At 42.1% G+C, this 72,089-nt stretch overlaps 2 protein-coding genes and 1 long non-coding RNA gene across 3 annotated transcripts; all 3 read right to left on the bottom strand.

Annotated features, from left to right (window-relative positions):
- Positions 1-15,827: 15,827 nt before the first annotated feature.
- Positions 15,828-52,390, bottom strand: gfod1 (glucose-fructose oxidoreductase domain containing 1). Its single transcript, XM_080417804.1, has 4 exons — positions 51,527-52,390; positions 19,898-20,091; positions 18,523-18,891; positions 15,828-17,996 (listed from the first exon to the last, which is right to left on the bottom strand). The coding sequence occupies exons 1-4, from the start codon at positions 51,777-51,779 to the stop codon at positions 17,616-17,618; spliced, it is 1,197 nt and encodes a 398-aa protein (XP_080273930.1). The 5' UTR covers positions 51,780-52,390; the 3' UTR covers positions 15,828-17,615.
- A 7,691-nt stretch (positions 52,391-60,081) lies between these two features.
- Positions 60,082-69,537, bottom strand: LOC308077540 (kelch-like protein 24; the record flags this gene model as incomplete). The annotated part of the gene is made up of 11 exons (XM_080418289.1): positions 60,082-60,228; positions 60,863-61,007; positions 61,106-61,316; positions 61,981-62,121; positions 63,301-63,480; positions 63,853-63,978; positions 66,596-66,730; positions 68,331-68,499; positions 68,713-68,856; positions 69,116-69,307; positions 69,406-69,537. 11 exons carry the CDS (start codon positions 69,535-69,537, stop codon positions 60,082-60,084), a joined length of 1,722 nt encoding a protein of 573 aa, XP_080274415.1.
- Positions 69,538-69,968: 431 nt separating this feature from the next.
- Positions 69,969-71,724, bottom strand: LOC308077178. Its single transcript, XR_013932372.1, has 3 exons — positions 71,570-71,724; positions 70,688-70,801; positions 69,969-70,105 (listed from the first exon to the last, which is right to left on the bottom strand). It is a non-coding gene; the product is annotated as an uncharacterized lncRNA (long non-coding RNA).
- Positions 71,725-72,089: the final 365 nt, after the last annotated feature.

The raw sequence follows: 72,089 nt of genomic DNA, 5'->3' as shown, positions 1-72,089 counted from the left end.
CTCCAGTGCTTTTCCCTAAGTCTTCTTATCAAAATGTGCCCCTCAATGCAACAACAAGACTCCTAAATAACTGCTATGGTGTTATAATATATAATATAATATGTAAATGCTAATGTCAGTGCAACAACAGTAAAATGTAATCTTATGTTAAGTAACATTAAACAACTATAAGAGACTAGTAGCTATTATGTTTGTGTTGGGATGTAACAGTACCACAATAAACCACACACAAATCTGCTATTATAGTATAAAGGAATAATAGCGATAATTAGTGAATTGTTAAATAAATTAGTATATTAAGTTAAATTAGTTTATTAGTGAATAGTGACTAATGGAATAATGCAATAAATCTTTGACAGTAAGAAGTAGTGCCTCAATGTTGTTATCATTACAGCTACAGTATATATAGAAGAGCCATGTACTGATTATCACCTGGTGTTCATGTTATGTTAACAAGCTAAAGTCTGTAGTACATTTCTCACTTGTCCTTGTATTAGCCTAATTGAATGAGTATCTCCCCTTTATTGCACAATAACCAAATAACCATCTCAAAAGTACTGAAATGTTTGCATTTTGGTCAGTGATTCTCAGCCTTTTTAATTTCACTGGATGCCCAGTTTGATATGCATAATGCTGAGAGTGTACACATTTGTAAGGAGTCAGGACCTAACTATTAATCTTATTATTAATATCTATCATTAATATTATGTTTCCTATAATTATTCATCATTTAGCAGGCCTCAAGGACCCATGAGCCAGTGTTCTATGTAACTTAGTTGCTAACAGCAACAAGTGTTATTTTTTTTACTGTACGCTGGGGGTTGTGAATTGATGTGCTGTGTAAGTCCTGTCACTCTTGGTTCAATAAAACCCTTAAGTCCAGTTTATAGACGACATACACAGACATTACCGTTCACCTGAGCAAGGCATCTTTATTGACAAACAAGGGAGATTCCCTCTATATGTGAATAAAAGAACAGCAAATTAATGATATTAAAACAATACGACCTGATATATCACGAAGGCAATTCGCTCTACATCAAAGTCTGCATGCAAACAAGCGTTCAGTTGAGCGCCTGGAGAATTCTGAAGTCCTTATCTTTTACATTCAGTATATCAAAGCTGTGGCTATCAAGGCCTGCCTTCTGACTGAAGCACTGCCTCAGTGCTCCACACTCTATAAAGTAAAGGTTGACGGCCCAAGGTTCCACAATGGACCATCAGAATACTGAAAAATGTGGCTGCACTCTTTTCTTGTAGTGTAGTATAGTTAGTTTGGCTGGTTGGGAAGCTGTGACCACTGTGGTGCATTGGCAACATGCAGAGAGGCTTCTTCTTCTCTTTGAGGGTATTTATTATAACACTGGATTACAGCCGACTGTCCAAAAACACAGTCCCAAATTGCAAATAATGAAATAATATGTATCTTCCAAGGTACAGTCCAAAACACGATTCAAACAAGGAATAATATGTCAAACAAACTGAGCTGAACAAACTAAAGCCCCACTAATCAACACACCTGGGCTAAACTAAATTGAACACACCTGGCCCTGTATTGCAATTAGCTGCCAGTCCCTCTCTAGGTTGAACACAATTATCAATAAGGTCACTGTGACCCACTCCCACATACAGTAGCTAAATAGACAGGAGTCCTTCGTCACATTTCTTGTCTCTCTCCCTTTCAGCTCCGCCTTACTGGGAATGGGGTTTTTGATCCGTTGATATTGATAACATAACCTGCTCAGCCTCACAGACCACTTCTGTTTACAACATCGCTGGCTCTGGGGGCAGGCAGAGAGTGAAACAAACCAATCACGTAATAAACAATACGAGTACTTTTACTTTTCATACTAGTACATTTTGATACCAATACTTTTGTACTTTTACTCAAGTACATTTTGAATTCCGGACTTACTTGTAACAGAGTGTTTCTATATTGCAGTATTGATACTTTTACTTAAGTCAACAAGTGTCACTTGGTAGCGGCGGACATCTTGGGGGGTCATAAACATTGACTCTTACCCCCCCCCCCCCCCCAATATGTCTGCAGCTACTATGCCACACCCCCCGCCCCCCTTGGTGACGACACGTTGCCAAGCACTATTCACCTGTTTCCTAGGCTGTGTGTTTTCCACTTCCTGTCGATTTGATCCAATGAAATCCAATGAAACTGGTCAGATGACCAATGATATCCAATGAAATCGACAGGAAGTGGAAAACACACAGCCTAGGAAACAGGTGAATAGGCTAGTAGTGCCTAAAGCGAGAACATTGGGTTGTGTGGAACGAACTTCCAGAACAGATTGCAATGCAAAATCAAGCTCCAAAAACAACTGTAAATCCAGCTATCCCAAAGTTTATGTCGCGCACATGCACACGCGCACACACACACACACACACACACACACACACACACACACACACACACACGCACACCCCTAGCCTATTCACCTGTTTCCGGTCATCTGACCAGTTTCATTGGATTTCATTGGATCAAATCGACAGGAAGTGGAAAACACACAGGAAGTGGAAAGCCTAGGAAACAGGTGAATAGGCCTACACACATCTATAATTATTGTCTCCGCCAGGCCGAAAGGCATAGCGAGAGAGTATGTTTTACCCCTTGTCCGTCCGTCCGTATGTCCGTCAGTGTGTCCTGTCTGTGTGCGACCAGCTAATCTCAGGCACCGTTGGTCCGGTCGCTGCGAAACTGTGCACACACACTCCCTGGATGCCAATTCAGAACCTCTGCCCCAATTTTTTTTACATGGGCCTGTTATAGCGCCACCCGGAGGCCGATTTGTGCAAAACCCATTTTTTAATATTACTCCTACAGATTTTATCCAAACGTCATGCAAATCGGTACACAGTATCTCTATAGTCATGTGATCAACACGGATCTGTCAGATTTCCCAAATTCCACCCTGATTGGCTTCCAAAGTTTGCAGGATTGGTCCGTTTTGAACAAAATGCCTCAAACTATGCAAGCAGCTTGCGATTTCCGTGAAATTTCACACGCACATTCCCACTAGGCCTAGGAAGAAATGCCACCCTTTTCACATTGGCCTGTTATAGCGCCACCACCAGGTCTAATTTAGCAAAACACATTTTTGGAACAAAATGCATCAAATCATGAATGCAGTGTTCGATCGCCGTGCAAGGCCTAAGAATAAATGGCACCCTTTTCACATTGGCCTATTATAGCGCCACCAGGAGGCACAATAACGTACCTGACCTGGCGGAGACCTGTTCTCAGAGGAGCACTTTTTCTAGTTAGTTTATTATTTTATCTAAATGTATTTTGGTATGATAGGAATAGTACTGAGGGCAGATGATGATGGGTCATCTGGGGACCCCCCTAAAATCATGTGGGGACCCACAGGTTGAGAACCACTGATTCTAGGTATTGCTCTTTCCCACACCTTGCCTAGCCAGTAGCTACTGAGTTCTCTGGAGCTGTCCAAGGTCCTGAACCTCCTCTCTCTGCAACAACCATTGGAAGTGTGCGTGCAAAGTGCAACCCCCCCCCCCCCCAAAAAAAACCCAGAATCAATCAATCTATCTATCTATCTATCTATCTATCTATCTATCTATCTATCTAACTAACTATTTATCTATCTATCTATCTATCTATTAATTCACAAAACCTGTCTGTCTGATGCTGAATGAGTTGGAGGAGGCCGAAGAATGTGCCGACATTGCTGAATCCCAGGTCAACAACCTAAAACTTGTGGTGCTGGCAATGTAAATAGGCATACATTGATTCATCTTTTCATGCAGGGAAAAGAAGCTGCTGAATAGCTTCTTCAATTAAAGTAACCATAAGTCATAAAGTATTATAAATATAAGCATTTTGTTAATTGTTCTTTTCATTATCTCTGTCGGACCGAAGGCCGGGGCCAGAGATTTTGTTTTCACCCCTTTGTCTGTGTGTCCAGAGCTATACTATCGCAAACAAACTACTAGACTACTAAGCAAATATCTGCATGTTGCCAGTAGGCTAAGGAAGAGGATATTACCCATTTGAATTGTGAATGTAATCACATGGGTTGCAATACCTTAAATTCCAATTCCTACAACTAATTGGACTAAGAAGCTAAGAAGTAGCTTGGGAGAAATTGGGTGAAATGCAAACTGTCTGTATAGCTTTGATGTACAGCTGTAACTGAGATGTGCGAGTTTGGGTACTCTACATGATGAAATGGTAGGCTATGGTGGAAGAGGGAAATGCCTTAAAATGGGTTATTTATATAGATATATGTTGTCCCAGCAGAGGGAGCCAAAGATTGAATGATTTGTTTCATCTTACGCAAGCAAATGAAATATGACTTCCTCTAGGGTTGTCCCTGCTTCTTAGGTGTTGTAAAGTGATCGTTTTTGGTTGAAAGTTGAAAAAAAGTTGTTGTTTTTTGCTCTATATTGTAATAGTGATTATTGCTATAGTGTATGTTCAGTAAAAGGGGTCTCTCCGGCTCTTTAGGACAGTGGTTCTCAATCTTTTTCATGTAAAGGGCCTCAAAATTATGTAAAATATGTATTTGGCTGCAGACCCCCCTCTGAAAATAGTTTGTGCCAGAGACCTCCATACAAGATTGTGTTAAAATGTTTTTAAAAATATTCCACTTTTTTTTCTTTTTTTTTTTAAAGGCAGATCTACAAACTCACAACACGTCACATCATGAGGTTGTAGATTGGGTTAAAGTGTATATAGGGTATATAGTGGTTAAACAGACTTTTATTTAGCTGGGGACCCCCTGGAACCCCCTCGAAGACCCAATTTTGAGAACCACTACTTAAGTAAACAGAAAATACATTTTCAGGTTGGTCACCAATTTCATCCATTTAGGAGAGAGACCCCCCCCCACTCCCATCTCTCCATTTTCACTTGTTTATCCTGTGTACATTCCTGTGTATCTGTGAGATGGCGATTCTGATTCAGTGAGACCCACCCATGTTACTGAACAAACACACTATAGTTATGATTACTCGCTATTTAACAATTGCCTGCACCCAGTTTTAAGTTAGAATCATGATTAAGCACATTGCATCTAATTCCTATATAAATATTTTGAGCATTTACAGTCTACCGGTATGTTTATCAGTACCACTGACAACATGTCTTCTTGAAGCATCGCTTCGACTATTGATTTTCAATAAACTGATTTGGCCTGACCTTCCCACCCTCCATCACACACACTCTTCATGTGTGATATTTCATTATTCTAACAAAAGAACATATTGACACACACACACACACACACACACACACACACACACACACACACACACACACACACACACACACGCAACTTTCTTGTCCTTCAAACATTATTATCTCTCCACCAGGCAGAGATCTCATCTCTGTGTGTGTGTGTGTGTGTGTGTGTGTGTGTGTGTGTGTGTGTGTGTGTGTGTGTGTGTGTGTGTGTGTGTGTGTGTGTGTGTGTGTGTGTGTGTGTGTGTGTGTGTGCGTGCGTGCGTGTGTGTGTGTGTGTGTGTCTTCGTATAGCTAATTGGCCAAATCAGTGTCATATTTCTTGTGCATGCTGGCAGCAGGCCAAGAATCTCAAATCTCTACTACCGTATGTAATCCTATACGTCACAGCCCATTGGCCTGGCCTGCAGGGCCTGTGTTGTCTGCACATGGTGTACTCCCCTGTGTGTGTGTGTGTGTGTGTGTGTGTGTGTGTGTGTGTGTGTGTGTGTGTGTGTGTGTGTGTGTGTGTGTGTGTGTGTGTGTGTGTGTGTGTGTGTGTGTGTGTGTGTGTGTGTGCGTGCGTGCGTGCGTGCGTGCGTGCGTGCGTGCGTGCGTGCGTGCGTGCGTGCGTGCGTGCGTGCGTGCGTGCGTGCGTGCGTGCGTGCGTGCGTGCGTGCGTGCGTGCGTGCGTGTGTGTTTCACTCACAGATCCTGTAGGCACGGCCAACACGGGGTCCTTAGGTGCATTGGGAGCACCTCTATAAAAGAGTGGGTGCCAGCCATTTCATGTGTCCCTCTCCAGATGACAGTAACCCTTTTGATTGTTTCCCTTTAGTTCCTTGTGATTGAGTTTACACACTCTGCAACACCCCACACTACATTGATCACACATCCACACATTGCTGACATTACTGCTCTTACTGAATTGCAAACCTCACACTTTTTGTAAAGCATTATTTAAGTTACTTCTGTTAATAAATTATTGTTACTTTTAGCACTACCACCGTGTGCTCCTCAATTTGTGATGGCCCCACCGGCCGGGTTGCCAGATCTGCTTATTATAATTTCCCTGCAAGATTTTATTTGAAAATAGCCGATCTACAAGCTCACAACGCGTCGCAGCTATGTTCAAATAGCTGATGTATATGTTAAAGTGCTCATGTGGCCCATAGTCGCTTCTTTTGGGCTGGTTTTCCTAGACCTGGTTGCTTGTTTCTCTCACAGAATCTGGCAACCCTGCCCACCGGCCCGGGTTGTGCCCCTGGGAGGGACCGGCCGGCGGACCTCGCATGGACGGATTAAAGTGAAAATGCGCCCTGTGCACAAAATCACCAGACCTGTGCACAAAAGGACCACGGCCACGTCACTCTGACTCAGACATGACCATAAACAAACCCAATATGCCCATAGGCATAAATGGAGATCCAGAGCCACAAATCTGACCGCTATGCCCATATATGGTTATGTGCATATATGGGACGTGGTCGAGGGAGCGCGGTGCCCGAGTCGTTCGGATACGCTGTTGTACAGAACAGACCGATATGTCCATATATGGATATCCAGTTGTCCAGAACCACCGATCCAACCAATATGTCCATTATGGTCATCTGGTAGTTCTTCTGGGCAGCGGCCCAAGCCCCCAGAACCCAGTGGTTTCATTGAAGCCAAATGGACATGCTGGCCATTCATGGTACTGCAGGCCTGGGGCCTCAACATGAACGAGCGAAAACGGTTTCGACCAATGGGCTCGACTCACGAGCGTACGAGCGTGCTTGCGCACGGGGCTGCGCGCTTCTGTGACGCAAAACGCGTCACATCTGTGAGGAATTGGGCCCATAATAGGCCGCGCCCACCAAATTTCCAACCCGGAAGAAGGGGTGATTTAGGCCCATGCGCTGGGTGAGCAACTCAATGCAAGTGGATGGGAGGAGATTTCGGGTGCCCCCTCTATTATTTTTAACTCTATGGCAGCGGCGAGTCTCTGGGGGGCGTAGACAGAAATTCCCAGGGGGACCCTTCAACGAATTGTATGGGGCCCTTGAGGCCATTTTGGGGTCCTTTTTCGTTTTGTTTTGGGGGGGTTACACAGCTAACTTCACACCAGAAATGCATACATTAGCCTGCATGTCTTATCCTAATGGGAGAAAGATGTTCAACATAACTTGGCCCATGTCAGACTCCTTAATGAAGATTGCTACCTTGTCAACTCTCTCATAAGGGTATCGTAATCGTGGAAGTCGATCTTAGTGGATATTTTCAAGTCCCTTAGACTGATGGTACACACCTGTTCCCGACACCCGTTTATCTCTCTCCATCAAGTACCACTGCCAGGGAACTCGTGCGATCCTCTTTTCCTTCCCCCCGTTGGTGAATTTGTGGATCTGTGCGGTTGCAACGCCAGGGATGATCAGACACACTGTCATGATGCCAAACGCGGGCAATATTTCATACCACATACTTTCAGCGTTTATGAAGCCACATGCAAACTCAATGTATATCTGTTGATTGTCGAGATGCCCTAAGGCCAACTTGGTGGTTTTATCGGCAACAGATCAAAGCTAACAAAATGTAGAACGTCCTGAATTCCGCAGTCACTTCTTGCACCACAGCAGCTTTTATAGCGGTGGTGACGTCACAATTAGTTCCGACCTCACGTTATGATTGGCTCATACCTATTTTCAATATTTCCAAATATAGAAATGAGAGTGTGCCGTGTTTACCTGTACAGAGGGGTCGTAGTTACGCTCCATGATTTTGTAAATGGGTGATTCTTCAATTAAGGGAGGTTTCTGTCCCCAGCAGACTTTTAAGTTGGACGTCTGGTTGGTGATTGTGGATCCACACTCTCTCGGGTCCTCGTTCGGCGATACGCATGGCGAGTTTGAAGTCGATGGTCAGACAGTTCTCGAATATAATGTAATCTACATATATGGGCATAAAAGGTACCCAGACAGACAGACAGATACCGAGAACTCCATATATGCCCATTTATAGGCATTTGGGTCGGATCGTGACGTTCTCATGTTCGAAAGGTTACATGATTCTCAAGATGCGTGAAGGACATACTACACACATTCACTCCAATTCCAAATGCGTCTGCTCATTTCTTTGCGTGTCATCACTTCCAATTTCAAGTGTTTATCCTGTATCCTATTCGTCCTATCCTATCCTATTATCCTATCTCATGACTGGATAAAACTGAAAATGCATTTTCTGTTACTAAAGAGCTGGAGAGACAGGGAGACCTACTGAACAAACACTATAGTATAGTAGATATATCACTTACTGCACCTTTAATAATGTAACTAGGCCATCTGCAGTGGCTGGAGGTGGTCCCTCTACACCACCTCTTCAGACTCCACCTTAGCCCGTTGCACTTGCCCTAGCCTTGACGACCTTGCAGGCTTATGCAAAGGCAAAAGATGTAGATAGCATGTTATGTAGACAGATGCCAGGTCATTTGTAGACCTGGCATCCTAGTGTGTGTATAGTTTCAATGTACAGATTATTGATTTAAAAAATATTTTTCAATAAACAAGCAGGGATGTCCTCCTGGAAGAACAGTAGAAATGTGGTCTCCCACTGTGTAGGCCATGAAAACATACAGATCACAGCTTTAAGAACACGTTTTAAGCTAATTACATTCAAATGGGATAGCAAAATGGCATTGAGTGATAGTTATACAGACATAAACAGGACTCTTAACGTAATGTAATGTAATGTGTATCTTTTTAATTCCCTAGAAATAGCATCAGAGACAGAGACACACACACACACGCACACGCACACGCACACACACACACACACACACACACACACACACACACAGTTATCCAAATGTTCACATTCACACGCACGCTCGTATGCAAAACGATGCAGGGACACAGGATTCACAGAGTGAGTCTATACCCAGGGAAGAAGCTGTGCTCTCGTTCACCGGATGCAAACTATCATGCCTTACTGCAGTGAGAATTCAGAAGCACTGCTATTTCTATATATACGACCTCCACAGCCAACTCTCTAAAACAGAATATTGTCCTCGGAAGAGATAGAATAGAAAGAGATAGAAAATATAGATATATACACTATCCCTACCAGGTAGATTCTCTAGATTAAGACAGATAAATATGCTTCAGAATTCAAGTTTACAGTATGTACAGAGGTCCATGCGTCCACAATATACAGACATCCCAATACTTAGGATATAGTGAAATGTCGACATGGCAAGATGGATATTTTTGTTCTTCAACATGAGCAGTGCAGCAACATATACTGTAGGAGGTACCAGCTTTTACAAACTAGTTGGGGGGGAAGGAATTGTTGTGTCTGTGCATGTTTGTTCACAGCAGTCCTCAGTGGTTGCCATGGTAACTCTTGCTCTCATCCAGTGAGAAGCAGGTGGGACAGTGGTGAATGTGATCAACTGATTTAGAGGTCAAATGTTGTATATTTCCATATATTAAGAAAACAAGGTATAGAATGAAAAGATAATTTATACTGTAAGCTACTGTAAACTATCTTACAATGAGAGAGAGGGAGAGAGATAAATGGATGAATAGGAAAACGAGAGATAGGAAGGGAGGAGACCCATGGAGACCTGTAAATGTCGGATCAATAACAAGCAGAAGAAATCCATCTTCAATACAGTTTGCAAAACATCTCGTTTCCAGTCAGTTTGTGTGTGTGTGTGTGTGTGTGTGTGTGTGTGTGTGTGTGTGTGTGTGTGTGTGTGTGTGTGTGTGTGTGTGTGTGTGTGTGTGTGTGTGTGTGTGTGTGTGTGTGTGAGACAGATAGAGGGAGAGAGAATGAGGGTGAGTGAAGCAAGTCCAGTGTGTGAGTGCAAAAGAAAAAAGAAAAGAAAAAAAGAACCCAAGGCAGGACCTCGTTTTGGCATCGTGGATGTTGGTTGCTAGGCAACGGTCTTTGAGGGCAGAAGAAGCAACTCTTTGAGGTTGTTCTACTCAAAATGAACAATTTACACCCCTCCTCCCCTTCCCATTTAATGTGAAAGAGAAAGGCAAGTCCTTGCCTCAACCGTTTGTGAATGCTGGCAGAGCAAGGAGAAGCAATAGTCGCCGTTTTCAGCACACAGTATTCAGACTGCAGACAAAGCGAAGTGATACTGTTTTATCTTCTACTGTTCCTAGACAAGCTAAGCGGAGGCAGGATGACAAGATATTGGCAATATGAAATCTGGACATATTTTGTATTATCATATTGCAGAACAGATTAGGTACTGTATACAAGAGACCCACGTGCACCTGTGTTTTGTGATATCTTTCGGTATATTATTAGTTCACAACCCATACCCTATGTTCTTATAGTTTAAATGGCAATGCAGCAAGAGCTCACTTCAACGTCAAATTGATGTCAGAGCAAAGTCATTATCAATTGTGACCTAGAGAGCAACTTCTTCTAATTAAAGTTTTTAAAGATAAAAATGATACATAGGAAAGGATAAGACACTGGGATATCAGCCAGCAGCCATTTAACAAAGAGAATGAGGGGAACGCATTACACGGACTACTATTTTTTAAAACACATGAAATCTTCATAGAGTACTGGGCTCATTGAAATTCCACTTGTTAAATATTCAACACAAGTGATCTAACCACATACTGCCTTTTCTGTTCCAGTGATCCAACTTTATCATACGGCAGTGTTGTGCACTGAAAATAGCAGATCTACAAGCTCACAACTCGTTGCATGGCAGAGTATACATTTTGAATGCGATGCACAGCTTCTTCCCTCTACAGACCAGAGAGAGATGCCATTAACCCTGCAGGTCTCCCGTCAGCAAACTGGATTGGTGTCCAAAGTAAACCATTATAGGCCTACGGGATACACTATAATCATTGAAACATTACATATTTGACCACCACCTTGGACTTCTGAACATCAGATACTTGTAGCATATTTTAGGAGGTGATGTATGCTCATTTTTGTCGTTGCACTTAGTTTTAAGTCTTTTTGCCATAAAATGTAATCTAACATGTAGACACTTGACCGGGCAATGAGGGTTAAACACCCAGCACCACTCATCAGCATGACTGCTGCTAAAGCAAGTTAATGTAAGCATGCTGTTCCTGGATTGCGTTTGGTCTTCCATATTTTGTTAAAAGAAAAGCCCTCGAGACAGTGATATTCTCTGATCAGGTAAATCAGCTTTTGTATGTCGTAGTGTAGTGGTTCACAACTGTATTTTCACTTCATGACACATATATTTTGAATTTAAAGGAAACAAAGAGTACAAGTGCAAGAGACCTTCCAGGTGTAGAAGAGCATCCTATTTAGGCTCGTGCTTAGTGGCATTGTTACTGTTGAGGTTGCCATGGGCAAACCAACAGCAGTATTTGGTGGACCAGGTAAACATACATTGTTTGGTAGGGTAGGCATGGTACTATAGGTAGATTTAATTTAATTTGATTTTATTATTTCTCAAAAAAAAAAATCTGGGAACTGAGGAAATGGAGATTCAGTAGTAGGTAACATATCATCTGAATGAAAGAATATTGACTTTTAATGTCATTGTCTTGTAATTGTCTGTGTTAATGTAATGTTTTTGTTATGTGTGGACCCCAGGAAGATTAGCGGGCTGTTATGCAGCAGCTAATAGGGATCCTAATAAACTCAATGAACACACATATATATTGAAAATGCATTTAGAATATTCAAAAACACACAAGGAGTTCTTAATCAAGCTTAGAAATCATGTTACTGCTTTTGAGGCTGTTTGAAATCAAGCTGAAACCGGGCGAGGGCCAGATGGCTCTTTTTAATCTGTCTCTATTGGAGGCTGATGATTACGTCAAAAACAGGGACGGCAGGTTCAACATGGTTAACCTGGTTAACAATTATGAACTGATAATTATTATCATCATTATTTATTTGATTTTATTCCATTTTCCTATGCTTTCCAATTGCCTCCCCTGGCTGCCTCCCACTTTGAAAACCTGTGTGCTAGCCTGCTCTGTATTAGAACTGCCGAAGTTTCAAAATAAATCCACCAGAGGGTGAAGTGAGTTGGCAACATAAGCACAACAGGAAAGAGAAAAAAGTGGAGCCCCAAAACAGTTTTTGTTCATTGATTGAGGCAGTGGTTTCATTACATTTACATCTTAAAAGGCAAGCTGCTAAACAGCTAGGTCTGATTACTGTTAAGCTTAAGGATTAGCTCTCTGTAGCTCTGACACCAACTTCTAGTATCTAGTTGATAATGATCAGCTATATCACCTATGGTTATAGGCTAAAAAATAACATATGAAAATGAACCAAAGCATGAAAGAGGTCTCTGAACTCTTGCATTGTCTATACCAGTTTATTGCCAGTTCTTTCATTCTCTATACCATTTTATTGCCAGGCACACCCAAGTCCTACTTAAGTGTTAAATGTTTGTGATAACACAGGATAACACAGGAGAATATTATTTTGTTCATGGACTTGTACCACTGTCTCTTTGACCTGACTCAGTCCATTTCAGCTCTGGCCGTTCTGTTAATTTGTCAAATATTTATATTTCAAGAACTCTTGTCAGACAAAGGGGAAAGTCTATATGCTGTTCTGATAAGGCGCTGGCGATGGAAGAAGCAGTACTAGAGAGCATAATATTTATTATGTTATCTTAAAACAGCGATAGCTTATCAGTGCTGTAGTCCATTTTGAAAATGACACAGGTTTTGCTGAACATACTCAGTCGGACCCGCGGATGACGAGGGGGACGGTGTTTTATAACATTGTAACAACAATAGCGTGTTGTGCATTGTTGTGGCTAGGTGTTGCTGATCGAAACCACAGCACGCCTGGTAACACAACACCACAGCATGACTGCACTGACCTCGCTGCAGCACATGATGTGACACAATACACAATAAAGAAAGGGCTCCCCAATGACTGCCGAATGTGTCTGCTTTGCCCACTCCAACCACTGGCCACAGATAACCAGCTATTATTCCAGGCTGATGGGACCGAAATCAAACAAACACTAATGCATCTGCAAATGTTGTTGTTGTTTTTTTATGAATTATTCATGATGCATCTGTCTGAATGCAGAGAGGACACGTAAAGCTTTTCACAATAAAACATTTGTTTAAAAAAGGGGAACACTTTGTTCATTATTTCAGACATAAAGGAATTGAGTGCTCCAAGGCCTCGTCTACCTCCCTCCAAATACAGTACAGATCAGTCTGAACATAAACAAAAATAAAACACAAATAAATACCCTTACTCTCTTAACAGTGTTTTTCAAAATGTGTTCCAGTTCCTTGGTTTTTTACAAATAAAATACATACAGTACTTGTCTATTTATTTGGACAAATCCACAATAACATTTGTATAATAGTTTCATTCAACTAAATATCATATTTCAGCACAGTCAGATAACTTAAAACCTTGAGAGGGAACAAGGATACATTTGAGCTGCTAAAAATAAAATAAAAACAATATATAATAAAAAATACATCTTTTGGCTCACGGGTCAGGGTGTTTGCAGTGCTCTTCCTTTAACCGCGTGTTAAATACAAGACTTGGGTCCAACTGTATTGGCACATACTTTTTAGCATAATTGTATTAAATCGTATGCCATTTACCACACAGATCAATAAATAACAGTAACACCCTCACAGTAAATTGCTTATTCAGTAGTCACTTACGGACACTATTCCATGACTGACAGCTTGCCTGACAGTATCTGAATTGTCCTGATGCAGCTAAGGCCCTCCAACTCATGCTCCAAACAGATTGCTTAAAATGCTAAAAATGATCCGCCAATGTGATTCAACCCAGGTCTACATGATATGCATTGAGACTTTTTTCTCTTCAACCAACCCGATCTCCAGAGGAAACGTTCTCTTTGAACGTTTTTGAAGTTTTTGAAATTCCGTGAATAGACACGGAAAAACCCGAAATTACGTGCATAGCCGCCTCGCATCTCCCCCATTGTGACTAAACCATGACGGAGGCGCGCAGTCACAGGCGAACTGTCACCCCGTGAAGGACCACCGAGGGAGCTAAGGCGACCGAGTTGCCGTCCTGAACGGTGTGACGTTCGCCTGTGCCTACTCAGCGCCGTTTGAGTTATGTACCGATAGGCACAGAATCGTAAATTTTGTTGTGGGGACTGCTTGCGACTGGTTACGCCCACCGTGGGACTCGCCGTACATATGCACGCAATTTCGGGGTTTCTAGGCGACTATCCACGGAATGAAGTGCACTGGATCCGTGCAATGTTACGGAGATCTCTGGAGATCAGGCTGCTTCAACACATACGTAACAAAATAATCCAGATTTGCTTCTAAATGTCACTGAGCATTAACCCAAATTAGAATAGAACAGGACACAATATGGGTTTTCCTAAAACATGTTAGCTGACCAGGCCAACTATTAACCAATACGTGATCATTACTCTGCCTGCAGCAATATGTGGCAGAGTACTGTAAGTGGTCCTGTCCATCTGCCTGTTAGCAAAATAACTCGAGAAGAAATGGCCGGACTTTCATGAAACATGAGAGGGAATAATCAGTAGGCTGCCCAGAGGAGATTATATACTTTTGGGTCGAAAAGGTCACCGGTCAAGGTCACATTGACAGTCAAGGTCAGAAATTGACAACAAATGGCCGGACTTTCATGAAACTTGGTGGGAATGATCAGTAGGTTGCCCCCGAAGAGATGAATAACTTTTGCGTTTGAAAAGGTCCAGGTCACGGCCATGGTCACACGTCAAGGTCAAGGTCAAAATAACATCAGTCACATGTTTGGAATGGAGGGACCAAGATCAAGAGATGTTGGAGCAGGAAGTGTTTGCACTTCCAGGTGTGTTTTTTTATTTGTTATTTTATCTCTATCTATATCTCTAAAGATTTTTTTCCTCTTTGGTGGCTGTCATTTCATCATCTACAGTGAGTACTCAACACCATTGGGAAAGCTTGAAATACGACTGCAAGCGTCGTCTTTGCTCAAGGTTTAACCCATTAATACCTGGAACGCATCTGTGTCACTTTAGATTTCTTTGGCTATTCAAAAATAGCAGATCTACAAGCTCATAGCGCGGCACCGAGTGCCGCGCTACGAGCTTGCAGATCTGCTATTTTTGAAAAATCGCGAAAAAATATTTTAAATATTTTTTTCAAAAAACTGTTAGGATTTAGTTTTTTTTTAAAGAATCGCCTCAGGTCTTAATGGGTTAAAAACGGTTTTCCAGTGTACACTGATTAATGATCCATGCCGCCATAACACCTCTCCCAGAAGCCAACCTGTGCAACAACTCCCTTCATTTTGCTGCACATTTTTGACTGCAACTGTGTGTGCCTTGGGTTCTCATTCATCTCAGGCAGAAATCCACAGAATGGACGTGACGCTGTAGATAAGATACCCTGCACTAATACCTGGGGGCTCCTCATATAGTTCCAGTGCATTTGTTGGGAGCTTTATAAAGCATGCTAACATGACCCTGTTAACCCATTAAGACCTGAGAAGATTCTAGAAATGTCTTCTAAATCCTAACAGTTTTTTGAAAAAAATCTAAAAAAAATATTTTCGAGATTTTTCAAAAATAGCAGATCTACAAGCTCGTAGCGCGGCACTCGGTGCCGCGCTATGAGCTTGTATATCTGCTATTTTTGAATAGCCTAAAGAAATCTAAAAGTGACACAGATGCGTTCCAGGTATCAATGGGTTAAATGATACCAAAGCTTGCCAGCAAGACCACCCTCTGGATTAGAATTATGAGGATAAAAACCCACGTGACTCAGCTTTCACTCACACAGCATAGTGCAGGATTGTCTCACCACACTGAATTCTGGGAATTTCATTATAATACTACACAGCCATCTTGGTCAGCAGATAATGGGCATTTGAAATATATTCAAAAAAAAAAAAGGAGGCACACAACCAATAATCTGAGTTTATGCCTCATTTGAGAAGAATCTGAAGGAAGTATTAACAGCACAAATTAACCATTGCAAAGGCCATGCATGCATTCCAACTGGCAGTGCTACTGTAGCTTAAGCACTGATGCACAGCTTGGTCTAATTCAGTGGTTCTCTAACTTTTTTAATTTCAAGGACCCCCATGGCTCAAATGGAACCAAAATGGACCCTTACGGGTCCATTTGGTTACACTTGAATACTGTCAGAGTATACTTGCGTTATTGGACCCTTAACAGACCCTTATGGTATTAGGACCCTTGGTATTTCCAGTTGAATACTCTCAAGAGGCCCCTGCATGGACCCCACTTTGAGAACCACTGGTCTAATTGCATATAAGCACAGCACTAAATGAACCTCTTTTAAATGAAGAGCAGGCGAGGGGTTTTTTCCTTACTAAAAGGCAGGATGATGCACAGTAAGTCCACAGGGATTTCTAGCTTAGATATATTGCATACTTAAAGTGACCCATCTGCTAAACCGCACCAGCCAAGCTATTGATTTTTTTTCCTCTCCCTCTCTGGTTTCATACATACATACAGAGGCATACATGTACGGAGCAGGCCGAGACAAAGACCGAAGTAGTCAAGCACACTAATGTTCAACATTCACATTTCCAGAGGAGGAATTACAACTATGCAGCAGTCCAGAGTATCGCAAACAGCTTAGTGGCACGGTTATCTTTCCAGACTTCCCTTCTTCTCCGTCTATCCTCACTCTGACCCACAGCGTGAGGTTTTTCATCCAGACGAAGATGAGGAGGGTGGGGGGGAGAGAAGAGAAGAAGGGGCGCGTGCTTCACTTTATATCTGACATGAACACAGCCAGCGTGGTGGTGAAAACCTTCTTCGACGAATCAACAGTGTCTCTTTCAAATGAATTATAGGAGCGAATCCTGGAAAAGAAAAGTTCATCTTTGTTCACATAATCTCATAACCTTTCCATCGAGACGAGCAGGATGAAAGGGATGTTTTCCAGGGCTCCTATTGGCTAATCAGCTAAATTGGCTGATGAGGTAACAGGAAGTGCCGTCTCTCCCTGAACTGCTTCTTGACAGAGGATCCGTCACAGTCAGAATTCCTCACAGAGCAGAAGTTTGTCTCTTGTTTCCCACAGCTTGATGAACATCTGTCTCAGAAGGACAATGGTCATTAGTCTATTGGTGGAAGAAAGATTTCTTATAAATAAAAATGTGCCTTTTTTAAAACACTTTGCCATTCCTCTGCCTCTGAGACAGGGGTGTGATAGCACTCAGAGCCAACCAGAGAAACCATAACCATCTGTATCACATTACCACTCTCTGCACCTGTAACAGTACCATTACAGATTCGAAGGTCTTGAAGAGATGGATGTGATTATGGGAACCAGTATTGAAAAACATTTCCTACAATACCTCTTTCACCACCACCCCCCCTGGCCCGTACGGGACCACACGGGGGGTGGGGGTCGGCCATCTTGGGTGAGGCGGGAGTACCATCGGGTCAGAATTAGGGAGGACTCTAACAGTAGAGGGACATCCGACTCCGCCGCATGGCCTCGCTGATCAGGTAGGCGGGGCTGATCTCCGGCTCCTCCGTCATCACCACGATGTTCTGCCACTCCCCGCACCGGTTGGACTTCTTGATGGTGTCCACCACGCAGAGGGCGTAGAGGCAGTCCTCGAAGGTGGCCGCCATGGTCAGCGGCCTCCCGTCCCACGTCCGCCGGTCGTCCTGGTCCTCGAAGGCCCGCCGCACGGCCTGGATCATGCGGATGGTGCCCGTGAGGAACGGCGACGGGATGTCGCTGAAGGCCTTCTCCGGCAGAGAGGCCTTCTCCAGCGGCGTGTCGTCCTTCAGGAGCAGCTCCGGTCCGCCTCCTCCTCCGCCCTCGGCCCCTACCTAGAGCCATATGAAATCCATGTTAACGGAATCGCGGACGGAATCGCGGAAATGACCAATAAAAATGGAATTGGAAAAAAAAACGGAATATTGCAGAATTTGGAATATAAAAAATATTCGCGGTAAAATAATTTTTTTTACCGCGAATTTTTACAAATCCACGGGACACCACCATTTTGCATGGACACATCCTACTTTAAAACAATAAAATCCACGTAGAAATCGTCTTAGAAAGACGATAGAAATGATAATAATACATGGGCGACGCCATTTTGCGCATGCTCAGACCGAATTCTTTTGGGTAACATTTTTGCGAATTGTGTAGATGTATGGACTGTTATATCTTATTAAATTGTGAACATTTATTCATTTCCACTTACCAGACACTTTTTTTTAATGGTAAAAATGAGCATAAAAAGCTAAATACAGAATTCAGAAATATTAAAATGGAAAAAACAGAATTTGGGAAAAAATAAAACGGAATTGGGAAAAAAATTAAACGGATTTCATATGGCTCTACCCCTACCCCGCTGTTCTTTTGCCCGTAGAGGTCGGTGCCCGTCACCGTCAGCCTCCCGACCGTGCCCACCACGATCACCTCCTGCCGGAACTCCCCGGGGACGTTGAAGTTGAGCGTCACGGTGCAGCAGGCGCCGCCCTCCAGCACCATCTGGAAGGTGCAGAAGTCGTCGCTGGTGATCTGGCGGATGCCCCGGATGTGCTCCGTCTGCTTGACGAACGTCTTGAGGAAGCCGTGGACCTTGGCCGCCCGCTGGCCCGTCAGGAAGGTCAGCAGGTCGATGATGTAGCTGCCCACCGAGTGCAGGCCCCCGCCTCCCATGAGGTCGTCGCAGCTCCAGTTGTACTTCTTGCCCAGCAGACTCCCGCTGTGGACCTGAGGGCACAGAGCAAGGTTATTGTAGCTTTGCATTTTTCATTAGTTGTATTTTTTGTTTTCAATTTCCGTTTTGTTTTGAATGTTATTTAACCCTTTAAGACCTGAGAAGATTCTAGAAAGGTCTTCTAAATCCAAAAAAAAAATTGAAAGAAAAACCCAATTTTTTTTCCCTCGATTTTTCAAAAATAGCAGATCTACAAGTTCATAGCGCTTGTATATCTGCTATTTTTGAATAGCCTAAAGAAATCTAAAGTGACACAGATGCGTTCCAGGTATCAATGGGTTAAAGTGGGTTTGCTAGTTTAGTTAAAAATTTTTTTTTTTAAAGGCATAGTTTCAGGTTAGTTTGGATTCTTTTTTTTTTTATATTATTGTAATAGGTTTAGTCAGGACCACCTCCAACCACTGAAGATGTGCTAGTTATATTATAGACATACTCTACCATGCAGATTGGTTGAAATAACATTTTATTTATTAAAATAAGTCCGGTATGGTAGCTTTAATGTTTATTGGTCTATTAGGAAAATTATTTTTTTGCCAAATATGTTGTGATGTCATAAATAAATATAAATAAATAAATAAATCTTAACATATAATACAAAATAAGACCAGGGGACCTGGTTCTGCCAGACCCAGAATAAGTACTTTATAAGATCAGAGCACTACGTCACGGCTAAGTCGGACTTCACATGACGTGTCAGCCTGTGTCTATGCCCATGTATGGACGAAAGGGGGACAAAAGATGGACAGACATTTATCCCCATATATGGACGAAATAGGGACAGAGCCTCATGTTGGCCGACTCTCTGGGTCTGGCAACAAAAACATATTATATATATATGGGGGCAGGTGAAAAAAAAAATATATATATAAATATATATCTCATGTGACAATTTTTCATTGAGAAAGCTTGAACGAATTTTAATGAATGTATTCCCCCCCCCCATCCAAAGATCATAAATGGTGAACAGAATCCCTGCAGGATAAAGTCTTGTAATTGTACCTGAGCCTCACAGACCAGCAGCTCTCCCACGTATCCTTCCTCCAGCAGCTCCTTCATCCGCACGAAGGCTGGCAGGAAGCGCAGAACATTTCCCATGATGCTCAGCAGCTTGGGGTAGTACTGGGCCGCTGACATCATCCGGAAGGCATCCAGAGGCGTGGCGGTGCGGTCACAGATCACATTCTTGCCGATACCTTCATTTAAGAAAAAATTTAAGAAAAAATTTAAGAAAATATATACGTACATATTTAACCACTTTCAATTAGGGATGCAACAGTTAATCTAATTAATCGATTTGATCGATTATAACAAGTAATCGATAATGATTTAATAAAATAATAAATTAATAATCAATCCCTATTCTGGGATGTCATTATAGGCAAAATGTTTCATAAAATGTCAAAAAATAGTGAAAATAGCTGGCCTATAAGCTCGCAACACGTTGCGTTGAGTGTTGCGAGCTTAACCACTTAAACCCTATATATTTTATTGCCCGGAGTCCCCGAGGGGTCTATACTAGGCCTTTTCCCCCTCTACACCAAATCTCTTTGGCAAAAATAACCGATTTACACTGGTACAAGCTCACAATACACGTACGTCCCAACACGCAGTGAGCTTGCAGATCTGTTATTCTCTCAGGATGTTTGCCCCAGAATAGCGAAGCAAGAGTTCATGTTGTTAAAGTGGTTTTAAGCCATACGTCAACATGAATTTTTCACCGGATCATCTATTTAAATTACTAGTACATTTCATTGTTGTTGACTTCACAGACAGCATCATCTCACATTCAACCAGGTTCAGTAAAGCTCTTTAAAAGTAACTGAGGGAGGGAGTAACACATAAGAAACACAGAGAGGAGAGAGAGAAAAGAGTAAAGTCAAAGTTTATAATGTCCTCGCGCAATCCTCTGGTTGTCCCCTGTAGAGACAATGCTACACAGCAAAAATCTCACATCTCCCCAAAATAGCTGACTCAACGATTCTCCCTAGAGCCAGATGGGGCCATTTAAAACAGAGGGAAATCCTTATGATCATGAAACACAATGTACAGTAGCTTCAAAGCTCTCTCTCTGTGTGTGTGTGTGTGTGTGTGTGTGTGTGTGTGTGTGTGTGTGTGTGTGTGTGTGTGTCAATATGTTCTTTTGTTAGAACTAGAGGTTCGGGCCACCATGCGGCCCTCACACCTATGTCGCACTGCCGATCTGACCAATATGTCTGAGTCATAGCGTCTGTGTCCCAAAGCCCATATATGGAGATGTCTGATTCTGTCTGTCAACCTGTGTCCCTTTTATGCCCATACGGTATATGGAGATACCTGATGACATTGGCATGCCCATATATGGGCACATTGGTTGGATCAGCGGTTCTGGACAACTGGATATCCATATATGCCCATATAATATGGACATATCGGAAACAGCATCGGATAAAGGTTAGCCTAATTGAAATATTTAGAACATTTTGGTGACTATACTGCTAGACGTCATAAATAATTGTATTTTGTCGGTCAAGTAATGTATAATTTTCACATCCTTTTAAGAGAGAACCGTAAAAAAAAAATGGAATGCCGAGGAGAGAGAGGCTAAGTTAATTCAAGTATGACCTTGACATAGAAGGGCTTATGTGTTGGCGAGCAGGCAGGATGTCCTACAGTCCTTTGACACCTACTGTATGTGGTAATACCACACTGCTTAGAGATCTGCATGTACTTTACTGAGGGCAGAAAGAAGGATATTGTCCACTGTCAGGCAGAAACCTTGTAACTCCCATTTTCAACCCCCCACCCCCTCGGTAGCGGTTTTCCACCCGACAGCGACAATATGTTTTAATGGCTTCCCTTTCTTTTTTAATCTGCCAGTACAGAGACAAAGACAGGAAAGTCAAAAGGTTCTATAAGCGATATTGTTTGGTTAAAACAAAAAGTGTTGTTAAAAAGTTAAAGCTCGATATTCTGATAGTACGGTAATCATTGCTACAGAGTGTTTAGTAAACAGAAAATAAATGATCAGGTGGGGCATTCATTTCCTCCAATCAGAAGAGAGAATCCATTTATCAGTTTCAGTTTCAAATTTGTTTCATCGCTTCCAATTTCACATGTTTATCCTGTATCCTACAGTAAGGGGTTCTCTCTCTCCTGACTGGATTAAATTGGTATCTAAACCTGAAAATGTATTTTCTGTTTACTAAAAGACAGCTTGAGACACTGAAACCTGTTACTGAAAACAAAACAAAACAAAACTCTATAGCAACGATTACTCTATATGTTTATAGAGCTATTAAATGGTTATTTTAACAAAACATATCACTTACAGTACCTTGAGGACAGAGAGAGAGAGAGAGAGAGAGAGAGAGGATGACATTCAGCACAGGCCGTTACAGTACAACTAAAACCCCACACTGTTGAGGGTATTAGGTTGCCCCCAGAGAGGAACTGTACAGTACAGAGAGACGAGGAGAAGAAAAAAAAGGAAAATGTCAGACTCCTGGGGGAGAAAGAATGTGACATCGACAGTATGCAAACATGGGTCGTGTGCGACAGCCACAGCATGCCAAGAAATACATGACCTAACATGACAGTGTCACGAGACAAGATAAAACCATTTAGCAGTGTTAGTTATAGGTCACAATACCATATGCAGCACCATTTATAAACCCAGGGTACTTCCCTCAAGCCAGGGAGTGTGGAATACAAGGACGCTCGCCCCACAATACGCTCGCCCCGGGTCAAATCCGGTGATCGCCACCAGGTCGCCACCAGGTTGCCACCAGGTATTCCTAAACTTAACCTCAGTAGGTTACATGAAATAAACCTAACCTTATTCCTAAACTATGCCTAACCCTAAACGTATTCCTAAAGAATACAAGAACCGCTGGGGGTGAGCGGTCTGCGGAAAAGAATGGGGGCGAGTGTGTTTTGGGGCAAGCGTTCAGGTTGCCGCAGTGAATCATAGCAGTTAACCACCTAAGCCAGCTAGACTTCATCATACAACAAATAGAGAAAATAGCAGATATGAAAGCTCCAAACGTGTCGTGGTGAGATGCGTTGTGAGCTTTTTGATCGGTTATCACAAAAGAAAATGAAAATGAATTCCTTTTGTAATTTTCACCTGACCAGGTTTAAAGTGGTTAAGGGAATGGGTTCACACACAGTAATGCATGCTAACTATGAGAGATAAAATGTTCTCAAATACAACATTATCCTGCAAGCGGAGAAAAGGATTCTTTGTAATCCAAGTGAACCAGAGAGGTGCTTGAACCAAAACACGAGTAATGCCAAAATGTCTGTCTGCATTTGCTTTCCATCTAATTAAGGAAAAGGACAGTAAGCGTCCTTGTTGTGTCAGAGCCAGGTCAGATTTTTGACTAACGTGATATTCAGATAAAAGTAGGCTAGCAATCAGTTCCAGTACTCACTGGAGCCAGACTGATATGGGATTTTTGGAACAGACACCACTTCTATTATTTGAATGGTAAATATACCTAATTTACCAATACATTCTTGAAATTCTTACAGTTGGCATACAAACACACCTTCTCCTGCATGGATCGTACCAATACATCTGTCAATATTTCAATGTATTGAACGAGACTGAAAGACTGTTCAAGTTCCTGTATGGACGGAGTTCAGAACAGATAGTTCACTAGTGTGCCTGAAAGTACACCGTTGATACTGATGTATCATCTAGCTTTACCACTGTCAGACCACAAAAACAACAAACATGAAATCAAAAGAAAAAACTAACAAAACAGGAATTTACTGTTTCAAAGCTGCATTACATGTCCAGCCACAAACGTACTTTTCTGGTCACACATAAACAACAGGGGGGGAAATGGCAGACCAACCACCCACCCCCCCACCCCTGACTCCCTGAGCGTGTGAAAATCAACATACCCGCCACACTTCCACTTCTAGCTGGGGTGGCGGTGCATTTTTGGAAGTGAAACTTCTCATGCTAATCCGCCATTAGCTCCGATTGGCTACACCCAGCCACACCAGCATATTAATCCCTCTGACCCAGTTCTGAGGGAATGCCCCCGCGGGATACCCCCGCCCACAGCCTCCCCCCACCTTCCTCAACCTCAACCACTCACACACTCACATACTCACCAGTGGTGGAAAAAGTACTCAAATTCCATACTTAAGTAAAAGTACCAATACTGCAATATAAAAATACTCTGTTACAAGTAAAAGTCCAGAATAAAAAACTTACTTGAGTAAAAGTACAAAAGTATTGGCATCAAAATGTACTTAAAGTACCAAAAGTAAAAGTACTAAATATTTGAAAATAGCCGATCTACAAGCTCACAACGCGTCGCGATGCGACGCGTTGTGAGCTTGTAGATCTGCTATTTTCAAATAGCCTAGGTTTAAAATAGGTTTAAAGTAGTTAAAGGGATACTTCACTTTAGGGCCGGGGACACATTTAAAAAAAATATTAAAAATAAATGAAAAAAGTTATGGAAAATTCATGGCCCCCTCACGCATTAGAGTGTCCTACTAATGTGTGAGGGGGCCATGAATTTTCCATAACTTTTTTCATTTATTTTTAATATTTTTTTTAAATGTGTCCCCGGCCCGAAAGTGAAGTATCCCTTTAATGTGTGTTTCATTATATCATAATTTATATCTGAAAAGTAACTAGTAACTAAAGTCTTCAAGTAAATGTAGTGGAGTAAAAGTACAATATTTGCCTCTGAGATGTAGTGGAGTAGAAGTAAAAGTATTGGAAATTGGAAATACTCAAAAGTACAAATACCTAAAAATTGTACTTACGTACAGTACTTAAGTAAATGTACTTAGTTACTTTCCACCACTGATACTCACTCACGCACACACACACACACACACACACACACACACACACACACACACACACAGTCAGCCCCATCGTAGATGCATGTATAACGAAAGTTACATGTTGCAGCTAAATACTGATTCCGATTGATAAAAGCTGGGTTTTTACCCAGCTAGTTTGCTACAAAAGTGCAAAGGTGGTGTAAGTGCTATTATTTGTGTACAAATAAAAAAAGGAAAAGATAGTGGCTCAATTTGAAAGTGTTCCAGTTGAAGTTCCATTTTTTTTCTGCTCTCGATTGCACTTTTTTATTCTGCATCTTGTTATTATTTATTCTGAGTTCTCACTGCTGATTGGACCCAATTGGAAACCCGACCTGAATATGCAATTTTCTAGTTTACTAAAGATCTGGAGAGATGGGGAAACCCGTGTTCTGGTATAATTCATCACAGTCTCAGTCGACGGTCCCGTCTCTCCCTCGGGCTATGGGATTGAGGGCTCGACTGTGTGTTTGTGTTTCGTCGTGCAGAGATTTAGAGAGAGAGAGAGAGAGAGAGAGAGAGAGGCACTGCAGACGCACATGTACCGCATTGCCAGTGGTGGAAAAAGTACTCAAATTCTTTACTTAAGTAAAGGTACCAATACTGCAATATAAAAATACTCTGTTACAAGTAAAAGTCCATAATAAAAAATTTACTTGAGTAAAAGTACAAAAGTATTGGCATCAAAATGTACTTAAAGTACCAAAAGTAAAAGTACTAAATATTTGAAAATAGCAGATCTACAAGCTCACAACGCGTCGCGATGCGACGCGTTGTGAGCTTGTAGATCTGCTATTTTCAAATAGCCTAGGTATAAAATAGGTTTAAAGTGGTTTAATGTATGTTTCATTATATCATAATTTATATCTGAAAAGTAACTAGTAACTAAAGTCTTCAAGTAAATGTAGTGGAGTAAAAGTACAATATTTGCCTCTGAGATGTAGTGGAGTAGAAGTAAAAGTATTGGAAATTGGAAATACTCAAGTAAAGTACAAATACCTCAAAATTGTACTTAAGTACAGTACTTAAGTAAATGTACTTAGTTACTTTCCACCACTGCGCATTGCTTATTTTTTCAGAATCAGATACATATTTTAATGTACCGTTTAAGTTTAAAACGAGTAATGCACCGTCTGGCAGTCATCTCGAGTTGGATAAAGAATGTAGCAGCCCAAGAGTCTCTCCCTAAATAAGGTATGTCCTCATTATGACCAGCGGTATGTGAAAATGTTATTTTTCATTTCATTAGGTCTTTAACACCATGCCGTTTTATTTTGACCTACGAATAAATAATACGATACATTACAATATATGAGAAATACAAAAACCATCCCATTGTATTAGATGTGTGCTATTCCACTGTGGCCTTCGCCTCTCGGCTCACTGATGACCTTTTGACCAATTAAACCGCTCGCTCTTCAGATCAACAATGACCTTTCCTCTCCTCCGAAAGGTCACAGCTGGCTTAACCAGGTCAGCCTGTTGAGTCACCAGAGCTACAGAGCAGCCACATCTCAGAGAGAAGGAGTGTGTGTGTGTGTGTGTGTGTGTGTGTGTGTGTGTGTGTGTGTGTGTGTGTGTGTGTGTGTGTGTGTGTGTGTGTGTGTGTGTGTGTGTGTGTGTGTGTCTAAAACAGTACTGTGATAGCAGAGCAGAGAAAGGTGAAGTGACATTAGATACTACAGTAGGAACAACAGAGATGACTTCTCAGGTCAACAGAATGCTGAGAGAGAGAGATAGAGAGAGAGACGGAAAGAAAGGGAGGGGGGTCATGGGTGCAACAGTTAATCAAATTCTTTCTATGAATTAAGACGCCACCAGACGTATCGGTAGGCGGAGAGCTCCGATCATCTGCCTACAGTACGTAAGACTACTGTATCATCAAGCTGACATTTGCATTGGGCGTGTGTGCCTTCGCTCCCACACAGGACCCTGATCCCATAGACTGGCTGCCTGACACAATGCTGATTACAGTCACACTTCCCTCAAAGAAATAATGATTTGGCTTAAATGTGATCACGTTTGACGTCACTTATTTTCTTTTCTAGTTCAGCACAGTTCATTTCTCAGCAGTCAGGATTCAGGGTCAGTCCCTCCCTAGTCCCTACCAATATTGTGTTGGCATAGATGTGAGAGGTTAGGGCCATAACTAGCTAACACTACGGCAGTGGTTCCTAACCTGGGGTCCGATACTCCCTTGTGGGAGGGGCGTGAGGCCTTGTCTGTGTGGAGGTAGTCCAAATTGTTAACTTTACCATAGCTAACTCCGAATGTTAACTGTCCCAACTCACAATGATGCAACATCATTGTGAAGAACATTACAATTTGACCACTTTCAACCTTAACGTTCAAAAATAGCTAAAATACTTTTCACTATTCATTGTATGAGGTGAGGTGTATAGGGCTTAAGTGGACTTAACATGTCTGAAAAACACAAGTGCATGCATGTGTGCCAGCGTACATGTGTATGCGGATGTGGGGGGGTCTCAGATTTAGTCAGATATAAGAAGGGGGGGCTGCCAGGTAAAAGGGTTGGGAACCACAACCACTGCACTTGGGGGCTGATGTTAGTGAATAAGAGTACAGTTCGGTTAATGCTAAGGTGAAGTGGAGCTCAACAGGCAGGTAATGCTCCTGGCCCGGTGGGAGCATAGTAATGGAGCAAAAAAAAGCCTCTAGCTTAGCAGCTCAGTCCCTGAGCATCAATAATGCACACACATCCAACCTAGAGACTTCAAACACTTTGCCACTAGCTAGCAGAGCGAGCGAGCGAGCGAGCGAGCGAGCGAGAGAGAGAGACGGACGGATACAGATAACTGTAGGGCAACGGGTATCTCATCCCTGTAATGATAGCGTGGTGTGTATGCCCGTCGGCCTGCCCACAGTACGCGCCATCTTGATAAAAGAATACTCTGTCACAGAGAACGGTGGATTGCATTTTTTAATTCAATTGGATTCATTTGACGAATTTAACCACCCTAGCGTCCCCATTCGGGGGTGAACAGTTAAAGAGCTCTGGGGGGGAATCCCAGTCAACAAAGTATATAGGGTTTAAGTGAAACCACATGAAAAACTACAATAATTGAGGATGCCACATTACAATGAAGTCCTAGTGTACAGAATGGCATGAATGACTGCACTCTGTGGCTTCAGGTGTCTTTGATGAGAAGGAGAATTGACGTCCTGTCAAAAGAAATCACATGCAAGCGGAAAAACTCGAATCATATCATTAGAGACACCCAAGGCCTACAAGTCATCAAGCTAATGGAGATCATGATAGAACACTCTCAGCTATGTCTCAGAAGTCATTCTGTCAGATCCTGTGAAAGCGAATGGGATTATTATGAGTAATAGGCTACTTTGACATGATATTATAAACATAAAACATTAACATTGGCAATCGTCTCAAACTTATCTGCCAATTATAATAAATCAATGACAATGTCAGCTCCTTCGCACATTGTTTATTGAAACACCTTATCCTGTTCATAATAACGTGAATAAGCTCCTGATTATGAAAAACAGATCAGGTTTCATTTCAATGACAATTTTGGGAGCTATTATTAGGCACTAGCTATTAATGTCACTAAAACACACTCATTCTAACAATGAGTCATTTTCAGACCATGCCACTAATGATTGTGCACTATATAGAAATAGAAAAGTGTACTGTAGTAGCATGGATATTTCCAATCATAGTAACATTGTGGCTGTCATGTGAAACATGGAAGAAGAAGTAATCGTTCCATGGGCGCCTCTGTGACATGTTTGCTCGATACGAAGATGCCTTGGTTATTGTATCCATAACAATAAGTGTCATTGAATCAAATGAAACACCACAGGCAATAATGATAACCATTGGATGATTGGACTATTAGTTAATAACAGAAAGAGGCAATTTAATCAATAGAGGACATTTGAATCTATACTGTTTGCTGAGAAGGATGGTAAAAATAGAGACCTGGCACGAGAGAGAGCTTATGGAGAGAGGATGAAAGGATCAGAGGAAAGGAGAGAGAGACAGAGAGAGAGAGAGACAGAGAGAGAGAGAGAGAGAGAGAGAGGGGGGGAAGGGAGGGAGAGAGAGAAATTGAGAGAGACAGGCAGAAAGAGAGACAGATTGGTAGAGAAAGCCAGGAATTGAGACAGATTGGGAGAGACAGTCAGGAAGAGAGACAGATTGGGAGAGAAAGCCAGGAATTGAGACAGATTGGGAGAGACAGTCAGGAAGAGAGACAGATTGGGAGAGACAGGCAGAAAGAGAGACAGATTGGTAGAGAAAGCCAGGAATTGAGACAGATTGGGAGAGACAGTCAGGAAGAGAGACAGATTGGGAGAGACAGGCAGAAAGAGAGACAGATTGGGAGAGACAGGCAGGAAGAGAGACAGATTGGGAGAGACAGGCAGGAAGAGAGACCGATTGGGAGAGACAGGCAGGAAGAGAGACAGATTGGGAGAGACGGGCAGAAAGAGAGACAGATTGGGAGAGACAGGCAGGAAGAGAGACAGATTGGGAGAGACAGGCAGGAAGAGAGACCGATTGGGAGAGACAGGCAGGAAGAGAGACAGATTGGGAGAGACGGGCAGAAAGAGAGACAGATTGGGAGAGACAGGCAGGAAGAGAGACAGATTGGGAGAGACAGGCAGAAAGAGAGACAGATTGGGAGAGACAGGCAGGAAGAGAGACAGATTGGGAGAGACGGGCAGAAAGAGAGACAGATTGGGAGAGACAGGCAGGAAGAGAGACAGATTGGGAGAGACAGGCAGAAAGAGAGACAGATTGGGAGAGACAGGCAGGAAGAGAGACAGATTGGGAGAGACAGGCAGAAAGAGAGACAGATTGGGAGAGACAGGCAGGAAGAGAGACAGATTGGGAGAGACAGTCAGGAAGAGACACAGAGGCAGAGAAAACAGCTGCATCGTGATGACCTCTCACTCTGCTGCATGGCTGCACAATATTCTAATGAACACCCATCCTCTCTGTGCACAATATTCTAATAAACACAGACATCTTCATGTCAAATTATAGCTGAGCCACAAGCCCACAGCGCGTCACATCCACAACACGTTGTGGGCTTGTAGATCAGCTATGTCTGGCACGCGACACGTCTAGGGGTGAAATGGTGATTTTTTTGGGGGGCGGAACGCTATTTTAATGACGCACATTTTACTTTACCTTAAGGTAGGAAACGTGTTTGTATAGGAAATTACTAGTTTTTAGCTTAGTTTTAGTCTGTTTAAACTAATGCAAATAATTCAAGGTATGTCTTGAATTATAGGAGCTGAAACTAAAAGTTTGCTTTGAGCGAGTATCTTTCTCTTCTTCGATGGTGGCTGAGGCATTGTTGTGTGCAGAAACTGTAGGATACTAGCAGCAGGGGGTACTGAAGCCATTCAGACAAAATGCTGTGTTGCTTTCCGTGTATGCGAGGAAAGAGGATGCATTTGCACACTCACTTATAAACCCGTTATGCAAAGTAGCCATTTGGGTGCTTGGCTGTGGCTCATGAATCGATGTAATTCCATATATGTTGCTGCACACGCAGCCACATATATGGAATTAATACTGTAGTTCTGCACACCTGCACACACATCACACGGTAGATATTTTGATGCGGTGTGGTGTGGTGTGGTGTGGTGTGGTGTGGTGTGGTGTGGTGCTTAAGCTGCAGTGGAAAAGGGGCTTAGAGGTCAGAGGTCTAAGGACCGTGCACAGCAACAATAATGCTAAGGAAGGAAGGATAGGAAGTGCTACTGTAATCTACACTACAAGTGTTTGCCAAAAATAAAATACATATATACACACACACACACACACACACACACACACACACATACACAGTAAAGTACTCGTCTATAGTGGACAGTTGTGAATGTATTTCAAGGCTCAAATCAAGTTACAGTAAATTAGATAACAAAGGCCCATGGCAACAGCTGGACTGAGGGGAAAAACCAGGTGGCTTAACGAGGATGCTAAACTCTTCAGTGTGACAGCCTAACACAATAGACCCTCCGCTCCAGAACGCCACAAATAGACCGACCGGGGAAAACCGGTCAGTCATGATCCTGAGACTAGACATCGGTGATGCTACCACGTGTTTCTCCAGTCTCCACCAAGGCAGAGGGTCAAGAGGAGGATACAGAGACTGGATATTGCAGTGTAGGAACGTAAAAGGGTTTATCCCAGTGTAAAAATTGACCCGCAAGAGAAACAAATTTAGATTTTTACTGTGGTGACATGTGGTGACATCATTTTAATGTCCAAAATCTTACTCTCACTGCCTCCGTATCTACGTTAGACAGAATATTATGAATTGCACAAAATATTCAGTGTTATGGCTTGGTAATCACTTGCACTTCCCTACTAACCCCCCGCCCCAATTAAAATCTCAGTGGAATCAAATTCTGAGCTCCCCGAGCACTCCCACCTGTCCTGTACCAGACAAGGGATGCCACCTGCCAACTCCCATACATCTCAGTGATGACAGATTCGATTATACATTCCCACAGTTTATTCTATTTTAATTCACCGACACTAGATTCCTACACAGATTCAAAGCACCATGGTAGACTGAATGGAGGCCAGGCTTGTACAGTCTATATACTACACTGAAGTATATAGAGCATAAGTGGTTAGCTGCCCCTGACTGTGAGTTTTGGAAAACAGGCTCAAAGCAGAGATATGGCTTTATACCATAACATATCTGCCAATACAATGACCCATGTCCATCGTAGTTGTCCTTTGTGATGGGCTTGCATGTCCAGCATGCATGTGCACTGGGGAATGGGGCGTGTACTAGTGATCTCACAGTCACACACACACACGCACACACACAGAGTGTCATCCAACACCGAGTCAGTGGAAAATTAATTAGCTCTGCCATTAAGAGCTTCAGGAGGCCTCAGCATTCTACAGATCTCACACAGTATACTATCTTTGTGGGGACATCAAAAGCATTTTCATGCCATTTTAACAGAATGGCCCATCTAACTCTAACATTAACCGTAATCACTGCCAAACTGAACCTCAAAATCTCTAACCCTATTTAAAATAACCAAAGAAATTACCCTTTTCCTCATGGGACCAGAGAGTTCCCACGAGGTCTACACCCGTTTGATCCCCACAACAACAAAAGTAAAACAAAAGACACACACATCAAAGAGCATGGGGAGAAAATAGGCTGATAATGGCTAACATTGAAGCCAAATATTCATGTGATTTAATTAACGACATGAACGGTAGCGTCCCTATTCTGGGCATGTCATAATAATCTGCCATTGGGTAAACAAAACAAAAATGCAAATGTTATGATGCATTGTGAGCTTGTAGATTGGCTATTTTCGGTTAAGAGATTTGGTGCAGAGGGGGAAAAAAGGGAACCAACTACAGACCCCTGGGGGACCCCAGTCAACAAGGTACAGTATATTGGGTTTAGATGGTTGTAAAAAAGGTTGTAAATAACAACATGTGTTGTTGGGAATTGATCGTTTAGAGTGGCGTGCTTCTAACCAGAAGGTTGCCGGTTCACCTACCACTGAAGTGCCCTAACCGACCACTTAAGTGCCCTTGAGCAAGGCACTAACTCCACAGCTGCTCCAGTGGAGCTCCCAGTGTGAATGTGTGTCACGGTATGAGTATATAAAGCAGGATACCTTGGATAGATACACAAATAAAAACAGTAACCTAAAACAAGATCAGAGGCAGAAGAATATTGACCAGCAACAATGGATGACTAAGACCAGTTTAGACCATTAGGGGTTCCAGTGCCTTACCAGTCGCCCAATACTGGTATGAGATTGGTCTCAAAGCAGGATTCACCAAATTCTTTATAATTCAAGGTACAATGTTAACGAGTCAGAAGCTAAAGTAGATTTTCTGTTGTTTTCAAATGCGGAAAGATCACAGTCCCTTCATCAGGCAATTATAATAAATGCATGATGGAAATGTGATAACATACCACTGACAGAAATACAAAAAGAAAGGATGTGGCATTCTGCACAGGTTTACAGGGTACAACAAGGTCACCCGTTCTTTTCCAAAATATTACAGAAGATGTTAGACCTAAATGCTTTTATACTGTAGTTTTATAAGTCAATCAGGTCTGTGTACAGAGATCCAGTTACTCAATAAAGCAGTGGCCTTAATTTACTTTCACTCCAATCACTAAAACGTCAAAAACAGAATCATTCTACCATGAAAATATTGTCATGTAAACAATGTATAATAAACAGAGAATGGGTATTCTTATCCTGCAAGTGCCTTGTAGTATCTATTCACTCTGGACTGACTGAACTGAAAATGAAATTATGCCTGAATGGTATATTAAAAAAAATGTACGTAGCCTGAAAACTTGGCTACAGTATATACTGCAATCAATTTTCAAACTGTGAAAAAGTCAGCGAGCCAGCGAGTTAAAAAGCCAGGGAGCACATCAACTGACTTGGCAGACGACAGGAACAGAGCAGAAAAGAGAGCCAGAGGCCCATAGTAACAGACTCGTCTTTCTGCTGATTATCCCAAATTGAATCTACCTTAAAGCAATTACAAAGCACGAGAGCAGACGGAGGGAGACAGAGACGAGAGGGGAACCAGACATTCTTGCCAGCATTGCTTTCTTGTCGGATTTGCCGAAAACAAGCTTCCCAGTTGACTAATTGGCTCTTATTGTGCGGCTGGCATGTCTCCTCAGTCCGAAATTTGCATGCAAATAGCATGCTTTGATAGCATTGATGGATGAACTCTTCTCTGACGGCGGAATAACGTTTGACTTGCCTGTCGCCTGAAACAAAAGCGGCACTGAAAACAGTGTCCCTGAACGGCAAACGGAAAAGTTTTATTATGAGCAAGGGGCTGGTATGACTGGCAATAATTGTATGGGGTCACCGGCAATAAAAAGACAATATGCAGTTTGCACTTATGCCTGTTGTGCTGCTCTACAGCAGATTACAAGTCAAACATGAAAATATACTGGGAAACACACATCTACTAAAGCAGTAAAGCTAGATATAATAGCATTTACTGTACCCCTGATGCACGTTGGTGGTAGGACCAGGTCCATTAGTAAATGGTAGGGCCTGTGGTACCGGTGTCAAAGAGCATTAGCCTCACTTAAAGCCGGCTTTCCCCTTCAGTTAATACTCTGATGCTGCAAGGAGTTTAGCATTCCCAAATGTGTGTAAGTGGTGCCATTATCCCATGTTACAAGAGCTGGCTGGCTACTACAGTATAAAGGTCCTTGCACACTGGTGCGTCTTTTCGTTGCGTTTTTTTTACAACAATGAAAAAAATTGAAAAAACAATGAAAAAAAATAAAACGCAACGAAAAGACGCACCAGTGTGCAAGGACCTTAAGAGATGGATACTCCATGGACTCTCTCTTTAATTTCAAAGACCCTCAGTCTGATATGCATTAGGCCACAGACCCCCATTTGATATGATTTTTATCTCTGGGAACCCAATCTACAGTATATACTATTAAATCATCAATGTTAATTTAACTCTGAGAACATAAGACTACAAATGGAACCAAATGGACCCATTAGGATCCATAACAGACCCGTAAGGGTCCATTTGGTTCCTAACTATCAATCATTTAGCTGGGGACCCCCTGGAACCTCTTCAAAGACCCCTGGGGGTCCCCAGACCCCATATTGAGAACCGGTGCAGTATATCACTTATTTTAAACAGAAAATGCATATACACCTCTAAAACATAGGCTAGTTCATGTGTTTGTGTAACGCCCAGGATTCAAAACCGAGTCTCCCTTTAGTTAGGGACACAAACATCTTAACCGCTAGCCTCCTAGGCTAAGAGGGAATCCCCCCTTGGCCGGGAAGATATTAGGCACTTGGTATTCAGGGAGAGGCTCGGAGCCACTCTGCTACATTTTGCATGTGTGTTGGCACATTAAATTGATTCAATTTGTAATTTGTAATTCAAGCGTTGTTATGATAATAAATATATGCAGAGTTATTGGATTGCATAAATTAACTACACCATTCAGCCCTCTCCAATTAATTATTGTGGCACCATAAATGTCACAATCATTATAGGGGGGGCAAAATGGTTGCTATGGTGCTCCATTGTGTGGCTAATTGGCCACCACAACAGCGTTCACGCGTATGAGCATCCCTGCACATTGCAGCCTTATGCCAATCGATTTCACACTAGGAGTCCCGGAGAATTAGTTTATTGCTTCAAACATAAGTAAGAATCTAACAAAAGTATATAGATTTTTCTATTTGAATACCCTGTTAAAAGTAGTTTTAATACCAGGAAAGATTGTGGCTTCTGCCTACAAATGCTAAGACGATCTTTACGCAAAAAGGAAATGGTTGTTGGTACAATGCAACCCTTCTTTTGACTGGGCTTTTACCGAGGGGCAGGGGGAGGGCCTCGAGACTGCTAATGCCTGATTTAAACACTTGAACCAAATTTTTTATCCTAAGATTTTGTAACCCATTTTTTCACCCAGTGCCAATTGCCTATGTAATCCTGGGCACTACTCTCCCTCTGCCAGCATAGGGAGAGCCCAGAACTGAGCTCATGCCTCCTTCAATGCATGAGGAGCTAGCAAGCCGCTTCTTATCACCTGACAGGGGGGAGTTTCCCCGGTTGGACGTAGCGCGTGGAAGGAACACGTTATTCCAACCAGTTCCTTTCCCCTCCATCAGGCCCCACCTAGGGTATGGGCACTGATGACGCAGAGGAGAGGACACATAGCTGAGTAATGTTTGATCAGGAGTATCTATACTTTGACTCAAGTACTGAGGTTGGGGTACTTTGTCCACCGCTAAAAACATCCATGCTAGGTACACCTACCAGTGCCCTTGACCACGGTACTGGCAGTGGCATTACAACTGGAGTTGGTCCCCGAGCGCTTGCACAGCGTCCTGCCCACTGCTCCTCCTTAGGATGGCTTAAATATAGAGGACAAATTTCCCCACGGGAACAATAAAGTCAAATCAAATTAGATATCTTCCTTTCGAAAGACACACACATGCACGCACACAAACACTCTACAAAGAGCGCATGACTTGTCACACGTGACATTGAGTTGATTCCTAAATCTTATTACGTCCCTACTACTATGAGACAGGAGGTAGCAGAGTGAACGGATTATATAAGCTACTCACTGTTAATTTAACACTCACAGTTTTAAAAAATATATATTTTTACACTCTCCAAGTTAAATTAACAGTCTGGATTTGCACACAATGTACAGGAGCTAATATAATTATGTAACTTATCATCCATTCAATACTTTACTGATACCGACTGTCGTTTGCACGGATATTGTTTCTACTGTTATCAGTGCATTATCTTCCTCACTGACACTGGCTGTACAGTGCTGTTACTGTACTGATGTATATTGTTGATACTGTATTGATACAGTGACTATATAGATATTGTTTGATTTGGATTTTTTTTTTCCCCCTCACCATTTCTGCTCAGTGCTGATACTGTATCCGTTACGGTCCTATATTCAAAGCCGCTTTTTATTATTGTTTCTTAACCTTAGTTATCTTGTCACTACTCTTAGCTGTATCTACTTTTTCCCTCTGTATCTGTACTCTGTAACTGCTGTGCTTAAAGGCCTGTCTGTCTGTCTGTCTGTCTGTCTGTCTGTCTATCTGACTGACTTTTCAATTATGAATGAACAGGTCAGTACTGTAGTTTCAGAGTAAAACAAAGTGACAAGTAAAATACAGTTTAGACACTTTTCCAACACTTCTCGCGTGTTGGAAAATACATTTTGAGTGGCCAAACACATCTCAAAATGTAATTGTGAAAATGTATTTCCCAGGTTGCAAAACACATTCCGATTCAGATTTGAGACTTTTTATCCCCCCTGCTTGAGTACAGTCCAATTAAAAGTCAACAAGTGTTACAGGCAGTCAGGGTCAGGTGATGTCTTCATTAGCGCACGTTCACAAGAAACGAATAACCCCTCTTTAGCCCAGGGGTTCTAAAACCTTTCAGTTTCAAGGATGCCCAGTTTGGTATGCATTTCATCACAGACTCCCAGAATCCCCCGGAGATTTACAGACCTTCAAGGGTCCATTTGGTTCTTCTTAACCATCAATAATTTAGCTAGGGACCCCCTGGAACCCCCCTCAAGGACCCCATTTTGAGAACCACTGCTTTAGCCCATGATGATCTTCAACTAAAATTAACTTCCCTCTTTAATGCACTGCAAAAAGATTACGGTGAAGGACAGATTAATCAGGACAGTTAATCCAAGGAAAATCTTCAGGGGGAACGCTCGTTTTTGGTTCACTCAACACGTCCTACTACGCGCAAGGTTTTACAACAAAGGCATGCTATTTTAAATCATTTGCGATTAGAGAACAAGGTCGGCGCTCCGATAGCGAGGCCCTGAGGCTTGTACTGCTTGTAAATCAGTGCTCCCTCCATGGGTTCAGTGAATCGCAGTGATTGGGGGCAGGATTTTGAGGTTATTTTTGCTTTGGGATAAGCATGGAGGGGGAAAAAAATTCTTGGTTAAGATGGTGTTGTCGGCATGGTGATGACACCCCTGCGCACTGTCATTACATAGCTGGGGTCAAAGGATGAGCAGGGGGGTGGGTGCAGTGAGAATAGAGAGACCATCAGAATAGTAAAGAATGGTGGTGTAGAGAGTGGGGGATGAGTAGAGAGCAACAGTGGAGAAGCTGGTGTGACCTTTGGGAGATAATTATGAGATGTATAACGGGTTGAAATAATCCTAGTTTAAGGGGGGGGAAAGACTTGAGTGGGTCTTTATTTGGCAATTCAAAGCAAAGCAATACACTATCCAACACTGGTATTTATGAAACAGAGGTGCCTATTCTTCTAGAAACTATGAAAGGTTAACAGAAGAAAGTTAACTGTCCAATCTTTACTGTGGTCAGGTCACTGATAATAAAGGGGTGACCATGTGAACAAACATAGATTGAAAGTCATACTTGCACATGACTGAAAACACAACTGAGTGTGTAGACCTCAGACTTGTATGCGTGTGAGGTTCTGAGTCACTAGCATCATGAGACTATGAGATAAACATGGACATTAAGTCACCCAAGTTAACCGCCGACAACAGTTCAGACATTGCTAACTGGTGAGACAGGGGGATGAGTTTGAACATCCTGCTTCATATTGCCTTTACCACTTTCAAAATAATAATAAACATTTTCGAAAATAGCCAATCTACAAGCTCCATTTGTATCTGTTGAGAGTTTACAGATTTGCTATTTTCACTATTTGTCGTACGACGAAGTATACAAGGGTTTAAGTGGGTAAATGCTGCCTTTGTGAATCTGCCCATGGCCGTTTGTTTGAGGAGGCATTTGTCCGGTTGTTGTTGTGCGCTAATTTGCTTTGGCGGAACATGTGTCTCACTGGCTCAACTTTGGCCTGGTACGGCCAGATAAGGGAACAGTACAATGATTCATTTATTAGTCTGTCTCTCTGTGGCGGAAGATAAACACGGAGGGAAAATAATGCCACAGCGTCTCCGGAGCGAAGCAGAAATAAACACATTGAAAGAAGGACAGAGCAAAAAACGCAGTAGCTGGAAGAAAGGAGATAATGACACACGTGAGAGAGGGGATAGGATATTGTAAACAAAGCGGATTCAAAATACACAACATTGCTGAGCATGTGGCACACACACCAAAGACCACTGAGAGACACGCAGCCAGGCACCCCATGAAGCAAACAGCAAAGCACCTCAAATCTCTCACCTCTCCAAGAGAAAAACATGGTGAAACATGGTGCATTCTAGTGCAGTGGTTCTTGAACATTTAAATTTCAAGGACCACCATTTTTGCACTCTCAGAGTTATGCAGACCTGTCCGGGTCCATTTGGAACCCCTTCAAGGAACCCTGAGGGGCCCTGGACCCCACTTTGGGAAACATTGTTCTAGTAGTGGGTGGTTTGTCTGAATAGCTGCAGAGATAACCCCCCACCTACTGCTACTACATGCAAAAATCCTTACTGTCCATCTCCAGTCAATATACTGTTAGTTTGATATCTGATTACTCTGCATGAATAGAGAGATGGTTGCCTCAAACTGAGCTTCATAGCCACCACTAGACTGCTATGTTTGTCTGCATTTAAAGTGTACAATCTGTGTTTGTAGATTTTACTTCATTGTTGTGTAACCTGCTGGCTTTGGCTGGCTGACTATTCCACTGGCAGGTCGGCGGACAGACTGAAGTGGGACCATCTGTATTTGATTGCCATTCAGAGACCTGTATTGCATATTGTCCTCCTATGATGAAAAAGCAACAAAAAACTGTGAAATCCCAGAGAGAGAGAGAGAGAGAGAGAGAGAGAGAGAGAGAGAGTGAGAGAGAGAGAAAGCCCTCTCCAATTCATTATTGTGGTAGTATAGTAAATGTCACTACTTCAAAAGGAGGAAAGTGGAGGAAATATTTAAAAACTGATATTTAGAACCCAACCACTACAACCGACGTATTCTTGCTCATGTAGGTTAGTCGAACAATCAAGAAGCAATTACTTTCTCTGTATATAAACAAATCTGCAAATAATTTCCAATTAATCAGACTAATCTAAATCGATCGAAGTAACTTGATGGTTTAAGTCGGTTTAAGTCAGGGACTTGAACCTCACATCAACATCAACGTTGACGACGTACACAAATACAAATACATCCATTTTCCCCTTATGCATCTACAGTACAGAAATGTGTACATGTGCCATTTGCGTACATTACCTACAATAAAAAGCCTTTCTCTTCACTCTATCCTCCTCACTAACCAAGCCACAAAAACATACAAATCAGAGTGAAGATACGGATCCCACAAGGGACCTCAGCACCAGCTGTGTCATCTGATCAGCAGCCCCGACTGCTGCCTCTGATGTCTCCTTGGTGTCACACGTGCACCTGCCTCCTCCGTTCCCTTGTGACCAATTAGGAGAACACGGGCAGGCCCCGGTCCCGAACACAAGGCACGTAAAAGAGACATCTGAGCGAGACCATTATGGAACAGGTTCACCTTGGGGAATAGGGGGAACGGGGAGGGCAAATATCAGCTGAGGACACAGAGACAGACGGAGGACGGGACGGATCGAGTTCACAGTACAAAACGATGCAGCGATGTAAGGCCATCCGTTATATCACCTGACCTCTGTTTTGAGAGTTGCACAATCAGTGTTTGCCCACACCGATGACGGGTGGATGGATGTGGATGGATGGATAGATGGATGGATGCATACATACTGTACACACACACACACACACACACACGTAGACATTTTAATTGTTTTTGAAAGGCACGCAAGAGACAGCCAGACAGTCACAAGTACAGGACTGACAGTTGTTGGAAGTATAACCTACGTATATTATCTTTCCCAATAACCACACTGATCATGCAAGCATCCATGTTTTGACATGCTAAGCTAAGCCTGCCCAACTTAACAATAATGTGCAACCAATACTCACTGAGTCGTGTAAACTTGCACACACACACACACACACACACACACACACACACACACACACACACACACACACACACACACACACACACACACACACACACACACACACACACACACACACACACACACACACACACACACACACACACACACACACGATGAGTGGGTGTGTTTCAGCAACATTGGTCTTGTCCTGTGAAATATCTTCTGGGGTGTTGCGTCAGGGTGCAGCAAGGTGTGTTCACACGCAGTTCACACTCAGATAAATCACCTTACATGTGATGACATGAATGATTACATGCACTTCTGTAATAATAATATTGTGGCTTAAGGTCATTATCTCCACCAGGCCGAAGGCGGGTGCTGGTGATTATGTTTGAGCCTCCATTTGTCTGTCTCTGTCTGTGTGTGTGTGTGTGTGATTCCGGGGCTAATCAATGCAAACTACTGGACTGATCAGTGCCACGTTTCTTGTGCACGCTGCCTGCCAGTAGGCCCAAGAAAGTCAATCCTCAGGTATTTTACAAATCGCTTGTTGAGGAGCCTCTATAGAGCACACTTCTAAAAAGCACTTTCACTTCTGACAATAGGGAGCCACAAATGCAAAATTATGAACCACATGTCAGCAACGTAATCTTTCCCTTCGCATTCCTCGGGTTCCGCCGCCTGTCACCCACAGCTTGCATCGGGCCAACAACACTTTTCCATTTCTTGAGAGGTGAGATGTTTGATGTTGGCTGTCTGCTCTAATTGCTTAATCATTTTTATGTCAACTTGGACAGAGATGGGGGCAGATGTCATTCATATTCCTGCCCGAATTTGTGTGCCCAGTCTGGCCCTGTACAAACATAACAGACACGTAAGGCCTTAATCATAGCCCCCCCTTCCCCCCCGGCCCTTTTCATACATGTGCACAACACCAAAACAATCAGTTGAAGGGGTTTGAGTGAGCATGCCGGCAGACCAGCTCAAGGAAATTAAGTTGTTATTTGAAATGAATTGTCATTTTGAGATGAAGACCTTCTCTCTGACTGTTATGGCTTATGGTTCTTCATACCTATCCGCCCCCAGCCCCCCATCAAGTTCAATAGCACATGGAGAATCATGCCTTTACTCTGAATGGAGAAAAGGCAGCATTTTAGATGGAGATGGGGGTTGGATAGACTTTTCTCTCTTCTTCAGAAATGGATGTTGACTGACTGAAAGAGCTTCCCCGCTCTGCCATTCATTTGACAAAGGCAATTTCACAGGAACTCTGACAGGCAGACTCACACACATTCATACTATATACACGCTCCCAGGCTGTCATTAGCATGTTAATGGAGGTCCAAGACAGCAGAACATGAAGTGATAAACTCTTTGTATTGAACCAAGCAGGGACCTTGAGAAGGAAAGCTTGGGAACTGGGAACACACGCACGCACGCACGCACGCACACACTCTCACTCACACACACTACTCTGAAGAGGTCAACTGAAGGTGATAAGTGACCAAAACAGCTATGAAGAGAGCTCAATCCCAAGGTCATAATCCATGACAAAGGCTGACCAGATGCACGGGGAAATCAAACTAAATCACATATTATAGACAGGATCTATTATCTTAACTACAGCCGGTCATGCTAAAACATTTCAGTTTTACTCTTTTACTCTTACATACATAAATCCAACTACATTATTTTACTATCACTATTAGCCAACCACAAAAACAGCATTACACAGTCCAAGCATTTTGACTTTCTCCTCTTACAAGTACGGGTGCAACAGTTGAACTAATCAATGTAATCGATGAAGAATTATCGATTTTAATAAAATGATCGCTAATCCACATTTTCCAAAAATTACCTTTTTTTAAATGTTTTCAAAAAGACTTTTTTTTTACAAGCTCACAACGTGATGTGATGCGTTGTGAGCTCGAACATCGGATGTTTGCTATTTTTGTGCGACACTTGTAGGTATAAAATAGGGCGATTAACTGGATAATCAGACTAATACATTATGTTGATTATAAAAACATCGATTATACTTTATTTGTTGATATGTACAGTATATCAAAAACACGCTTCTCGATTATTCAGTTAATCGTAAAAATCGATAATAATCGCGAAGAAAACACTCAATCGCTGCGGCCAAGTCCAAAAACAAATTGCATGCATGCTTGAATGCACCAACCAGTGGGAAGTGAAGTTGCATAAGACTGTCAGTGTGGTGGGAAGCTCCAGTGGTGATGATGTCTCCTCCATGGTGTTGCCTTTTACAGTGAGGGAGGCTATATATAGCACTGCACCACAGGTCAGCCCTCCAGCTCATTACTACACCATCATCATACACAGTTTGACATTCAACTCCCAAAGCAAAACGTCACATTCTGTTTACCATTGGACAGATACACGACCTCATCACAATTAACACTCCTCTGTCTCCACTCTCCACTAACCCGAGCGATATATCTGTGTGGCCGACATTTGGGCCGCTATTTGAATCGGCAATTATGCAGCCAATGTGTTCCAATTACACTTTGTTGAACAACGGTGACGTACAAAGATAGCGAGAATAGCTGATTGTGAGCTTGTAGAGCTGCAATTTTCGCTATTAAAAGAATCTTCCATTAATTGTAATTGAGGCAAAAGTTTTAAATAATGTTGATATTGATTTGAAATCAAATCGCCCAGCCTTACTCCTCTCCACTGTCTCTGGAATATATATTGCAGTGGTTCCATAGGGTATCCTGACAGCGTGTACATACATACTGTAAGACAGATGCTTGGGGGATGTTTTCTATTCTCAGGGTAGATGTAAATATTACAGGGTTTTATAACCTACTTTGCCACCAGTGTCACCAAACCCCGTCAGACTGTCACAACAGAGGCACTAACATGGACTAAAACCATCTGTGTTCATTTTTACACTATCAAAAGGTCAATTAACACACTTGTATCATCAGTCATGATACTGTACATATTCCTCTAAGTCCCACGCGCCCGCTTGAAGTTAAAAGGTGGCCGTGCCTTTTTGGTCGCGGCTCCTAAAATTGTGGAACTGCCTACCTCTACTGATTAGGTCTGCACCCTCAGTCCTTGGATATTTTTAAAAGCAACCTCAAAACGCACCTGTTTTCCCAGGTGTTTTAAAAACCTCCAGCCTTCGTGGAGAAATGGTTGGACACTGTGCTCCCACATTTTAACCTCAGCTATTTGGTCTTCCTGTTTGGATTCTGTATTTGATGCTTTTTGTGTCTTTGATGTCTTGTGTGTTGTGAATGTGATTTTCATGCTGTGCAGCACTTTGGCTGGCCTTTGGTTGTATTTAAATGTGCTTTATAAATAATATTGACTTGACTTGACTTCCCCCCCTCTGGTCATTTTTTTTATAAGTCAGACTGAATTAGATACCTGAGTCCTCCGTCATGATATTAGCACCTAAATATAATAGGCTTTCAACATGTCCGTGATGCTCCAGTGCCTCATTCATTCCTTCATTCTGCTGATATGCCCTGCTACCGAGATCCCCCGGACCTGCCGTTAATTGTTTGGGTAAAATAAACACAATATTACTTTGGATATACACATGAAAGCATAATAAAACACTTGTTTACAACGTGGTCCTGCACATAGCAACCATTGTTTCTTCCAACTGGGAGGATATGATAACGGGGCATTCCGAGTATTCCTTGAAAGGCCTTTCAAGGAATACAAGGAAAGAAAATGTGTAGTTATGTAATTGTATGCATAAGGACCAAAGGTGGCTATTCTTGGACTGGCCCGTCTGGTCCAGTCAGCAGGGGGTGAGGAAGTGTCTGGCTATGCGACTGGGTGGACAGTACACTCGACCTGCTACCTGATATCCTCCGTCACTGATGACACACACGAGAGAGAGAGAGGAGAGAGGAGAGAGGAGAGAGGAGAGAGGAGAGAGGAGAGAGGAGAGAGAGAGATGAATAGCAGAGGGGTGGTGACACAGAACAGGAAAAACACACTGAAGCAAGTGAAAGGAGGAGAAAAGGTCAGCTAGCTAAGATAAAGGTCAGCTAGCTAAGATAAAGAACAGCTATTGTGTGTGTGTGTGTGTGTGTGTGTGTGTGTGTGTGTGTGTGTGTGTGTGTGTGTGTGTGTGTGTGTGTGTGTGTGTGTGTGTGTGTGTGACGAGATGCATTTCCATTTCCTGCATGTTGTTTTTTGGTTTTTCACTTCAGCAATAGCAGAACTCGTTTCATTTCTCAAACTGTGTGGTAATGTGAAGGTGTTATGAAGAAGTGGCACCCACGCTGACTACCGCTAAGTTTCTACACCTTACTTTCACACTCAAATTACAAACAGGGGTTTTCCGTTTGTTGCAGTCCTAACAGCTCAAATACAGACTAGGTCATGTGCTACACACGAGTAACGGCGTGTGTACAACTCTTTGTGTGTGTGTGTGTGTGTGTGGGGGGGGGGGATCACACACACTCAAACCCCCCCTATAACTTCCTCCACCCACTTACAAAATACACCAGCATAAAGGAAGGGAAGTGCACCTGAAACTCTTGCTCATGTTACAATTCAGTCAAGCGCTCAGATTCCTCCACAGTATCTGGCCCACATTCATGCAATACATACTAACTATGAACTTACAACTAGATGGTAATCGCAATGCATTTTGTGTCTTATTATTATCCCCTCTAGTCTTTTACACTGCTGAGTTGACTGTACATGACTTGTGCAAAGCACACAGTAATATCCAGAGTTGTAAATGCCAAGGGCAACAATGAAATCAATCAATAAGAGTTCTTATCCAGTGTCCTTCTTCGCAGGACCACTTACATTTTGACAAGAATAGCAATATAACACTTTCATGAGCCTCAGTCGCAGAGACATAACTCTTAACTCTTTCACGTGCTGCAAATGCAAAATACTTCTGCTTTAAGTTTTAATCATGAAGTGTATTATGCAACAGATATGTCATTCCTCTTGCTAAAAGAAACGATGTGCGGTTTATCAAACCGGCCATGAATGTATTGCTTTACTTTGGAAGAGTGCGGATCCTCCACCTGTCTGTCTCCATATGGTTTAATAAAAAGTCTTCAGAAAAAAGAGTTTAATCTCAATAGAAAATGCTGGACTGATTTTAGCAACTACATGGAAAATATCTCACAGTCTGTGGTGGGTTGATGAGTTACTGTATATTTCACATAATTATGCATAATTTGGTTGAATGTTGTATTAATGTGTACAACTGATTTTTATTTAATTATGGGCCTTGTCTGGGTAGGGTGTGGGATGACTGATCTTGTGGGATTTACTTTTAATTATTTGTGTGTATATATATATATATATATATATATATATATATATATATATATATATATATATATATATATATATATATATATATATATATATATATATATATATATATTGCCTCGATATTTCATCTGTTACTAAAATTCAATAGGGTTAACAAAAAGTCATAATTCATACTTATCACACAGTTTTTCCTCACATTTCACAGGGAGACTGTGCCACACACCAGCTCTCAGGCCTGGGGAACATTGGAATTGCTAATATATTCCAGGGCATCTATAGCGAGAACAACCAGAGGGGCTACACTGGCTTAAGAAATAACACTTTCACAAGCAGTCGGCCAAGAAATGCTTGGGGCTCACGTGAGTCTATTCTTTGAAAGCAAAGTGCTGTGTGTGTGTGTGTGTGTGTGTGTGTGTGTGTGTGTGTGTGTGTGTGTGTGTGTGTGTGTGTGTGTGTGTGTGTGTGTGTGTGTGTGTGTGTGTGTGTGTGTGTGTGTGTGTGTGTGTGTGTGTGCAGACAGTGTGCTAGTTCTGGTTCTCAGAGGAGCGAATTCCCTGTGAAAGCCTGTGTGACATCAGATGCCTCAGGAATGCTATAGTAGTGAAGAAGGGGGGGAAACAGGCAGAAAGAAACCTCTATTGAAGGAGAGATGTGGCTCAGCAGGAAGGACTGGTTTTCTGTAATGAAACCGACTTCCCTGAATTGAAAGGGATGATCCCTCGACACCTGACATGCATGTGACCCATCTCTCTGACTTGTGCCAATGTCTTCCTTCTAGCTCAGAGTTTTTTTAATCCAGAATCAGAAACAGAAGCACTTCATAGCCATATCAAAACATCCACAGAACTGACTGAACTAGATGCTAACCGTGCTTGTCCAGCATCTCAGTATCGTTGAGTCTTTGTTCAAATGTCCATTTAAAAATGTATACTTTATCCCAAAGTAATAACTGGCAAATAAAGATTTTTTTTAAAAACTTTTTTATAGATTAAAAAATAAAAGACATTTTAATGTTGGACACTTTATTGTCAAATACTTTCCATGCCTTAAGTCCACATTCCTATGTGACCGAGATTAGCCTGCTGATCAACTTGACCCATGATGTAAGCAAGAAGCTTGCAAATAGCGATACTAGCAATACCGATGACTATCACCACACCACACCTACTGTACGCCCTGACAGAAGAGGAAGCTGGTTTAGCATTCCTCTTTGACCAGACTTTCTAATCACCACGATGACACAGCTTTCCTGGCAGTCATTCAGCATTACTCTTTGAGATGGAGTAGTCACCTCGCCTTGAGTCAAACAGCATTTGCAAACAGGTTTACGGTTTGTTTTGACAATCGTTAGAAATGATTAGAAAGTGAATTTAGTATACCTAGAGCACTTTTCTGTGATTTATTGACTGCCGGTTTGAATCAGTCCTGACTCTGAGACAGTTAACCCCCACTCATCCAGTGAGCAGGTTAAAGGAGTAGTTCACCCAAAAAAATACTTATTTTCTATCAATTGCACACCCCATGAGGCCTTGAATCCATGGATTCTTTTTTGTTTTTGTCGCATTCCTAAGCTAATAATTTGATTCCCGTCTCCTACCGGCTAATGTATCCGGTAGGAGACACAAAGTAGATTATTTGTGTCTCCTACCGGAAATACACACGGTCATCAAATTATTGTCTTAGGAATGCCACAAAAACTAAAATAAATCCATGAAATCAAGGCTTCATGGGGTGTGTAATTGATAGAAAATAAGTCATTTTTTGGGTGAACTCCTCCTTTAACCCCCACTCATCCAGTGAGCAGGTTAAAACAAAGATGTTAACAATCAGCCTACTTAAACAAAGATGTTAACAATCAGCCTACTTTCAAATGACAATTTCCCCTACACCAGGCTGTGGGCTCAAAGGCAGAGGGAGATCAGGGAGTGGATGGGAAGGAACAGGCGGTTCTGGAACAATGCGACCACAAGGAAATGGGTTGAGAATGGAAGAGAGAAAGAATGGCCATGGTGGCTGGCTGCTGTGCAGGTTGAGCCGAGTTCACCGTGACACACCATCAGCCGTTCATGGCTCAGCAGGTTCATTCAGAGTTAGAATGTGGCCCAACAGCTGTCGTCATGCGAGCATCGACGTGGAAGGGAAACTAAAAGGAAGGGCCATCGATTGGGATTTGTTTTGCCCGACCACAAGGAGGGGGAGAATGAGGAAGTGAGCCTGTAAGCCTGTTGTACTTGAGGTGTGCGTCTCTGTGTGTTTAAGAGTACAGTGCATCATCATGCGTTTGTGTGTGCGACGTGCATCCTTTTGTCGGCGTGTGTGTGTATTGACATTAGATGAGTGGTATGAACAAACACTGCCTACTGCAACCGAAGCCTTTCCCTTTCATTTGCCAAAAATTCCACTCTAGGGAATCGACCAAAGCAAACAATCCAACAAGGCTACAGTGTGAATGTGAATGCGTTGCTGCGGCACTGACATGACAAAGCAGAAGTGAGAAGTTTATATTGAGTGTTGTCAAGATACCTTATGGAAGCTTTCAAAAACATTATAGAATGCTCCTCAGTACAACGCACCTGATACAAATTAATAAGAAATTACATGAATATAGTAAAACACAAATTAAGGGCCAATTAAAGACCATTCTGGTTGCCTGCAAAATATTTTTTTTTACCTTGAAAAGATTCTTGGTTTTGATCCAATCAACTACATAGATGTAATTTAACTATATTTGAGGAGTGTTTCTGAGTATTTGATGTCTATTGTGGGCATGCATTCTTAAATATCTCAAACCAGCAGTAACAGGGCTAGTCTTTTGTACTGTGGCTTACTTGACATGCACTGGTCCAACATTGCACTAGATGTGAATTACGCCTCATAAATTCAAATCAGCCCAGCCTGGACACAAGATACGCATGTTCTATAAGCCTACACTCACCCTCGTCACCTCTCCCACACACACACACACACACACACACACAGCGGTCTGCTTTTCCTGTCACAACCAAGTCACGCTGCTTGCCAGAACTGTGACAAATGATGCGTGACAATTGACAAGTTAAGCAGAGCAGTTAACACAGTCATAGCAGGCATTAGTTTCACCTTAGATACACCAGTTCTATATGACAGAGAAAATACTGTACATGTTATTACCATCATGCTGTGTTTTAGCCATTTCTAAGTCTCACCTAGTTTACAAGTAGTTGGTTATTTATTACTGCACAATGCAAAGAACAAGTGATCCCCATGCCAAAAACAACAGTTAATGAAAAGCCTATTGAGTGGGTAGTCCTTCATTCCTTGTAGTAAGCAGACTGCACAATGGATCGAGGTTGCTCACAGATGTTGTCTGTCATTACATTTAGATGCTCCCACTCAGCACCTCTCCTCTACAGCTGGGTTCCATCAGCACCCTCCAAGCATGGTGGGCATTATGGGAATTCCCATTTATGTACTGTACGCGCATAGGTAGCTAGTACATAAATGTCTAGCAAGTCAGTCTCTCTCTAGTACAGCAGTAGTAGTCATGTGGAGGTTATTGGCATAGGGCAAGGACGCACATTTGAAATTAGCACAGTAACGATCATGTTTATCGTCAGCGCAATTAATGGGTTTGCAAGTTTTGACACAGCAGCAGTCAGTACAGCTGGCATTAACCATCTTATATACTTTGTTAAAGATGGTTCCCTAGGGCTGCTTTCCCCTTTTTCCCCACAAAAATAGCCGATCTACAAGCTGACAACGAATGGTCGCCCCAGAATAGGGACACTATGGTTCTTTAATTGGACTGAAAAGGTGGGCCTAATTAAGTGGGACAACCCACCACAAGAAAGAACACTGGATTTTATTGCATTTTATTCCTCTAGATTAGAATAGATCATCTGCGCGCAGAATCCAGCCTGTGCGGTCTATGCGGTGAAGAAAATAAAGGGGAAGAGGGCGGTAAATGTTTGCCGGTTAGACATGGCTGTCATTAAGCAAACTAATCAGTGGAATATTGTTGACACACCCACATCAGGAACACCACACCCACGGTGATGGTATCACTTCACAATAGGGAATCTCAGCCCTGGACAGAGTTTTCGTTAGCGCCTGCACTGGTTATGTATGGGCCTAGTGTGCAAGTTTACCACCCTCAAAACAGAAGCCCCCTGGCCTGGCTTACAGGACGGATGTCAATTTTGCATTATGTATGCTGTTCCACAGATGATGCCTCTAAGAATAGTTGAATGTCTTCGTATCATGTTGAAAAGGGACTGAAAGACACCTCAGAAACAGACCGGTTTAAGATTCTAATTTGATTAGCTGTTCCCCTGTCGTGTTTGGCTGGAATGTCAGGTCTTTACAGAGCAGGGACCAAAGGCACCTACATACCATTTCTTTAGAACTGTACCACTTCTCCCAATTGAGCGCTCCAAAATAAACCACATTGCTCCAGATTTAAACTAGAACAAGTTCTGTCTTCACACACCTCTCTCTCTCTCTCTCTCTCTCTCTCTCTCTCTCTCTCTCTCTGTCTGTTTCTCCCTCTCCGTCTGTCTGTCTGTCTGTCTCTCTCTGTCAAGATGGGTAAATTCTTAACACATTGAACATATTGATCTGGCTTAACCTGTAACCCTTATTTGGGAGAGAATATGTATGGCAGACCGACTAAACAGAGCTTTATGCAAATGCAATATCGATGCAAGACCTGTGCTATATCACAATCATCCTATCCCAGAATGCTCGCTGTCAGTCCAAATCCCTGGTCGGTTAAGAGAGAACACACACACACACACACACACACACACACACACACACGATATGAAATAGAATAGTCAGCAAACTGCAGCTATACAGTACAGCCCTACTGGGCTGAGCACCTTGCTCAAGGACAGCAGGGCTTTCTTTATCCTTCCAGTCACAGCTGGAATCCACGCTCCTGTCAGCATTGAGAAGGATCAGTTAGCCGACAAGAAAGATGCAGATAGTTGCATTACTTAGTACTGACATGAGTCACATCTGTGACGCACAGCCACAGTCATTAATTAGCCACACCTCATATTACCAAAAAACACAATCCACCAAAAACTCACTGTAGTACATTAAGTTGATAGTATAGTGCACAGTAGGCTACTGCTGCTGTAGGCCTGTATGGCATTATGCCACAATAGGTTACAGTCTACAGCATGGGGTCTTCAACAGGGGGTCCTCAAAGTTACTACAGGGGGGCCACCAAATCTGTGTGTGATAGGATCCTTTTTTCTTTTTTTTTTACAGTAACCACTTGAACCCTAGCATCCCTATTCTGAGGAGAACTTTAGCCAAAATAGCAGATCTTCCAGTGAGCTTGTAGATCGGTTATTTTCGGCAAAGAGGTTTGGTGTAGAGGGGCAGAGTGAAAGATCAAGTATTGACGGTTTAAGTGGTTAAATGTCTGGAAAATACACACTAAAATAAAAATCCAACATACACTGATGATAGTGCTGTCAAAGTCTATGAAGCTGTCTAAGAAATCTATGAACATTTTTAATCTGCAACACAATTTGATACACTATGTAGTGGTAGTGGGGGGTTCCTGCTTCATCTCTCTCTCAGCTAAGGGGGTCCTTGACCTGGAAATCTACACCATTGGTTCTCAAAGTGGGGTCCGGGGACCCCCAGGGGTCCTTGGGGGGGTAACAGGGGGTCCCCAGCAAAATGTGTGAATATAGCATCACAATAATGTTACACTTTGGCTATTAAAAAATAGCAGATATACAAGCTCATAGCGCGGCACCGAGTGCCGCGCTATGAGCTTGTAGATCGGCTATTTTTGAAAAATCTTGAGGATCCGTGCCAATCTTTGAATATATTTTTCTTTTCAAGCGAATATTTTAACACAAATCTTTGCTTCTGGGGGTCCCTGGCACAACATATTTTCAGATGGGGGTCCGCGGCCAAATATGTATCGATTTGGGCGGTCCCTGGCATGAAAAAAGTTTGAGAAGCACTGATCTAGACTACACCATCAGCATCCTGTTGTGGGGGGGGGGGGGGTACCACCACCAGAGGACCACCAACCAGGGGAGTGGGGGACTCGACTCACCCAGCGTCTTGACGGCGATCTGCCGCGTCAGAGGCGGCGGCAGGTTGATGCACACCAGGTCCACGTCCTGGTGCAGCAGCACGTCGTCGATGCGGCTCGTGTAGAACGGGACGTCCATCTCCTGGGCCAGCTCCTCCGCCTCCTCCTGCGTCCGGCCCCACAGGGCTCGGACGGAGAACCCCTCGTTCTTCAGCAGCGGGATGATCACCCTGGCGGTCAGGCTGGTGCCGAACACGCCGACCCCGGGGAGCATGGTGGCTCCGGGGCTCCTCCGATGATGATGATCCAGATCCACGTTTGTTTTTAGTTGTTGTTGTTATTATAATACCGGATGAACGGGAGATCGTAAGCTATGGTTGTTGTCGTTGTTGTTGTTGTTGTTGTCAGGATGGCCATCCAGTCCACCTGCGCCCTGCTGCATCGACCCGCAGCTGTTGTGCATTCTCGCGTCGGGCTCGCATCGGTGATCCGGTCACCCCGATTGCACTAAAGAAGCCAGAATTGCCAACCCACCACCACTACTACTAATAATATATAACAAGTGTGAATGTAAAATGCACGATCCGGTTCTTCAGCCGTCCGTCCGTGTCTGACACCGATCCACCACCGTGCACTGTCTGTGTGTGTGTCACAGAGCCGCCGCCGGACTGGAGGAGCCAATGAAGGAGGACATGTCACCTTCTACGCTGTGTTGTTCCTGCAACGCCCTCCTCCTCTTCTGACATTAACATCATTGAAGGAGGGAAATCGAGTCAGAAATTCCTTTCAGTATCGAAACGATCAAGGCTGTCAAAATATAAACACTCTCCTCTCCTCTTCGCTGTCTGTCTGTCGGCCTCTTGTGCTGGGCTGGTATCGATGTTGCAACCCCAGTTCTGCACTGTGCAGAGCTGCTGCTGCTGCTGCTGCTGTAGCGCACATATCAGTGTTGCCAGGTCGGCTGGTTATAAGCGACTTTGGGCTTGTTTTTCTGTAAACGTTGCTTGTAAATATTGGTAGTTCCGTTTTTTGGGGGGGCTTGTTTCTAAAGTGTACTTGCTTATTTAGGCTTGCTGCACAATTTGTTTTAATTATTTTAACCAGTGGTTCTCAAATACTTTAATGTCATTTGGACCCCCAAATTAGTGGCGGCCTTTCCTATGTTTCACCCGTTTCAATTGAAACGGGCCCCCAACCTCAGGCCCCCCCGCTCTCCCCCAAAAAATAAATATATATATATATTTTTTGACTCGCATACCAGTCCGGGGCCGCCTCTGGCTGGCCGACGTCCAAGAATGTCATGCAAGAAAGAAGAGGATGTAGATCTGATTAAATCAGGGCTCAGCTCAAGTGAATCATGTGAGTGAGTTGTTTTAGTGTCTGTCCATGGTGGAAGTGCAGATAGCCTAATTAATTGAGTTCGAAAATGCATCATTATGGATTGTGGAACCAACTTCAGTCCACAAATTATTTTTTATTTTTTATTTTTTGCATATGGGGTCCCCATATGAGCTCTTGAAACGGGCCCCCAGATCATTAAGGCTGCCCCTTTTGTCCCCTAACCCCCATCTGAAAATGTTTTGTGCCATGGAGCCCAGCATACCAGATATGTGTTGTTGCTAGAATGTTTCAAAAATCTTAAAAATATTCCACATTTCATGATTTTTTTTTTTTTTTAAATTGCAGATCTACAAGCTAGCAATGCGACACGTTGTGAGCTTGTAGATGGCTATTTTAAATATACAGTATACAGGTTTACCATTTAAACTTAAGTGCTCACAATGGCCTAGTAAGTGCCCTAGTCGCTTCTTTTGGGCTTGTTTTCCTAGACCTGGTTGCTTATTTCTCTCACAAAGTTTGGCAACACTGGCTATAGCGCTCATACACACGCACGCGCACACACACACACACAGGCACACGCACGTGACGCACACACACGCGCGCACGCACACACACAACACACACACACACACACACACACACACACACACACACACACACACACACACACACACACACACACACACACACACAGTGCGCTCTCCTACCCGTTTTAACCCTTTCACTACAGCCTGCTTCACTGACTTCAAGGCACTGTCTTGACTGTGACTGGTATGGGAATGGGGGCGATGCAATCTACATTTATCGCCATAGACGACTGGTTTATTGGCCAATAGGTCTATAATAATTGGGAATAGGCCACATTCTCAAGCTTTTTCATTTCAAGGACCCCCAGTCTGATATGCATTAGGCCATGGCCCACGGACCCACATTTGAGAAGATTTTTATTTATTTTTACCCCTTTTTCGCCCCAATTTAGTTGTTATGGCAATTAATTCCTCCCCAGACACATTTCTGTGTTGTCACTGCTGTTGTATCTTACTGACTCACCTACCAGTGAGGAGCCCCCACCGGGAGGACGTAGAGCCTTCGTCGCCAGGGCCGGCGTAAGGGGGGGGGGGGGGGGGGGGGGGGGCGCGGGCGCCCCCTCAACCGGACCATCACACCCCCTCAGTCAAGACTGCCAGTTAAAAAAAAAAACCTTCTGGTACTTTTCAATTAATAGTGTTTCGGCATCAAGCCTTCCTCAGCGTGTTAAGAAAGTGGTCAGTAGTGTTGTGTGTACCAGGAGGGACTGATAGACTAGCCTGGGACCAGACTAATCTGCCAGTGTAAAAAAAAAATTGCCCTTGGCGATTTGGGTCTGGCACCGCTCCGTTGTGAATCCATTTCCTGCTCCCGAAGTCTGGGGTGACCAATCAGGGCCCAGTATTAAAATATGGGTGACTGTAATTGGTAGTTGGTTGTAGGTCTAACCAATTGCGTCCAGAGCCATTGTTTTGATCCCGCCCTTTGGGGGAAAAAAACGTCCTCATAGAAGCACCAGACTCATATCCACAGCAAAATGTTAGTAGCCTACTTTTTAGTTACTTTCCACTAACCCAAAAGGCAAATAGAGTGCACCATGATAAAAGGACTCCATGGGTAAAAGACACCATCTCCAAGACGTGTCACATCAGAGAGCTGAGCTACTTAGAATTCCGCAGCAGGGAGCAGAGAGAGGATTTGAGTTTCATCATGAGGAGTCTTACTGCAACAGTTTCTCAATTGCAAATCCTTTTGGTGTGATTGTTTGTGCCTAACCTAAATATAGACAGCCTCACCCATTTAAAAGAAATGAAGTGCTTCTCTCTTCAGGGTGGTGCAACAGGGAGTGCAACAAGTAGAAAGGAGCAACCCTGTATGGTACTCCATTAGGCAATATCCTCCTACACTAGACTATTGCAGTGCCCACCACCATGCTCCACCTCTGTTCACAGACAATTGACAGACAGAATTATCCTCTTAAGCCCTGCTTTTATACTTAGTCGTACAATGGTGTCACGGAAAAAAATGGCAAAAAATAACCGATCTAGCTTGTACATCGGCTACATTTTTGTTATGTTTTAATGTTTAAAACTCTCGCCTATATATGACATGCCCAAAATAGGGACAGCAGGCTGAAAGTGGTGAACGATCAATTTTAATCATTAATTGATGGGGGGGGGGCTAACTAATGGCAGTCAATTGGGAAACACATCCCATAATTACAATGGAGTGCAATCCCTTCAAATAGCATATCTTTCTCTCTCTCTCACACGCACGCACCCACGCACGCACGCACGCACACACACACACACACACACACACACACACACACACACACAAACAGTCGGCTAGGGTAAGCTTAGGTCTTGTGCAAGTGCATTGTAGATATAAGGGCACACTGTCAACATAGTGTTTCTCAACTTGTCCCTATAGTATACCATTGATTAAGTCAACACTGTGCACATGTGTGCAGAGCAGGGGGGGGGTGTTTAGGGGTGACAGACTTTGGACTATTATGTGCAGATTATCACAGATGTGAGAGGCTACTGTGGGCCATAAAGGGTCAAAGGTCAATCAGCACCTACAAAAGGTCTTCCCTTTGTCTTTACAAATTGTCGCTGTTGGACAGAAACCTTGTTATCTCCGCAATTCATATTTTTTATGTACACAAATACACAAATGTCCTATTTTATACTTTGTTGTTGTATGGCAGTGTTACACAAAAAGTAGTGAAAATGGCTGATTCACAAGCTCATTGTGAGCTTGTGGATGAAAATCACGAGAGTGTTTGCGGCCAGAGCATGTATTCAGAGTATGTATATTTTAATGATCAATCATTTGATTGTGTTCTGGCTTGGATCAATGGAACTATCACTTTAAGTTCCCATTTATTGGTATCACCATTCAAGGTTTTTAAGGAAAAAAAATCATTTTCTTACATTACATTTTTAATGATAATGTTATATAATAATTAAAAGCTTAGCATTTTGCCAATTATTTGGGGGCCCACTTGCAATATCCTCACAGCCCAGTGAGCCCACCAATGGGCCCCGGCCCACATGTTGGGACTCGCTTGTCTGGAAACATGGAAGTCATCATTACATTCTCACACGTTGACTCTGTTGTAAATCTCTCTGGCTCTCTCTGTGATGGTCATGCTCCAGTTCAATCATCAGAAGCTTATGTCATTTGTTTGTGTGAAATGCAGGCCATGTGACCAGTATGGGGTCAGGCAGGGCTATTTAGTGCAGGCCAGGCTACCTAATTGGGGGTCCAACTGTGAAGAGGGGGAACCTAGTGAGAAACAAGTGTCTGACCTAGAGCAGTGATTCTCAACCCTCTTCATTTCAAGGTTAGTTAGTTAGTTAAAGTTGATTTCGGTCATAACTCATAAACCATACACACACATATGGCATTTCACAATAAAAGACAAAACAATTAAAAACAAAAACAAAGCAGCACAAGACTGCTAGACCGATAAGGTGTAGGCTGAAGCTTTTACCTTATAGTGCCTACCCTTCTTGCTTTGAATAAGCTAATTAAAACAGAAAATTAATTGCATAATACTCAATCATTGAAAAAGACATTATTTCTATGCTATATAAATATAACATAATATAACACATACATATATATATATATATATATATATATATATATATATATATATATATATATATATATATATATATATATAAAACAGAAAATTAATTGCATAATCAATCATTGAAACGAAGACAATATTTCTATACTTTAAATAATTACATAATTAACAATTATGCAATTAACAAAAGGTCCCCCTATTTGCCTTGCATTAGGCCACAGACCTCCTTTTGTTACAGCTCCGAAGGGGCCAGTCATTCTAGGACACAGTTGAATCAAGAATCAATAAGGTTTATTTGTCGCTACTCTGTACAGGAAGCGAAATGCAATTTTGGGAGGTCAGTTGGTCAGTATGTATGTATGTGTGTGTGTGTGTGTGTGTGTATGTGTGTGTGTGTGTGTGTGTGTGTGTGTGTGTGTGTGTGTGTGTGTGTGTGTGTGTGTGTGTGTGTGTGTGTGTGTGTGTGTGCGTGCGTGTGCGTGTGCGTGTAAGGCTTCTGAGATTATGTAACATGCGTAGATGTCATGATATACAGCATTGGTTCTCAAACCTTTTCAGGTCAAGGACCCCCAAATTAATATGTATTTCTTTGCGCGGACCCCCATCTGAAAGTATTTTGTGCAGGGACCCCCATACAAGATTTGTGCTATCAAAATGTTGTCAAAATATTCCCAATTGTTTTTTTTTAACTAGCAGATCTACAAGCTGGGTTAAATGGTATTTTGATGATATATTAAGTGCATCTTGCTGCTGGGGACCTCCTAGAACAGCATCAAAGACCCCTGGGTGTCCCCGGACCCCACTTTGGGAACCAATGATGTACAGTAGAACATACATACAGTCGGTATTGAAAATAATTCCCTGATTATATATGAAATTTATCTCATTTTTTCCACATTACTCAGACCTACCGCTTACCAGATTCCAATCTCTATGTTTTGTGTATGCTGCCTTTAAATTGACTATTGCATTAACCACTTAAACTCTATACTTAGTTGAGTCCCCCAAGGGTCTATACTAGGCCCCCTACTTTTTTCCCTCTACACCCAATCACTGTGGTGAAAATAGCAGATCTACAAGCTCACAATGTGACAGGTTTAATGTGTTTAAAGAAGAAAACAGAAGTAAACAGAAGGTAAAGTGTGTTGCTTGAAGCCATCTGAAACCAATCCAACCTACAAAATTCTGTGATCCTGTAGTGCAGACTCTAGGATCACTGAATTTTGTAGTTTGGATTGGGTATACCTAGACAAGAGTAGGCCTATAACGTTGTTCAGGTGGAGGCAGCCCTCTTGTGGACAAAATAAGTAAACATCGACTGCTCCAGCCCTATCACAAAATTAAATTGAGCAGAGTTCAGAGTGCTACTATATTTTGTTATTTTGTTGCCTTCAAACGTTTTCCATTATCTGACTGACAATGAAACCAAAGCTACAATAAGCCCTGAGAGCCTACAATTATGGCTCTGAGTCTGAAGACAATAATCATATTGTCTCACAAAAAACAAACAAAACAAAACAAACTAACAAAAACCCTAATATCAATGAATAAACATCAGGTGCTTGTATTGATTTGAGTTAATGCCATGTGTTGAACAGCCATGCTAAAACCTAGACACAAATGTTTGGAGGAAAGGGAGTGGATGAGCACAAGCATATACTGTAAGTGGGTTAAGGCTGCAACTATTGATTATCTTCCTAGCGATCATTCTATCGATTAATCCTTTGGATTAAGTGCTTTTATGAGGTAATTTAAAATGTATAATATACCATATATCAACCAGTCAACACAAAAAAAACTTCTAATTGAGTTTTGTATAATCAACTAAACTGTGATGTCCTATTTTATACTTTGTCATAAAAGTGTCACATAAAAACAGTTGTACCCCTAAAGTGGGGTTAATGAATTGGGCTCATTTCAAGAGCAACACGTTTCCAGTTTCACCATATATATAGCTCAAGAACAAGTGAAACAAGAATGTATGGTTGGTTGGATTTAGATTAATTTGAGTCTGAGAAAATTTCAAATAAAGACTGAGCCACTATGTAGAATATAAATGTAACATATTTCACACCTTAAACAGGATAAAACTCAAGGGGGCAATAGGTAATGTGCTTACGCTAGGTTCCCAAGACTTGGACCCAGGCTGCTGAGGGAAGGGGTGGATTACAGCGTGCCATGAGCCTACCAAGCCCAGGCCCAGGGGCCCAAGAGCTCAGCTATGAATTACTTGTTAAAGGCGTTATTCATGTCAATCACAGTACCAAAGGTCCTACTAAAAAACTGAAGCAATAGCCTAAACATTCACTTTGTAGATGTCACAAGAAAGAAACCATCATTATACCTTTTAAGTACATGTTTATATACACAGGACTTTAGAGGGGCCTGCAAAAATGAAGTGCAAAGCAGCACTGGAAGCTATAAAAAAATCCTGTTGAGATGCAGGTGTGTTAATAAGGTGTTGGCCAGGGTCCTGGTATGAATGCAATTAAAGGATAACTTCCGTTTTTAAGAACCAATCTCCAGATCAGTTCTTTTAAATAAACTGTTATAATTGCTATTCATATTACAGAATGAAACATCAAAGAAGAAGAAAGTTAATTTGTATACATTTAATTTTCCTGAAGAAAATAAGTGTCATTTACCTTCCTTATGTTGGCACTTAGGTACATAGTTTGTATGTACTGCAGAGCAGTAAGCAGATTGGTATACAATTGTATGCATAAATGTGCCTTTTAAGGTTCCAATGTTCTCATCAATCCTCATCAATGAATCAAATCAGATGTAGACAATCCAGTTAAACTCTCACGGTAAACATAGGATAATTACAACATACAGTATTGTACCATATACCACATTAAGTATACAGTATAACTATGAATATAGTATTAATTAACACTGACTTTTCTTCCTTTGTGATTACATACTGTATATATGTTTGATATAGACAACTTCTGTCTTTGCATCACATTTACCCAGAACAGGCAAGTGCAGATAACAAATAGCATACTGTAAACCAAACAATTTGTTTGTAGCAAATGGCAAATAAAAGACTATCTATGTTGAAAAAATAAAAATTGTATATGTTTTACATCACTATCACTACTAGTGTAGACATTTCTCGGATAATGTAGACAACGTCTATCAAATTAAGTCTCGTTAGACAAGGCATATTCTAACTGAGGAACATAAATCAAGCTATTTCTAATACCTGCTTTAAATTGAACTTCTTTCCACAATAAACATCCCATTACAACATACTGTGTACAGTATTTCGGTCCCATGGTGAAAATGGCTAAAAAGTCCAATGCACATGCATGTTAATAATCTGACGATGGCTAGATATATTCTGGCACAAGTCCCTTTGTAAAATGGCGTAACAACTGAGCAGGTAACCACTATGGTAGGTGGTACCAGTTGATCGAGGTGGATGGAAGGAATGGTTCTTTGAGTGGTTACAGGGATCGGAGTGCAGAAAGCGCTATGTGCCGCAGAAGCGTTCGGGACCGTTCGAGAACTTTGTGAACTCCTTGTGCTGAGAGCTGGTTGTGTTGGGTGTTGGAGTGTTGGTTCCTTGTCATAGTGTGGGTCCCGCTATGGCATGCTAGTTGGTGGCAGCAGGGATTGGGGTCGGGCTGGGGGTGGTGTTGTTGTTGTTGTTGGGTGGAGTCAACTTCATGGCGTTGAAGAAGTCCACCACCTGTTTGGGAACCTCGGCCAACACGTTCTGAGCCAGCGCTTCTCGAGGGCCCTGGGGTGCAGAACAGACACAAGGTTAAGTAGCAGACAGGTGTGCCACGTTTGAGACCAAGATGAGAGACAAACAGGAGACATGAACAGTGAAGAGAAATAACAGCGGCCACCAGTTCAATTAACCACATGAACCCTAGTGTCTCTATTCTGGGGATGTCCTAATAGGCAAACATTCGGCCTTCTGCCGATCTACAATAGCCGATATACAAGCTTATGTGACGTACAACAAAGTATATCGGGTTTAAGTGGCTAAGGGGAAAAGGTGAGTGAGCAGATGAAGGCAGGTCTACAAGCATGTCAAGAAAGGTGGAGCTTCATGTCATACTGGTACATCGCCAACAGGATGCCATGCATTATTAATGAAAGCATCGATGCAAAGATTAATCTAGAAGTCAATCAACAGTGACTTTAATGTGCAATATACAAATCTATTTACAGTGAAACATTAAGAGCAGTTAATCTAAGCAGGCAACTGTACTTCCATTTACTCTATGGAAAGCACAAATACCTAATGAAGATGATGGTTGCACAGGCAGGTTTGACACCCCACTTTGTACTAGAATATATTGCCCCAGTAGAGCCATCTGCCATTTTCATCGTCATTTACATCATAATGATCCATCTTCATCAACCGTGGGCGTAAGACCACTCCTCATCCTGAGAGACACGCAGCGTCTCGCAGCGTGACTGGAGATATGACCAGCAGCCATCTTCTCCACAGTTTCCCACATGTCTGTCTTTTCACAGTAGCGATCGATGTTCTCGAGAGGCCCACCCCTACATGAAGAGAGACCAATAGCCATGAGAGAAATGATCTGGTGTGGACAAGAAGCCACCTTTTCCCATGCATTCCTGAAGCAGCAGCAGTGTCTTACCTGCTGTGGTCAATGTCCTCGTAAGCAACAACAACGTCGCTATCGTCGTCCCCTCCTAGAATGTAGATCTTTTCATCCGCTGCAACCATGTAATGTGAGATGCGTCTCACTTTCATGGGGGCGCACATGGTCCACTGGTTGGACGTGGGGTTGTAGCACTCCATTGTGTTTTCCTTTATCCGATCATAATCTTCATTATAATGCACACCACCTATGGATAAACAAGAATTAACAGTATAGTGGCTGTTAGTGGGCTTCATCATGTGCCCAAACTACAGTGAAATTTAAGTGAGTCTATTATGGAACTAATAGCAGTGGTGGATACATTTAATAAAGTACTTTTACTTACTGTAAGTACAATTATGAAATACTTTACTTTCCTTGAGTATAAAAACATATATAAGTACTGTTTTACTTCTACTCCACTATAGAGGCAAATACAATTTGCCTCTATACACAATTATTTGACAGCTTTATTTCATGGTAACTAGTGGATTTAATTACAGATTTAGATTAATACAAACCAAACATTAACTGATAAATGATGTATTATTATAGGTTAAGCTATTCAGCAGTACACAAAGTAATTGAAATCAGCCCCACCCTTCACCAGAACATCTTTACGTGCTTAAAACATTAATGCATTAGTAATTACAATCCAATGTTTGTGAAGTGGGCCAGTCTGCATAATTAGTACTTCAGTCTGATACTGAAAGCATATCTTTATTCCAAAACTTTAGCATTTTTACTGGAGTAAAATGTAGAACAAACTATTTCTACATTCTAGTATTGCTACTTTTTGTTAAAAAAAATAGAAAAAACACAGAGTACTTCTTCCACCACTGACTAAGAGCCTTTAAAAACAGATATGATACCTGTGACATATATCTTTCCATTGAGAGTACAGGCAGCTGCTAGATCCCGCGAAATCTGCATAGGAGCGATTTCTGTCCATTCAGAGGTTTCAGGGTTGAACTTGGCCGACCTGGTCGGGGCTTCAGGAGGTAGGGCGCCACCTAGGGCCCAGGGAGACACACACACACACACACACACAGCAAAACATTATTCATGTCAACAGGATGGAGAAGATTGAATGTGTAATAATACCAAAGGCTTCGGACATTTACAGTTAAAAGGGATTGTAGGCGAGTTCAGAGATAAAAAAAAAAAAAAAAAACTATTGTCAAACACCGCACCTCCACTGCCACCCCCCCCCTCCTCATCAGCAGTTCGTTTCACCAGGGGGTGACGCAGGGGGGACTTCTAAACGGGCCATACCGAAAATAGGTTGCTTTATTCGGATACAATGCATGTCACTGCCCGCCCCTGCTGGTTCTCTGAATGTTTATGTTTAAATAGGCTCTTTCATGATAAATTGACCACATATATGAAGTTAAACAACTAAATTCTATCCAAACGATTTCTTAAAAGTAAATTCCGTGCCTCAAAAAAGAAGTTTGAGAGCGTTTTAAAACCGAAAGTAAGAAGTATAAACTTCCTACAGAGAAAACAATGGCGGCTCGTTCCATTTTTGTCGGCTGCACTCGGTCCCATTCGGTTTCACCCGAACACTTCACACGGGCACGGACGCGCACATGCGTGTCCATGCATTTACGTCCCGGATACCCGGATGTCAAAACATAAATTGTAGGGAAAATACGGATTTCAGAAAGAGGACTGTGTTTCAATACAGGAAAACACCCCAGCATCATTATATAGTGGCTGATAGAGGGGGAAAATGCTAAATATATATATATATAAATATTCTTAAAATGTAGGCTTAATGTTGCCTACAATCCCTTTAACCATTATCATGGTTGTTGGTGAGAAAAACGTGATTGTTTTTAGGGTGCCATTTTTGCAACCTGACCATGATTTCTATTGGAGCTGAACAATGATCAAAAAAATTTATCAAGATCGCTATGCAAACTACTGCAAATTTCAGCATTGCAAAATTGTTGATCTGCCATTTTTTTAAAGTGTTTTCAAAGAGTTGGACCTACTTTCATACAGTGTACACATCAATACGATTGTTATTTGAATATTACTTGCATTTTTATTGGATTTGATATACTCTGTTTATTTTTCTTCTAATGACATGGCCTCTCCAAATAGTCGCAAGTTAGTCACTGTGCAAAAAAAAAAAACATGTAGCCAGCAGGCTGAACCTGCAGGTGCATAAATCTGTTCCATACCAAGGAAATAGAGATGTCCATCTAGTGCCACCACAGAATCGTGATACCCTGTCACACTGACAGACATGAGCTGCCAGGTGTTGGTTTTCGGGTCGTATCGCTCCACCCAGTCATCATTGTACTCAGAAGTCTCCAAAATCCCACCCACTGCAAACACATATCCATCTAGCATCACCAGACCTAGGGACCATGTGGGGTTGTACAAGGAAAGAATATGAATACAATTGATCAGTAGAAGTGATGACCATGGCCATATGAAGCCTCTCCTTGGGTAACCAAGGCAACAACACTTAGTGGTTATTCCAAAACAAGCACACATCATTTTAAATTCAACTTGAATTTCAAATTGTAATTCAACTAATATGATTGTGCTATAATTATACATTCTCATAAATGATGCAACAAAGAAATATATATATATATATTTTTTTTACAAATTTGCCTACGATTATCCCAAGATTTTTTTTTTTACAAATTTGCCTACGATTATCCCAAGATAGGATTAATGCGGACGTCAGGATTACATTGAATGTCATAATTTGACAATCTTACTGCATCTAGAGCGTGTCATATTCATGGGAGCCATCTTCGACCAGTTATGGTGAACATCATAGCGCCACATCTCTCTACTTTCCCCTCTACTCTTACTCTGCCCTCCGGCCAAATACAGAGTAGAGCCTGTAGGGTGGAAGAAGAGCAGAATTAAAGCGGGTTGTGCTTTGATTGTTAATAAACATTTGAATATGCATACACAACTTGAAATGCCTTCAAATTATCTTCTATATTATTTTGATGGTTCACTTATCAAGCCAAGAAATTCACCAAAATAGTTCCAGTGTGTCGTGACATAAGCTGCCATGTGGGCTGTATACCAACCTTACCAATGGCTGCAGTAGGTAACGTTCTTGTAGCAAAATTTAGACCAGTGGTTCCAAACCGGTGAAAACACTAGTGAAAAGTAGTGAAAAAAGCCGATCTACAAGCTCACAACGCGGTGCATCATGATATGACACGTTGCAAGGTTGTAGATTGGCTATTTTCATTACTTATTAAGTTATTAAATATTATTCATTAAATTATTTTGAAACATTTTACACATTTTCTGAATTATAATTTTTTTAACATCTGTTGAAATAAACAAATTGTAGGAAACAAAAAAAGAGACATTTACTCGAGCCCCATAAAAGTGGGTCCGCGACACGAAAATGGGTCCTGACCCATTGTTTGGTAAACACTGATTTAGACTGTGAGCAAACAGTAATCAAAATGGTAAAATATGACTGTTCCCAGTATCCCTCGACCAGTGACATTGCTCTAAATCTAGTATATGAAGTGAATTGCCTATACTGCCAGTGCCTGTCAATCATATGTGCACGCTAATCGCTGGCTGTAGCGGTTTGGGATTCAGTGCAACACTACGTCTTACTATGTTTACGATGGCCCGGCCATAAAGCTTGATCAGAAATATTAAGAATGTTACTTAGATAGCATGTTGTTTGAGAAGATGTTAAATTTGATGTTTACCTGGTATCCTAGTCTCTTAAAACGACTAGATTGTTCTCTTTGCACTCTATTTATGGTATGTGACCATTTACCCTGTTTGTTTACTATGGTTCATTACATGTACTCAGATTTAGCTCTGAATAAAAGCATCTGCTAAAGGCCAAAATTGTAAATCGTACCCTTAAAGAATTCCACTTGACTTTCCAGCACCACAATTCCAACAATTCAGAGGTAAAACAAGAGTAGGATCCAATAGGGTCCTAATAGGGTTGCCAGCTACCTGAAATTCAAATACCTGGTTGGGCGTCCTTTATTTCCAAGAAAATTAAAGACCCCTACACACTGTACGATATTTGACCCGATTTGGCTGTCGGGGATATTTTTGGGTGTTCGCCGACAAAACCACCGATATCAGTCAAGATCGTTCCTCGGCGAGGTGTTGATCGCGCAGTGTGTAAGGTACTCCGAGAAGATGCACCCCAATAAAGTGCGGTTGGCGACATGTTCCCGACAACTTTTAGATATCCAACTTGCTAGATATTTGGGGCTATTGGCCCCGATAAAGAGCCGTGCTACAGCCAATGCAACCGGTGTTAATAAAACATTAGAACACGTGCACTCCTTCTCTGATGCAGCCAGGTCATTATTTATTTTATAGGTTGCAGGTATGATGGGATATAATTCCTTTGTCACTTACTGTAGGCCTATATAGAGTAGGTCTACATGTACATAAAGGTTCGTCATCATCAAGACTGGAATACTTTTTATCACCGTGGCATGAACGTCCGAGGATTATGCTTCTGTTCTGATCAGTGTTGATTATGCTTCTGTTCTGATCAGTGTTGCCAGATTTTACGAGAGAAATCAGCAACCAGGTCTATGAAAACAATCTCAAAAGAAGCGACTACAAGAGCACTTGCTGCTCGTTGCTTGCTTCATAGAGAGAGAGAGAGACACACATACAGAGAAATATTTAATGTCAATCATTAGCGTCCTGTCTCGGTCTCGCGCATATATCACGGGAGCCTTGCCCGTTTTCGTGAGACGTCGGTTAGAATGAATTGGAATAAAAACAAATGTAGGCTATGTATCGGCCGGGTCTGGATCACATCGTGGTGAAATATCTTGCAATCACGAACCACTGTCGCCGACCAATCAATCGTGCGAGAACCACAACGATATATATAGCCCGATTTCAAGAGAGAAACTTGTGCAATGTGAAATGCTTAACGATCTGTTAACTCGCCGACCATTTCAAACGTCGGACAGTGTGTAAGGGCCCTAAGGGACACCAGAAAAATCTCACTGCATCTCACTGTATAAATGTACAGTTGTATATTAGGCCCTACTAGCAGTTGTATATTATATATTAACCACTTGAACCCCAGCATCCATATTCTGGGGGGGAACATTAGGCAAAAATAGCGTTTTGGTGTATGCAGAAAAAAATCAGTCCAAGCCCAGTGGCAACTCGGATCCAGTTTACTAAGTCTTCTAGAGGGTTGAACTTGTAAGATGTGTCATTGATTGATTCCCAAAAATAAGGGACAAAGTGTGTCGCTTATCAGTTCAAATAAGCTTCTTCCTTTTCTTGCATAATAACTTCTTTTCTTTTGATATGTAAGGCAACTTTATTTATATAGCACTTTTCATACACCAGGGCACCATGTACTGTTTCTATTTTATATCACAATGTGATAATAAAACTAAACTAGTTCCCAAATAAAGAACGATTCCGAATTTCAGGGGACAGTTGGCAACCCAAGGTTAATAGACTGTTGGTAATCCTCACCTGACGAAACCACAGCATACGCATATATTTTCACAGGCAGGCGTCCCAGAGTCATCCACTGACTGGTCAGGGGATCAAAGCTCTCAACTTTGTGAAAATCATCCAGAGTTTCACCCACTCCCAGCACCACGATCACTTCAACAAGCGGGGGAGAAGGAGCAAGTCAGACAGAGTAGATTGAAGAGTTCAAGCTGAAACCAAATGTATTTAATAAAAACGGGACCATCTCACAGGCATGCTGGCCTTTGGACAGATATTGAGTTTCAGTTTTCCACCTTTAAATCGATCAATTAAGATTCCCCACATTTTACAAAATAGCAGATCTACAAGCTCACAACACAAAGTATTGTGAGCTTGTAAATCTGCTTTTTTTCCACAATTAGTCGTAAGTACACTTCAGTGGTTAATATGCGACCGGGCATTTCCCACCTGATCTCAGTAACTTCTGTGTTACGCATGCGGAACTGCTTCGTCCCTAATGCTTCACATTCCAGGAGAACAGCACTGCACTGCCCGGCTTTCCTCTGTGGTGGAAAATAGTGCTCGGCGCTGGCATTGCCTGGGGGGGGGGGGATAATTGAATATTCTGTCCCTATCGGTACTTAACTTGAACAGCGCTGAGTTGGCTCCGCCTCGCTGGGGGCGACAAAAACTTTGCCTAAACCTAATAAAATAATTTGCGACGCGTATTATATGATAAATAAACAGTGCGATGTGTAGGATTCGATCCCGAGACGCAGGGATTGATAGGCTAATGTATAGCGTTGACGCCACTGTGCCATCTGGTATTGCAGGGGTTTTGGGAGTTATTTAAAGCGGTCCGCTCATGTGAGAGGCACTTCCGCGAGCGTCAAAGAACGGGGTGTCACCAATTGTAACTGAGATCGGGTGGGAAATGCCTGTTCCTGGTTAATATAGAGAAATAGAACATGAACACAGCACCAGGCACGTACATGAAGAGACTACATTGCAGTCTCAGTAGTCTCTACATTAGTGAAAGCCCAGATTAGCAGTCACTGAATGAATCCAGGAGAACATTGGGCATTGGCATATATATTGACATCTAGGGATGGGTATTGGCAACAATCTCACGATACGATACGTATCACGATACTTGGGTCACGATACGATTATATTGCGATACGCATCACGATACTTGGGTCGTATCACGATATTGGGATATATTGCGATATATTGCGATATATTGCGATATATTGTGATATATTGCGATATATTGCGATATATTGCGATATATACATATATCAAAACTACATATTGTTTATATATACACTACATATTGAGTAGCTGCAGATCTGTGATAGGTTCTTTGAATGTTTTTCATAAAGCCTGTATCTGAAAAAGCAAAAAAAAAAAAAAAAAAAAAAAAGTTTTTTTTTTTTTTAATCGCGATATCGATACTGGAGTATCGATACAGTATCGCGAAATAAAATATCGCGATATATCGTGATATCGATAATATTGCCCATCCCTATTGACATCTATAAAAGTGCAAAAAAATTAAATTAAAGCTTGATTTGTAAATTCTAAATAATTAAATCATAACGCAATAACCATTGTGAAGCCTGAATAGAAAACTAATGTCAAAGCTTTCTTGACATTTATGCTTGCACATTGGAGTCCTTTGTATTTGCACAAACTAGTATAAATCTTGATGTATTTTTTCCAGCATCATCAGTTGCAAGTGCAACATGCATGCATGTGTGAGGCAGTGTACCTGTGGTCATGCGTGTCCGTGCTGTGTTACGGTTGGGCACGAGAAGCCACTCCTTGGCCTCAGAGATGAACCTCTGGCAGCCTTGGTGTTCTTTCAGCACATCCAGAGACTCAACCACAGTGTGGAGGTAGGAGGGACTGATGAGAGGCAGACGGATTTGCTCTAGCACCTTAAAGAACACATAGAACACCCATTATTTACCTGCCCCTCTGGATATTGAGTAAAAAACGTTATATAATCCTGCATAGAATCTGCTAGTACTATATACTGAACAGGCATGTAGTGGACAGTGGGTACTGTTCTAGCAACTAAACAATCTTGCATTTACAAGACCCTACACGTATGGATAGGCGGAGACCTCTGACCGTCTGAAATTACTGACCTTATCAAAGCTCTGCTTGCGCGTAGCACACTTGTCTAACCACAACATGGTAGCCTCAAATACCATGTCCTCCTTGGGCACATTAAGATGGTCACTGGCCAGAATCTGAGTCAGTCCTTCCACAGACAGGGAGAGGAACTCTTCCTATTAGTAGAAAGAAAAAAAACCTTTCTCCTCTGAAGTGCTCACTGGTGATAGATGGCTTGTTTAGTGAAATGGACATGTGACTGTACTGTAGCTTATTAATATATATATTCAATCATAGACCGATGACTGTTTCAATGTTTCTACCCAGGTCTGGGTCAGTTGTGGTGCTGGCAGGTTGAGTAATGGTAAGTTGGAGGAGAAAAAGCCAACAACAGACAAACAACTTGGTTAAATGTATGATCCCTCAATCACTGACCTGCTGGTAGATGACAAGGAAGTGTTCCACAATGTAATCCATGCTGTGTTTCTCCAACATTTTATAGGAGTGCGCCTCAGCAATGCAGTAAATCCCTACACAGTTATTTATATTCATGTGACGCTCCATATAGTCACAGCAGGCCTCTCGAACAGCCGTGACTTCCAGCAAGTTTGATGCTGTTAGTAGTGCCTAGATCAAATCAATAAAATCTTTATTAAGCACTGACGTAGCACAAAACTGGAGACTATGAAAAAGGTTCATGAATCATCATGACGATATGACATTACCTGCACATTTGCAGCAGAGATGGAGACCGTTGAAGTATAGGCATAGTTCACCAACAAACCAATCATCTGAGGTTCCACTCCACCGATGGTCACCCGTTCCTGTGTGGACTCCACCATGCCAGACGTAAACATCGCCTGTGCAGGTTGAAAAGCTGAATGACTGGCTTGGAGTGTTCATGGTTTAGAATAATTATAACGTTGTTTTTTTTAAAGCATCAGAAATAAAAAATAAAATTCCATAAATGTAAACAACTTTAGAAATAGTGAAAATATTTAGAAACAAATATTATGATCTACAAGTTCACAACACGTTGTGAGCTTGTAGATCTGCTATTAGCTTAAATGGTTCATTTTTAATGTTTGTTTTTCTTTTTTTGTTTGGGTCCGAGGGAAACAACAAATGTCTTTTGGGTCTCAACTGAATAAGTTTGGGAATCAATGATATGGAATGATGTTAGGTTCATAAGCAAAGGTAAACATTTTAATGACATTCCCTTAACAACAGCATGTGTTTATTTACCTGAAAGTAAGAGCTAAAGGAGGCCAGCAGGTAACGATGGCAGGGGAACTCCTGTCCCTCACAGCACAAGATCACATCACACAAGACACTGTTGATCCGCAGCCTGTTGAGGCCCTCCAAGACCTTGTTGGGATGGTTGGAATCCACAAACATCTCAGGAGGTACACTGGTGCTGTCCTCCTGAAGTGCAACGACAACATCCAGACTGAGATTTATAAACAGACAAATAACCAACTATTCATCTGTGCATATTGTTGCTGATCTGGTAATGTTGCTTTAAAAGGGTAGGCGAAATAAGCTATGGCCTTGTATTAACCACAAAATGTACTGAAATAAACTTAAAAAAACTGTCCTTGTGTGTACCTTGTGAAATGTCATTTTCCCTTGTATTAGTCCCTCAGTCAAAGTTTAATGAGTCAACACATAAGTTTCCTTTCCTTTTGTTGTTATCTTGGTATTCCAGTTAGCGTGTTGACCTGGCTGGGTAATCTAGAGCAGTGGTTTGGTTTTTAAGTCTTTTATGACAAGGACCCCCACATTAATATGTATTTGGCCACAGAGTGGACCCCCATCTGAAGATATTTTGTGCCAGGGACCCCCTTGCAAGATTTGTGTTGTTAAAATGTTTAAAAAATATTTTAAATATTTAAAAAAAAAAGACAACAAAAAAAAGATCTACAAGATGTGTTAACAGTCGACACACAGCAGCGCTCACACATCAATGCAGTCCTCCAACAGCTGTTTGAACACACACACACTCACACAATAAGTGTCCAGTCTCCTTGTCTTGGCAGCCTGTCGTGATTCACTCTGGCAGACAGAAGCCAGGATGTTGTCAGCCATGGCTGAGCTGAGGTGTGGTTGAGAGGGTGGCGTCTGCAGAGAGAGAACACACAACATTACATTAGTGACAGTGCATTAAGACCTGAGGACGATTCTACAAATGCCTTCTAAATCAGTAGTTCTCACACTTTCAAGATGTTTCAAAAATGTTCAAAAATAGCAATGTACAAGCTTGTGAGCTTGTATACTGAATAGCCAACGCAAAAATCTAAAATGACACAGATGCTTTCCCAGTTTTAATGGGTTAACTCTGAGAGGGTACAAATAAAGCAACTTTGATGGAATCATCACGATGATTACAGTGATTTAACTCCATTCAGACTGAGCATAGTGAAATGAGGTTGTATAATGTGATCAGATGTGATGGAAGTGTAACAATTATATCTAACCAACATAGTAACCGTGTGATCAAATAATGAATGTCGGGGGAAATGTATTCAAGCAGAAGTTGAGTCTTGGGTCTAATATCAAACTCTGCTCTGCATTTGTCTTTGTCCCATCGTTCCTTCCTTTCACATCGCCCATCACTCTCCAGGCAAAAACACTCACTTGTTCTTTCTTTATTGAGCCAGCCTCAATCCAACGATAAACAAGCGCATAATAAATGATAGAAACATAAACATGTGTATTCTTCTGCCCACACATGAAAGCTAGGGGATCAACGTCACGTGACTGCTGTTTGGCCCGGAGAAGCATCAGCTGTCCCGAATCCGGGTCAAACAAGGGTGCTTATTGGTCAAAAACCCGGATATGTGTCTCAAAGAATTGCGCAACAAACGTAATAAACCAAAATAAACATACCTCGTTGTCTGCGCTCAAATCCAAAGGGAATCGAGTCCAACCAAGTAGCCACAAAAGACAGCCTCACACAAACAGCAATGGAATTAGTCCGTCTACAAATGTTCATTCATTAAACAATGCAATGGTCACTTTTAGACGTTTTAAACTTAGAACAAACTTTCTTCTTGCTGCTCCTCTTTAAAGAGAGGAAGTGACTGTGTTACCACTAGTGTCTTCCTGACAAGTGACAACACACACTACATAAGCAGTTCCGGACACGAAGGTAGCAGCGTTGCCAGATTTTGTGAGAAAAATAAGCCACCAGGTCTAGGAAAACAAACCCAAAAGAAGCGACTATTAGGCCACATGACTCATGAGCCTTTTAGTTTAATGATAATGTTATATAATAATTAAAAGCTTAACATTTTGCCAATTACTTGGGGACCCACTTGCAATATCCTCACAGCCCAGTGAGCCCACCAATGGGCCCCGGCCCACATGTTGGGACTCGCTTGTCTGGAAACATGGAAGTCATCATTAC

Source organism: Gymnoscopelus braueri (assembly GCF_963280865.1).
Source record: "Gymnoscopelus braueri genome assembly, chromosome: 21".
Lineage (NCBI taxonomy): Eukaryota > Metazoa > Chordata > Actinopteri > Myctophiformes > Myctophidae > Gymnoscopelus > Gymnoscopelus braueri.
The sequence above is the reverse complement of the archived record's forward strand: the minus strand, read 5'-3'. Positions and strand labels throughout refer to the sequence as shown.

Bases quoted from the DNA above. Each gene is read 5' to 3' on its own strand.
- gfod1 (XM_080417804.1), bottom strand. From the start codon at position 51,779: ATGCTCCCCGGGGTCGGCGTGTTCGGCACCAGCCTGACCGCCAGGGTG. The intron at 18,892-19,897 runs GTACAATTACAA...CTGTGCCCTCAG, and splicing joins TGCTGGTCTGTGAGGCTCAG to GTCCACAGCGGGAGTCTGCT. The intron at 17,997-18,522 runs GTAGGGGTAGAG...ATATGGCTCTAG, and splicing joins ACGGGCAAAAGAACAGCGGG to GTAGGGGCCGAGGGCGGAGG.